Source organism: Heptranchias perlo, chromosome 3 (genome assembly GCF_035084215.1).
Source record: "Heptranchias perlo isolate sHepPer1 chromosome 3, sHepPer1.hap1, whole genome shotgun sequence".
Taxonomy (NCBI): domain Eukaryota; kingdom Metazoa; phylum Chordata; class Chondrichthyes; order Hexanchiformes; family Hexanchidae; genus Heptranchias; species Heptranchias perlo.
This window is the reverse complement of record NC_090327.1, coordinates 111,518,236-111,590,324: the sequence shown is the minus strand read 5'-3', so window position 1 is coordinate 111,590,324 and position 72,089 is coordinate 111,518,236. Positions and strand designations below refer to the sequence as shown.

At 42.9% G+C, this 72,089-nt stretch overlaps 1 protein-coding gene and 1 pseudogene across 1 annotated transcript; one reads left to right on the top strand and one right to left on the bottom strand.

The window, feature by feature from the left end:
* The first annotated feature begins 8,912 nt into the window (after positions 1-8,912).
* LOC137308641 (craniofacial development protein 2-like) lies at positions 8,913-10,938 on the top strand (annotated as a pseudogene).
* Positions 10,939-22,292: 11,354 nt separating this feature from the next.
* LOC137319055 (cytosolic non-specific dipeptidase-like) lies at positions 22,293-68,501 on the bottom strand. Its single transcript, XM_067981460.1, has 12 exons — positions 68,325-68,501; positions 46,892-46,981; positions 43,997-44,140; positions 43,543-43,705; positions 37,908-37,996; positions 36,107-36,307; positions 35,674-35,758; positions 34,303-34,463; positions 33,257-33,421; positions 30,357-30,498; positions 23,985-24,132; positions 22,293-22,523 (listed from the first exon to the last, which is right to left on the bottom strand). The coding sequence occupies exons 2-12, from the start codon at positions 46,949-46,951 to the stop codon at positions 22,457-22,459; spliced, it is 1,425 nt and encodes a 474-aa protein (XP_067837561.1). The 5' UTR covers positions 46,952-46,981; positions 68,325-68,501; the 3' UTR covers positions 22,293-22,456.
* Between the last annotated feature and the right edge of the window lie 3,588 nt (positions 68,502-72,089).

Sequence of the window (72,089 nt, the reverse complement as noted above, 5' to 3'; positions counted from 1 at the left end):
ATCCAATAGGGAATTCAGGAGAAACTTCTTTACCAAGAGAGTGGTTAGAATGTCGAACTCGTTACCACAAGGAGTAGTTGAGGTGACTAGCATAGATGCATTTAAGGGGAAGCTAGATAAACACATGAGGGAGAAAGGAATAGAAAGATATATTGATGGGGTTAGATGACTAAGGGTGGGAGAAGGCTCGTGTGGAGCATAAACACCGGCATAAACCTACTGGGCTGAATGGTCTGTTTCTATGCTGTACATTCTATATAATCAGTGGGACTAAAAGCCGATAAATCTCCTGGACCTGATGGCCTACATCCTAAGGTTCTAAAAGAAGTGGCTGCAGAGATAGTGGATGCATTGGTTGTGATCTTCCAAAATTCCCTGGATTCTAGAATGGTCTCAGCGGATTGGAAGGCAGCAAATGTAACCCCGCTATTCAGGAAAGGAGGGAGATAGAAGACAGGGAACTACAGGCCAGTTAGCCTGACATCAGTCATCGGGAAAATGCTGGAATCCATCATTAAGGAAGTAGTAACAGGGCACTTAGAAAATCATAATATGATTAGGCAGAGTCAACACGGATTTTTGAAAGGGAAATCGTGTTTGACAAATTTGCCACTCAACAACCTCCCAAAACACTGGTTAACCAAATCTTCTTTGCCAACCAAATATCACCAGGATGGAAGTATCCAAAAGGGTACAGGGTACATCAACAATTGAAGAATGTCAGATACACTAATGAGATTTATTCTGTAAACCACCTGATCATAATTACATAGACTAGAAGTGCCTGGTATCATTTTATTTCTGAGTCCACCATAGCTGCATCAGTCATGTAAATTAATTGATTGTTCGATATTATAAATCTTCCAGTTCTTACTCATCCTTTTAGAAGGCATAGTTAGGCAGTGATCAGTTCCAGTTGGGGAGAGAAGCAGAAGGATGGAGGAAGGATAAAATTAATTGAAGCAGTCCCTTTGTATAGAGTTATGCCTCCTTGCATAGGATCATAAGAAATAAGAGCAGGAGTAGGCCATACAGCCCCTCAAGCCTGCTCTGCCATTCAATAAGATCATGGCTGATCTTCAACCTCAACTCCACTTTCCCACCTGATCCTCCTATCCCTTGATTCCCTTCCACAGCCCGCTGGGGTAGAGATTTCCAAAGATTCACAACCCTCTGTGTGAAGAAATTCCTCCTCATCTCAGTCTTAAATGGCCGACCCCTTATCCAGAGACTATGCCCCCAGTTCTAGACTCTCCAACCATGGGAAACAACCTCTCAGCAGCTACCCTGTCAAGTCCCCTCAGAATCTTGTATGTTGCAAAGAGATCACCTCTTATTCTCCTAAACTCCAGAGAGTATAGGCCCATTCTATTCAATTTCATTGTCATACCAGGTGTTGCTAGTGATATAGGTATGGATATGATAGCATAATGGTTATGCTAATGGACTAGTTAATCCAGAGGTCTGCACTAATAACCTGGAGACATGAGTTCAAATCCTGCTGCTGGGGAATTTAAATTCAGTTAATTAAAAAATAAAATGCTGATATCAGTAATGGTGACCATAAAACTACTAGATTGTCGTAAAAACCCATCTGGTTCACTAAAGTCCTTTAGGGAAGGAAACCTGCTGTCCTTACCTGGTCTGGCCTATATGTGACTCCAGACCCACAGCAATGTGGTTGATTCTTACCTGCCCTCTGAAATGGCCTAGCAAGCCACTCAGTTGTCAAGAAAGCGGCTCACCACCACCTTCTCAAGGGCAATTAGGGATGGGCAATAAATGCTGGCCTTGCCAGTGATGCCCACATCCTGTGAATGAATAAAAATAGGTCAATTGTTCAAACTGTTGATGGTGTTATTTCTGACTTGCAGACAAGATGCTGTGAATAGAAATTCATTGACTTTTGTCTTATGATTCACATTCCAATCTGGGCATTTCTCTGGTTAAATGGTTGATGTTTATTTTCAGCAAAAATGACCATATCATCAGCTTAGCAGAAATCATAGGCGAAAGTGTCACTGATGTGAATTCCAGCCACTGATCCAGCCTTCATTGCTGTAGTAATTTTATTCCTAACTGTGCTGGAATGTTCAGGGGCTGCAGTGCATCCATCATAAACTTGTGGCTTGGTTTGAAATGCAGCTTTTGGTTGGTTTTCAAAACTAATATCGTTAGTGAAGTCATTGTACAACAATTGAAATATTTGCAGATCCTTTGGTGGTAAACCCAACTTGGCCAGCAGTAGATACAAGGCATCAGTTGACAGAATTGCTTTTTCACATTTAATAAGGTGCTGCGTAAAAAGATCCATGGAAGTTCTGTCACTTTCTTGCCAGAAGACTGATTACATAAAGCACTAAACTACCCTAATTAGTAAAAAAAAATACAAAACCCACTAAGCTGGCACATAAAGTGATTTCTTTATTTTGGCAATCTCCCCAGGTTGTATCCCTGCACAGATCTGCTCCTCGCTTTGAATTCTTGACCTTGACCTCTGCTCCATTATCCAGCTTCCATTGTGTACTGAGCTTGAATGGAGCTGGACTCTGAATGAAGAGGTTCAACAAAGTAGCAGACTCCTAGAATGCACCAGTGTCACTCTGTGCATGTCACACTGGTGGACTACAATTCCCAGATAGCATCAGTGTCAATGTATGCGTCGGATGCACCATAACTCCCAGAATGCAGCTTAAGTCACAATGGGACCACATTAGGGGGTAAAATTTGACTGGGGTTTTCCTGATCAATATGATCATCAGCTGTAGTTTCCATGGAAGATCTGTGGAAACCCAGGAGAGATGATACTATGGCTGATGATTGGGAGAATCCCTACAAAATTTCAAACCCTAAATATCACAACTGCACATCAGACCCAGACTATCTATGGAAGATCAGATAGTATTCATAGAAATGTTAAATGTTCCATATCATACATGATACAGTCTGTGAATCATAAGATATCTTATAACATATAAGATACCTTATATGTAATGGCCCCATAATAGGGATTGCAGTTGTTCATGAAAAAATTCTCCCTTTCTGTCTCGTGACATTATTATTGAATGCTTTTATCATAATACTTCAACAATATCCCCTTTGTGATATACACAAAGACTGTTCGCAGAGTGTATAACTTCCTCAACAACATTTTCACTCTAGTGCTCAAGGAGCAGACAAAACACTTACTGATACAGTACAAGAACTAGAACACATACAAAATCAATTGTGATTGAGACATCATAACAATAACCTGCTCTAAGGGTTCCAGTTATCTAATCATCAGGATCTCTCAAGTGTGTACAGCTTTGTAGCACATCATCAATAAATTCTTCTATAAACTTAAATTGGAAGCACAGTTGATTCTCATGCAGTCCTTTGAGTATTTATATTTCACTCCAGTCTAAGCTGATGAATGAAAGTTTCCTTGCATTCTGCTGTCTATAAGTGTTCCACATGAGGTGATTATAGACTAATTCAGGTTCATTCCTATTAGGCATAAGTACACGAAAGAAAATGCCCAAAATTCAGTGTCAAATCCTCGCATTCCCTACTTAGCAACACCATCGCCACAAGGACTGCAGTGATTCAAGGAGAAGGCCCAATAGCACCGTCTCAAAGCAACTATGGAATGGGCAATAAATGCATCCTTTCCAGCATCACCCATATCCCGAGAACAATAAAAAAAGAATTCAGCATTAGAATGCATTAAATTAATGATGTTTGGGAGACCAGGTTTGAGGAGTGGAACTATCCCAGCCCATGATGTTCTTCTAAAATTGGAGTGAAGGGCACAAACTGAGGTAGTGCACTGGAACCATAAGCAAAATAATGTTTCATGCTGGTATTGGGTGCAAAGAGTGGGAAAGTGTTCCAGTCCTCACCACTGACATCCATTGCCTAACTGAGCACAAAAACTCAACAAAAAGAGTAAAACAGAAAATGCAGAGATCTGGTTAATCATGTATAATCAAAATCACCAAAAGAGTCTTTTTGGAGTTGATTTGCACTGTTATTGATAGCACACTTTGCTTATGCAACAGCAGCTCTGCATCCGTAGGTACATATCATCATGGAATTTGATATTTTTCCTCCCCCAAAATGTTGGTTGTGACATGTGACGATCCATTGTCAAGCAATGTTATAATTAATGTCAAACTGAGTGTTAAATCCTGAAGAAAAACTAATTAAGCAACTAAATGAGCTGTGATAATTAAATGAGTAGCGCAGGTGCCTGTTCTTCATTAGAAGAGACCAAATATTACACAAATAATGAAAGCTATTTTAAAAAAAGGAACTGGGTTTCAAGTGATTCAGTACATCATTAAAACACATTTGATTTCAATCTACATCTCAACTCATCATGCCCTCTCTCCTCTGAGTTCACTGCCCTCCTATCCTACCTTAATCTCTCCCTCCATATAAACTCGCCTACCCATTTTCACAGCCACCCAATGACCTTGTCATCTCACGTGGCCTCTCTACTCCCAGATCACAGATCAGGCCATCTCTGATCACTTCCTTGTATCTCTCTCCACTCACATCTTCCTTTAGCCATTCACCACCAGATCAGGCTAGACCACATAAAACAATATCGGGTCCTGCTCTCCTCTGCCAAAATTGCTCACTATTACCGGATCAAACTGGAATGCAGAGATAGCCCCTGACTTCTCTTCTCCACTACAAACCGTCTTCTTAAACCCTTCTCCCCTGCCCCCTCCACCGTCACCTCCAACAACAAGTTGGAGAAGCTCATGGACTTCTTTGTCACTAAGTTTGAGCCATCCATTCAGCTGCCTCTGCCGCTTCCCTCCCTTCCTTAGCCCACCAATCTAAACTTCCCCCAAGGTTTCCCATTGTCCTAACCCTGAACTCGCATCTTTCTCTAGTTTCTCTCCCAGTTTCCCCTCATGCCCTCTCCGAGCTCATGTTGTCCATGAGACCCGCCTCCTGCTCCCTCAACCCTATTCCCACCATACTGCTCTGGTTTGTCAGGCTGCTTGTCCGGATTGGATGAGCAGAAATTTCCTACAATTAAATATTGGGAAGACCGAAGCCACCGTCTTCGGTCCCTGCCACAAACCCCGTCCCCTAGCCACTGACTCCATCCCTTTCCCTGGCCACTGCCTGAGGCTGAACCAGACCGTTCACAACCTTGGCACCCTATTTGACCCTGAGATGAGCTATCGACTCCGTATCTGTCCATCATCAAGTCGGCTTACTTCCACCTCCATAGCAGAGCCCATCTCCGCCCCTGCCTCAGCTCATCTGCTGCTGAAACCCTTTTCCATGTCTTTGTTCCCTCTAGACTCGAATATTCCAATGCTTTCCTGGCCGGCCTCCCATCTTCTACCCTCCATAAACTTGAGCTCATCCAAAACTCTGCTGCCAGTATCCTAACTCGCCCCAAGTCCCATTCACCCATCACCCCTGTGCAACTCAATTTTAAAATTCTCATGCTTTTCAAACCCCTCCCTATCTCTGTAACCTCCTCCAGCCCTACAACTCACCGAGATCTCTGCGCTGCTCCAATTCTGGTCTTTTACGCGTTCCCGATTTTCACTGCTCCACCATTGGTGGCCGTGCCTTCAGCTGCCTAGAACCTAAGTTTTGGAATTCCCTTCCTAAACTTCTTCACCTCTCTACCTCTCTTCCTTTAAGACACTCCTTAAAATCTACCACTTTGACCAACTTTTGGTCACACATCCTAATACCTCCTTGTATGGCTCAGTGTCAAATTTTGTTTGATAATGCTTCTGTGAAGTACCTTGGGACGTTTTACTACGTTAAAGGCGCTACATAAATGTAAGTCGTCCTTGTTGTTGATGCATGCTCCCTCACTGATAATAATAGGAATATATTGTTCTCCAGAGCCATGCAATGGGTCAACTCAACACTACTCTTCTTGAGTATTTTGTAGAAGAAACCAAATCCAAACGGTTTGGAACTCAGACATATCTTGAAAAGATTCAGTGAAATCACTGCGCTTTTAATCTTATTGGGCTGTATTTTTGTGGTAGATATGAACTAAGTGCCCTTTTAACAATGTAATAAGTGTTAATGACTGCCAATCAACATCTCTGGCACCGAAAATTAACTATTAGAAATGTGGAATCTCATTCCTCCAGGTTGTGAATTGTTTTAGGAGATTTTAAAGATGTCAAATTTTAAATTTAATTTTTTTTTCTTACTTTGCCTTTCTCTCTTAATCCAATCTTTTTTTCCCTCTCTTTATTTCTCTTTCTGTACCTGATTTGACATTGAATTCACCCCCTTTAATTCACCCTCCTTCTCAGTCCTTCCGCAGTTTATTTCCCAATTCTTAAATCTCATTAGTTAAGGAGATACCCTGTTGCTTACCCTGTTCACTCAGGTCCCAGATGCCCTGTTTCCTTCGCTGCACCGTTATCAGCTTGCAATTCCTGCAACTTTGTGGGCAAAATTTTTTTGAGCCGAAGGGTGAAGGGTGAAATCTAACTAACGGCAGATGCGGTTAGATGCTCTGCTACAGCAACACCTGGCCCATTAACAGGAGTGTCAGTGTCACTGAAGCAAAGTCCATGTTCTCAGTAACTGATTCATTCATTGAAACAACACAGTGATAGAAGTTACTCAGTTGGACACTGAGAATACAGAATTTAATCCACTCACTTTGATTTGTGTTATCTGGGCTTTTGTCATGAGTTTGATATCTTCTGCATTCTGTTTTCTCAGTTCCCTCTTGACTATTTTGTTCATGGAACTGTAACACAGCTTTATCTGGGAAGAGGCAGCAGGGAGCAGACTGTGTCAGACCGTACTCAATTGTTGTTCAGAAGGAGACAGAGAAGGCAATCGCATGTAATAAAAGCTCAATTACCAAATATAATGTAAATGAGCCTCCTATAGAACCTCAACTATATATATAATATAAAGGGGTGGAATTTCCTGTCTATTTGCACTTAGGGATACATGAAATCGGGGCATAAAGCAAATACCTGGTGTAAAAGATCGAGCATTCTTGGATGCACGTGTGTTACGCATGTAATTACGCTATGCCTGAATTTCCTCAATCTTTTACGCTTGCCTATCGAACCCTTGTGCCTAAACATATCTTGATTCATTATAATGTCTCCGCCCCCAGGCTAAAGAGCCATACATGCAAATTTCCTGCAATTACACTGGTTCAAAATGTGTGCAAAATTAAGCCAAGAATTTTAGGTGCAACAAGGAGCAAACTAATTTTTCTGGTGTTTTATTGTGCTTTTTTAAGCAATTTTTTTTATTTATCCTCGCTGAGACCTGCACTGTATTTTCTGTTTCCATGAGTCACGTTAAAAATTGAAAAGCTTCCACGATTGAAGGCTCTTAAACATGAATGATGATCAGTTGACTTGAAACTTTAATTTTCACACTTAAAGAAGGAATATATGATGTAAGTTTGGTGCTTTCCTTGGGCCCCAATTGTTTACGCTGATTTCCGCTTGTTTATGCCAAATTTTACGTTCCAACCATGCTAATGAGATTGGCAGGAAAATTAGCCGTAAATTGATATCGGCAAAATGGGTGCACGAATGAGCGTAATTTTGGGTGTAACTTCCCAATTTCGCCTCCGACAGGAAATTCCAACCCAAACAGTATAGTTTGGTAAGTGACTTATGTAGTTTACACATCTTGAAACCAATCCTTGTTAACCCTTCTTCCAGATTGAATAAGTGAGAGACTATGGATGGTTGATGCTAGCAGTCCAGCTGTTATTTTTCTGCCCTGTGAGATGTATGCTTTTCTCTTTCTCCCTTTGCGATTCCCTGTGGGTGGCAGGTCAGCCCAGTTCCCTCCCCACTGCCCCTTTCTCTGGTGATTGGAGGATGCTTCAGGAGTCCTTCCGAAGCTGCAAAGGAACGGGGATGAAAGTAGTTCTGGTGAGGCTTGGAATTAATAAAATAAAAACTTTGTCTATGGGGCTGAAGGATATCACTTGGTATAAAACAATATGTTATAAGTTATTAATTGAGCTATTTTTACCTCAGGGAATTTTCAGTTGCATAGCATTTTTGTTGAATTTCCACCGGGTGCCTGGAAAGAGTACGTGGGGAGATTTCCTCTCTGCACTTGGCATACCAAAACGTTAACATATTTTTTATAAATACATTCATGATTTCACTACATCAGGTGCACAGAGGAAATCCCATCCCTATAACCAAAAAAAACATTTAATGGGTTTTATGAATGTCACAACCATGTGCAGATAGCTGCAGTGACAGAGACAGCATTAACAATTTGAATTCGAGAATCAGAAGTACAATTTCAAAATTTGCGGACGACACCAAATTAGGGGGTGTGGTTAATACAAAGGAGGAATGCGTCAAAATGCAAGAGGACATTAATAAACTTGCAGAATGGGCGTGTTATTGGCAAATGAATTTCAACATAGATAAGTGTGAGGTGGTGCATTTTAGTAGGAAGAATAAGGAGGCCACATACTGCTTGGATAATAAGAGTCTAAATGGTGTAGAGGAACAAAGGGATCTGGGGGTACAGATACACAAATCACTAAAAGTAGTGATGCAGGTTAATGAGGCCATAAAAAAGGCAAATCAAGCACTGGGGTTCATTTCTAGAGGGATAGAATTGAAAAGCAGAGAAGTTATGTTAAATTTGTATTGCACATTTGTAGACCACATTTGGAGTACTGTGCACAGCTCTGGTCTCCATATCTGCTCCAGTGGATTGGTGGACGATGAGTGTTTGTTAGTCCCCATCCTACAGCAGAGCCTGGTCTCCAATCGTCTCGGATTTCCCTGCCATTGGGCCAAAACCCCGCTCCGCTGGGACCGTGTGCTGGTTGATGGGCAATGACCACCCCACGTTAAAAGAATCCACGCACAGGCATCTTCCACCCCAACCCTACCCTACCCACCCTACCCACCCAAATGAGTTTCGGGACCTGGAATGTCAGGACCCTTATGGACAATCCCAACAGCGACAGACCTGAACGTCGCACTGCCATCATAGCCCGGGAACTCGGGCGCTACAACATTGACATCGCCGCCCTGAGCGAGACACGGCTGGCAGGAGAAGGCCAGCTTAAAGAACAAGGCAGTGGATACACCTTCTTCTGGAAAGGCAAACCAGAAGAAAAACGCTGTCTCTATGGGGTTGGCTTCACCGTAAAAAATGAATTGGTTGGACATCTCAATGAATCCCCTTGCGGGGTAAATGAACGCATCATGACCCAAAGCTCACCCTGGCCCAGAAGCAGCACACCACAGTCGTCAGTGCCTATGCCCCGACCTTAGACGCAACGGACGAGATAAAAGAAGCATTCTCCTCCAGCTTTGACCAATCGCTGTCCCGTATCCCAAAGGGAGACAAGCTGATTCTCCTCGGCAACTTCAATACCAGAGTCGGGAGGGGCGCAAATCTTTGGAAAGGCGTGTTAGGCAAGGAAGGCGTAGGGAAAGCAAACCCCAATGGAGTCCTCCTCCTGACGAAATGCCTAGAACATGACCTCGTCATAACGAACACTCTGTTCCGCCAGAGGGACAAGTACAAGATCTCATGGCAACACCCCCGCTCTAAGCACTGGCACCTAATAGACTACATCATCGTCCGAGCGAGCGACCGCAAAGATATCCGCATCACCCGCGCCATGACTGGAGCTGACGACTGCTGGACTGACCACCGACTAATCCGCTCTACCGTCTCCATCAACCTGGCCCCAAACCGGCAGCGGCGAGAAAACTCTGCCGCGGGAGACTTAATGTCGCTGGACTCAAAGACCCCGAGAAGAAAGACCTACTCAGCCGTCGCCTTACAACCAACCCGGCGACGACCAACGAACCAGAGCCGCAGAGTGCCCACAGCGTCTGGTCCGCCCTAAAAGCCACCATAGTCAGCACCTGCGAGGAGACACTCGGTCTCTCGACCAGGAAACACCAAGACTGGTCCGACGAGAATGATCAGTAGATCCAGGATCTCCTAGACCGCAAACGCAAGGCGTTCCTGAATCGGCAGCTCCACCAAAACTCGAGCGAGAGGAAACAAGCCTACAGACAACTGAAGGCCGAGGTGCAACAAAGAACCTGTGACCTAAAGAACAGATGGTGGGTGGAAAGAGCGCAGGAGACTCAGCAACTCGCCGACAACCACGACGTGCGCGGCTTCTTCAGCGCAATTAAAGCGATCTACGGTCCGAGTACCCAGGGACCGACCCCACTGAGAGCCAAAAATAGAGAGGCGCTCATCAAAGACAGAGAGGCAGTCAACGCCCACTGGAGAGAGCACTTCGAGGACCTCCTCAATCAAGATGCAGTCCTCGACGCAAGTGCCCTTGACACCATCCCGCAACACGCTACCTGCCACCATCTCAACACAACCCCAGCCCGCTGTGAGGTCGAAAAAGCCATTCGACAGCTGAAAAACAATAAGGCCCCCGGCACAGATGGAATCTCCGCTGAAGTACTAAAATATGGCGGAGAGGCACTCTTGACACGAATACACAACTTTATCACCCTTGTCTGGAAGGAAGAGAGCATGCCGGGAGATCTCAGAGACATCTTCAAGAAAGGAGATGGGTCCGACTACGGAAATTACAGAGGGATTTCCCTACTCTCCACCACGGGAAAGGTCATCGCGAAAATCCTCCTCCACCGCCTCCTGCCAGTGGATGAAGATCTCCTCCCTGAATCTCAATGCGGCTTCCGCCTGTCAAGAGGCACAATGGACATGATCTTTAGCGCACGACAAGTCCAGGAAAAGTGCAGGGAGCAGCATCAACCTCTGTACATGGCCTTCTTCGATCTCGCAAAGGCCTTCGACACTGTCAACTGTGAAGGATTGTGGAGCATCCTCCTCAAATTCGGCTGCCCGCAGAAATTCGTCACCATTCTCCGCCTGCTCCACGATGACATGCAAGCCGTGATCCTCACCAACGGATCCACCACAGACCCAATATGAGTACAAACTGGGGTCAAGCAGAGCGTCATCGCACCAATGCTCTTCGCCATCTTCCTCACTGCAACACTCCACCCCATCACCATGAAGCTCCCCGCTGGAGTGGAGCTAACCTACAGGACAAGCAGGAAACTGTTCAACCTTCGACGCCTCCAGGCCAGAACCGAGACCACCCCAACTCAACCAGATGCGATGGGCGGGCCACATTGTCTGCATGCCCGACACAAAATTCCCTAAACAAGTGCTCTACTCCGAGCTCCGTAATGGCAGGTGATCACTAGGAGGGCAGAGGAAACGCTATAAGGACACTCTCAAAGCCTCCCTAAAAAAAATGCAACATCCCCAATGACACGTGGAAATCGCTTGCCATCGAACGCCCAAACTGGAGAAGAAGCATCCGCGAAGGCGCCAATCACCTCGAGCGTCACCGAGTGGAGCACATGGAGACCAAGCGTAAGCAGCGGAAAGAGCGCGCAGAATCCAGAGCGTCTCACCCACCCACCTTATGAAACACTACCTGTCCCACCTGTGCCAGAGTCCGCGACTGCAGGATTGGACTGTTCAGCCACCACAGAACCCACCCTTCCGGAGTGGAAGCAAGTCATCCTAGACTCTGAGGGACTGCCAAAGAGATGCATTGGAGAGGGTGCAAAAAAGATTCACAAGGATGATACCAGAACTGAGAGGATATACTTACCAGGAAAAGTTGAATAGGCTGGGGATCTTCTCTCTAGAAAAGAGAAGGCTGAGGAGGACCTGATTGAAGTTTTTAAGATAATGATAGGATTTGATGGGGTAGACTTAGAGAAAATGTTTCCACTTGTGGGGGATTCAAAACTAGAGGTCATAAATATAAAATAGTCACTAATAAATCCAATAGGGAATTCAGGGAGAAACTTCTTTTCCCAAAGAATGGTAAGAATGTGGAACGCGCTACCACAAGGAGTAGTTGAAGCAAATAGCATTTTATTTTATTGTTTGTTCATGGGATGTGGGTGTCGCTGGCAAGGCCAGCATTTATTGCCCATCCCTAATTGCCCTTGAGAAGGTGGTGGTGAGCCGCCTTCTTGAACTGCTGCAGTCCGTGTGGTGAAGGTTCTCCCACAGTGCTGTTAGGTAGTGAGTTCCAGGATTTTGTCCCAGCGATGATGAAGGAACAGCGATATATTTCCAAGTCGGGATGGTGTGTGACTTGGAGGGGAACGGCAGGTGGTGTTGTTCCCATGTGCCTGCTGCCCTTGTCCTACTAGGTGGTAGAAGTTGCGGGTTTTGGAGGTGCTGTCGAAGAAGCCTTGGCGAGTTGCTGCAGTGCATCCTGTGGATGGTACACACTGCAGCCACTGTGCTCCAGTGGTGAAGACAGTGAATGTTCAAGGTGGTGGATGGGGTGCCAATCAAGCGGGCTGCTTTGTCCTGGATGGTGTCGAGCTTCTTGAGTGTTGTTGGAGCTGCACTCATGCAGGCAAATGGAGAGTATTCCATCACAGTATTTATGTGGCTGGTCCAGTTAAGTTTCTGGTCAATGGTGACCCCCAGGATGTTGATGGTGGGGGATTCGGTGATGGTAATGCCGTTGAATGTCATGAGGAGGTGATTAGACTCTCTCTTGTTGGAGATGGTCATTGCCTGGCACTTGAATGGTGCAAATGTTACTTGCCACTTATCAGCCCAAGCCTGGATGTTGTCTAGGTCTTGCTGCATTCGGGCACGGACTTTTTCATTATCTGAAGGGTTGTGAATGGAACTGAACACTGTGCAATCATCAGCAAACATCCCTATTTCTGACCTTATGATGGAGGGAAGGTCATTGATGAAGCAGCTGAAGATGGTTGGGCCTAGGACACTGTCCTGAGGAACTCTTGCAGCAATGTCCTGGGGCTGAGATGATTGGCCTCCAACAACCACTACCATCTTCCTTGTGCTAGGTATGACTCCAGCCACAGGAGTGTTTTCCCCCTGATTCCCATTGACTTCAATTTTACTAGGGCTCCTTGATGCCACACTCGGTCAAATGCTGCATTGATGTCAAGGGCAGTCACCCTCACCTCACCTCTGGAATTCAGCTCTTTTGTCCATGTTTGGACCAAGGCTGTAATGAGGTCAGGAGCCGAGTGGTGCTGGCGGAACCCAAACTGAGCATCGGTCAGCAGGTTATTGGTGAGTAAGTGCCGCTTGATAGTGCTGTCGACGACACCTTCCATCACTTTGCTGATGATTGAGAGTAGACTGATGGGGCGGTAATTGGCCGGATTGGATTTATTCTGCTTTTTGTGGACAGGACATACCTGGGCAATTTTCCACATTGTTGAATGCCAGTGTTGTAGCTGTACTGGAACAGCTTGGCTAGAGGCGCAGCTAGTTCTGGAGCACAAGTCTTCAGCACTACAGATGGGATGTTGTTGGGGCCCATAGCCTTTGTTGTATCCAGTGCACTCAGCCGTTTCTTGATATCACGTGGAGTGAATCGAATTGGCTGTAGACTAGCTTCTGTGATGGTGGGGATATTGGGAGGAGGCAGAGATGGATCATCCACTTGGCATTTAAGGGGAAACTAGATAAGCACATGAGGGTAAAAGGAATAGAAGGGAATGCTAATAGGGTTAGATGAAATAGGGAGGGAGGAGGCGCGTGTGAAGCATAAACGCCAGCAAAGATCTGTTGGGCCAAATGGCCAGTTTCTGTGCTGTATTTTCGATGTAACTCTGATTAACTGCTTGCTTAGCCTAAACCACCTGACACACTGCTCCTCAGATAATGTTAAATTATTAATCCATGGGCTATACAACCATCTGCAATGAAATGACTGTCCCTTAAATACCTTTCTCTCTGCACTTGCATTTCCTGTCCTGGCTGTCCCTCGTTGAAGAAGGTAACAGTAGCTGCTACTGCAGTGAAGCAAGACATTTAACAAAAAGTTAGAAACACTGCTGGTGGTGATGAGACATGGTTGGATTGTGACTCTCGGTGTAAGCAGTCTGAAACATTATTGGACATGTTCTGATTTCTGCAGGTCTAAACCCCTTAATGTCTACAACCGTGACTCCATTTCAAAAGTACTTCATTGGCTGTAAAGCGCTTTGAGATTCCTGAGGTCATGAAAGGCGCTATATAAATGCAAGTTCTTTCTTCTTCTTTCTTAATGATGCAGTGGTGTAAAAATTCTTGTATAAATCCTGCTTATCTTTTGTGCACGTTAGTACATTTTTGAAATGTTTGCCTGGATCAGACATGCTCACTGATCATGTCATTTCATCCTTCTTACTGAGAAGGTGATTTCTTGTTGCTTTCCAGCAAACCTACAGATTTCCTTTTTATGAGCCTACCAGAAGCTCCTCAACATGAGCAGCATGATTGTGTGGAAAGTGGCTGCATTGAAATATTATGCTTATTTGAGACTCTGGTTGCATAATCGTTAATAGAGCTTTTGTGTGCCCTCCAAGATACACAATGAGGGATGCAGTAGGCAGGTCAAATATCTGTGACTGAGATTACTGATTGTATAAATGCACTTGTTTAAAACCTTCAGTGCATCATATGAACTGCTTCCCAATTGAAAGGGATAATGCTAACAAAGTGGAGATAATGCAACCAATTACAAATAAGCTATTCTTAGGTTAGTTGTTGAAATATTGTTGCTATGGTGACATAGTGTATTTGTAGCTCCAGGAAGCCACTTATTTCTTGGAAAATTAGAGTCGAAATGACGTAGAGGTGCAAAGGGATCTAGGGATACACCATTCTCAAATTATTAAAAGTAGCAACGCAGGTGAACAAAGCCATAAAAAGGGGAAACAAAGCACTGGGGTTCGTTTCTAGATGGATAGAATTGAAAAGCAGAGGAGTTATGTTAAACTTGTATAGAATCTTGGTTAGACCACACTTGGAGTACTGTGTACAGTTCTGGTCTCCATATTACAAAAAGGATGTAGAAGCACTGGAGAAAGTGCAAAAATGTTTTACAAGGATAATACCAGAACTGAAAGGGTACAGCTAGCAGGAAACACTGAACAAGCTAGGGCTCTTTTCTCTGGAAAATAGAAGACTGAGCGGTGACCCGATAGAGACTTTTAGAATTATGAAGGGGTTCGATAGGGTAGACTTAGAGAAGATGGGGGTTATATTGGATAACCCCCGAAACTGGGTCTGGGGGTCACAGTGCGCGATTAACACATGCCCAGTTGTTGAGATGCAGGAAGCACATGAGATTTGTGCTGCCTGGTGATTTACCTGATTGCTGCATCTAGCCAGTGCTACCTGCGCTGTGGAGTGGCTGCTCACCAGCAGGGGGGCCTGATACTGCGTGTGGCTAGCGCCACATAAAGGCAGCCTGCACCTTTTAAAGGGGAGGTGCAGTGTAGCTGCAGGAAATGGTGGAAGTCAATGGTGAAGTGAATCTGTGCTGCAATATAGTGCAGCATGGTGATGGTGGGACCTCTGGAATTTTTAATGAGCAACAACTGGGCTGTTCAACGTTTGCGGGTCTCTGATATTTGCAAAATATAATATACGGGTCCACACGGAGATCAGACATCACACACGTAAAACAAAGATGCAGGTCCCGTCCTTATGTTTACAAACTGTTGAGTTATGTTAAAACATTGAATAAAGGTTGCGCACTACTAAATCCCACATCCTCCAATCTACACGCCAGACCTCACTAATCTGCTGATCTGAGTTTGTACCGGGCCTGCGTGAGAGCATGCACCAAGGTTCTCCGATGGTGCACTAGAGGCCTTGGTACAAGAGGTGGACAGAAGGAGGGGCATCCTATATCAGCACGGGGCAAGAGACCCTCCAGACATATTCTCCCAAAGCAGTGGGAGGCAGTAGCGGATGGGGTCAATGCCAGGTGCACAGCATCATGAACATGGATGCAGTGCAGGAAGAAGTTCAATGCTTTGACACGAGTGGTCAAGGTGAGTGAGGTCAACTGTCAAGTGGCATCTCCTACCAACTGCACCACTAGCCGCATCCACTGCTCCACTCACTACACCCTCCATCACCCACATACCAACAAACTCTTTCAATCACTACTCAACTCTTCCAATCAGATGCTTCCTCTTACCCTCACACATTACAACTGTTGCAAGCCGCACACCCACAACTCACAGGTCACACACACTGGCAGCTATTCAACCGTGATAGCCACATCACCCAAACATCTTGCAGGACAATCACTGACTCACATCCCGCTTTCTTGCAGGAGAAGGTGGCGCATAACAGGAGGCAGCAAGTGGCAGTGACTCCATGGAACATGAACCTGCTGTCCCCTCTCAGGATGACAGCATTCCTGTCCCACCCCTGCCACTCCACCAGTGCCCATGCTGTTGCCTGTCAGCTAGACAGCCCGCTCCCTGTAGAGTATTGAAACTTTATTATAGGAACATAGAAAGCTAGAAATAGGAATGGGCCATTTAGCCTCTCGAGTCTGTTCTGCCATTCAATGAGATCATGATTGATCTGTGACCTAACTCCATATACCCGCCTTAGCCCCATATCCCTAATACCTTTGGTTAACAAAAATTTATCAATCACAGATTTAAAATTAACAATTGAGCTAGCATCAACTGCCGTTTGCAGAAGAGCATTCTAAACTTCTACCACCCTTTGCGTGTAGAAGCGTTTCCTAACTTCACTCCTGCAAGTCCTGGCTCTAATTTTTAGGCTATGTCCCCTAGGTCTAGTATTCAAGTATAGGAGGTGTGCAAAAACAGGTACAAATGCATCAGCAGCCAGAAGCAATAATCTAGCAACTAATCTGCAACTCCATTAGGACCTGTTCAGCTGCACAAGGTTAAGACAGTGCGTTGGCTGGAGCGTTGAGTTCCAAAATCGCATCTGTCCCTTTAAATCAGCGTTGCACACTGATCTACCACATATTTTCCCTACTTTATATGGTGCTGGCGTTCGTTACCTGTGCATGCGCGAACGCCTTTACCAATATGGCATCCGGACACCATTTTGGGTCCTTAGAAATCTGTGTAGCACCTACAACGGGTGTTACATGGCCCAATTTACAGCCCAATGTTTCCACCTGTGGGGGAGTCCAAAACTAGGGGCCATAAATATAAGATAGTCACTAATACATCCAATAAGGAATTTTGAGCGGTGAGAATGTGGAATTCGCTACCACATGGAGTGGTTGAGACAAATAGCATAGATGCATTTAAAGGGAAGCTAGATTAGTACATGAGGAAGAAAGGAATAAAAGGATATGTTGATAGGGTGAGTTGAAATAAGGTGGGAGGTAGCTTATGTGGAACATAAACACCGGCATAGACGTATTGGGCAGATGGTCTGTTTCTGTGCTCTAAAACTCTACGTGATGTACAGGACCACTGTGGGGAGATGTGACACGTGGGCCCTGAAAATACACGGGGTCTCTGGTGAACTCCCACCGGAACTCCAGCAGTAGTCCATGGAAGGCTGGGAAAAAGGCTGGAACAATATACCTTGGGTTCTGGCCCTCGCTGCAAGTTTTTGGGGAGCCTTGTCTGAGGAAAGACCTCTATCTGCCCCATACATGATCACCTATGCCGAGGGAGGAGGGCCGGGGACTACCTACGCTGTGAGTTGTTGGTTCCCCGGCCTCATTGGGACCTGGTGTAAATATGCCCAGTGAGATGAGGGGTGCAAGTGGGCCGTTGAAGATGAGGTGAGATTAATTTGTATTAAGAAACATTCTTTTCAGATGCCTTACAAAAGAGGCCAAAGTGGTCAACATATCATTTCTGCGGGGAGGAGGGGAATGGGCACCACCTCCTGACCCCTGGTCAGCAGCAGTCACCGGAGTGCGGACTTGTGGGCGGCTGAGATGTGCCTTTGGTGATGCGGGTGGCCGCTGGCTCCGTGCTAATTACATTGCCTCCCATTGGCCCTACGTTGGGGTCAGCACTGGAAGGTACCAGAAGGCGCTATCCCAAATGTAACTGCTGGGATTGCAGCCCATGCAAATTTAGAACACATCTTTATGAGTGAGCTGCTCCTACAGCTGCTTTACTCTCCAATCAGGATCTACCACATAACTGCAGGTCCTGTCAGGAGTCAGAGAATAGCACCTCGGAGAGTGGGAGACAGGTATGAGACGCTGTGCTCCCGCTGAGAGGGATGGAAGCACTGTCTGTCTATTTCACCAACAGACCAGCTGCTTCTGCCAGCAGGATTTTCGGAGCAATTTTTATTATATATCAGGAGCTATTCCTTGGCCTATTTGAAGTTGGGAATCAGTCAAGCAACTTGGGACACTCCAGTACCAGATGATCAGACAATTAAAGCGGGCCGAAATTGATTTTACTAAGCAAATTTTCAAATTAGGGAGCAAGCAAAAGATTCAAGGTCTAAGTGGGGCAGCAAACTAAAATACTGGCCTTCCACCTGGAATCGCTGTTTTAGTGACACATGCAAATTGTTGCATCAGTGCTGAAATTTGTGCCAGCAGGTCATTTGCAATAATTTAGTAAAGTCCTCCAAAGGACCCAAAATGGTGTCTGGAATGCGTGCGCACACTTTAGCGTGACGTGGGCCGGATGCCATCTTGGTAAAGGATTCCCTACACAGGGAGTTCCTGTTTCCCTCACTGATTCAGAGTTGCTGTAATACTGGAGGTTGGTATGCTGAGTGAAATTAGCCATACTAGTCTCCTGATAGATGGTAATGGGCCTCACCAGGAGGTCCATGTCAGGGAATCATGGAATCATACAAAATTTACAGCACAGAAGGAGGCCATTCGGCCCATCATGTCCGGGCAGGCCGAAAATGAGCCACCCAGCCTAATCCCACTTCCCAGCCTTGTAGGTCACGGCACTTCAGGTGCACATCCAGGTATTTTTAAATGAGTTGAGGGTCTCTGCTTCTACCACCCTTTCAGGCAGTGAGTTCCAGACCCCCACCACCCTCTGGGTGAAAAAAAATTTCCTCAGTTCCCCTCTAATCCTTTTACCCATCACTTTAAATCTATGCCCCCTGGTTATTGACCTCTCTGCTAAGGGAAATAAGTCCTCCCTATCCACTCTATCTAGGCCCCTCATAATTTTGTGTACCTCAATGAAATCACCCCTTAGCCTCCTCTGTTCCAAAGAAAACAACCCCAGCCTATCCAATCTTTCCCCATAGCTAAAATTCTCCAGTCCTGGCAACATCCTCGTAAATCTCCTCTGTACTCTAGTACAATCACATCTTTCCTGTAATGTGGTGACCAGAACTGTACACAGTACTCAAGCTGTGGCCTAACTAGTATTTTATACAATTCTAGCATAACCTCCCTGCTCTTATATTCTATGCCTCAGCTAATAAAGGAAAGTATCCCGTATGACGTCTTAACCACCTTATCTACCTGCCCTGTTACCTTCAGGGGATCTGTGGACATGCACTTCAAGGTCCCTCACTTCCTCTCAGTATCCTCCCATTTATTGTGTACTCCGTTGCCTTGTTTGCCCTCCCCAATTGCATTACCTCACACTTCTCTGGATTGAATTCCATTTGCCACTTTTCTGCCCACCTGACCAGTCCATTAATATCTTCCTGCAGTCTACAGCTTTCCTTCCCACTATCAACCACACGGCCAATTTTTGTATCATCTGCAAACTTCTTAATCATGCCCGCTACATTTAAGTCCAAATCATTAATATAGACCACAAAAAATACAGAACGTAGTACTGAGCCCTGCAGAACTCCACTGTAAACAGCCTTCCAGTCACAAAAACACCCGTCGACCGTTACCCTTTGCTTCCTGCCACTGAGCCAATTTTGGATCCAACTTGCCACTCTCCCTTGGATCTCATAGGCTTGTACTTTTTTGACCAGTCTGCCATGTGGGCAAAAGCCTTGCTAAAATCCACGTAGACTACCTCAAACACAAAACCCTCATTGACCTTCCTTGTTACCTCCTCAAAAAATTCAATCAATTTAGTCAGACACGACCTTCCCTTAACAAATCCATGCTGACTGTCCTTGATTACTCCGTGCCTTTCTAAGTGACAGTTTATCCTGTCCCTCAGAATTGATTCCAATAATTTGCCCACTTCCGATGTTAGACTGACTGGCCTATAATTACTTGGTCTATCCCTCCTTCCCTTTTTAAACAATGGTACAACTTTAGCAGTCCTCCAATCCTCCGGCACCACATGATCTAGACCACTGGAGAATGACCAGAACCTATAAAGGGGGGCTGATGAAAGTCTGGATGGGATCTGGGGGGGGGGGGGGGGGGAGGGGGGGCATGGGCAACCTCTATTACCCCCAAAAGGCAGCAAGGCACTATATTTGGTTGCATGGGGCAGGACGCTTGTGCCCATCTGCCCTATGCATATTAAGTGTCCTCCCAACGACATCATGCCCTATGCATATTAAGTGCCCTCCCAATGACATCAATGGGATCAGTGCTGAACGGCACAGAGAAGCTTGATCCTGGTGTAATCAACAGGATCATATCCCATTGATTTTTGAGGACAGTGTGTTCTTGGTATGGTGTTATATAATGGTTCAGCTGAGGGAAGGAATGGAATCCATGGTAGTTTAGATTCTACAATTTGCAATGTAACTGAGTGTGTAATTAACTGCAGCATGGTAAAGATAACTATTGATGCTTTGGATGGACTGGGCACTTGTAAGATGGTGTGATCTCAGCCGGCCATATGGCTCTAAAAGCCTGTAAAGATGATCCTACTGTTCATGTTGCTCATCTCCTGTCTATGTTTGGTGGGCTTCCTGCTCCATGGCAAAGTTGTGCAGCAAATGGCAATTACTGAACTATACATCTTTTGACCTGTCAAGGCATCTGAAGTGCTGCTTCAGAATATTTATGTTGTATTCTATTATAATCCTCATGGTTGCAAGCATCTCATTATACCTATGCTCCAGTGGTATTTGCAGCTGTCAGAGATATGTAATCAGCCACAACTGCAGAGGGCAGATCAGTCACCCAACAGCCAACCTTGCTTTCTTCTGGTAGACTCAAGTAATGGAGACACTGTGGATTTTTTTCAAGATAAAAGCATTGTGACTGCTACTGCGGAACTGCACTTAATTGTATACAGGTGGACGCAAATGAACTGCACGTTCAGGGAGTGGTAGCCCTTACAGTTCATGTAGAGGCTCACTTGTGGCTGGGGGTGCCTAGGGACAACATGAGTGCCAATTACACCTTGGACTCTGGGGAAAATCTGTCAGCTGTTGTTGGCTGTCTATGGGCAATGAGATGAACTGGTTTTTGCATGCTAACACAGAAACAGGCTGTTCGACCCAACCGGTCCGTATTGGTGTTTGTCCTTCACATGAGCAGTAGTCCTAATCTCATGTCTCCATCATGTTCCCATATTCCTTTATTCCTCTTTCCTTCAATCACCTAGCATGCAAAAACCAGTTCATCTCATTGTTAAATATTGACACGGTCTCTACTTTAATCACTAAAGCTGGTGGTGAATTTCACAGCCTCACAACCTTCTGTGCAAAAAGGTTTCTCCTGCTTGCTGTCCTAAATCTCATACATTTAATCTTAGATCCATGTCCCCCACTTTAGACCCATAAAATTACTATTGTCATATTTCCAACTACTCTGTCACATCCCTTCATAATTTTAAACTCTCCAAAATCACTCCATAATCTCCTTTGTTCTAATGAAAAAAGGCTTTTCGTCTTTGTATTTCCTACCAGGCAGCGTCCTAGTAAATCTGCAACTGTACCCTCTGTTACCTCAACATCCTTCCTATAGTGTGGAGCCTAAAACTGGTGTGTCCCAGTGCTCATTGTTGGAACCACCACTGTTTCTAATTTACATTAACAACTTGGATTCAGAAACTCAGTGCAAATTGGTTTGATTTGCAGTTGTTACCAAACTAGATGAGGCAGTGGTATTAAAAAGGAGGTAGCCCAGAAATTACAGAATAAGTTAAAACAAAATATATGAGTAGGCTGAATAGTGGCAGATGAAATTTAATGCAAACAAATGTAAAATATTGCATATAGGAAGGGGGGAAAAAAAATCAAAATTCAGCTTGTGATTAACCCTTGGCTGCTCTTGTATACTTAGTACTCAACTACATTCGCAAAGCTCCTTCCAATGTGGAAAACTGTATGGACTAGGAACATTGCAATTGAGGGAATTTTAACAAAAGGCTAAGAGAATTCTATATCTAATGGATTAAAAAAAGTGCTCCAATTCTTTTCAACCGAAATTCCATTATTTGGAGGTTTAAGTTTTTAACTGCAGCCATTTTATCACTCTGCCATTTTACAACGTGGATGCCAAATTTAACTGGTACAATCATATCACAAGGCCGCTTGAGCAGGGGGGGGACTTCGTTGTTCAGCACATATTCAAAACCTGGTCTTACAGTTAAGCAATAAATAAACAAAGCCAGCACCTTTAATATTTAGTTTAATTGCATAATAACATCAATCCAGTTCAAACACATCATCCAGTTCCTAATAATGCCTCCATACATTATACAATTAAAGGAATCTTGTTGGAGGCATAGTTTTAGATATCACTTCAGCAATTTTAACAATCGACGCAGAACAGTCGTCACTTCAAAGAAGAAATTTCATGGAAGTAAGCACCAAGCACCTTGGTTCCCTGAATATAGTTGGTCCTGTTGGAGGAACAACAATAATTAAAGGAAGGCATACATTCAAATCTCCTTCATGGCTTCACTTCTCCCCATCTCTGTATCCTCCTCCAGATCTAAAACTGCTCCCCGAGCTCTCCGTTCCTCTGACTCTGCTCCCTTATTCATGCATTCCCCTTGCCTTTGCCCCATTATTGGCAGCAGTGCCTTCAGTCGTCTTGGCCCCACACTAATTCCCTCCTTAAATGTCTCCACCTCCCTTGCCCCCTTTAAGGTCCTCCTTAAAACTCACCTCTTTGACCAAGCTTTTGGTCACCCCTCCTAATTTGGCTCAGTGTTCATTTTTTTTGATTACTCCTCTGTCAAGTGCTTTGAGACATTTTGCTACACTAAAGGTGCTATATAAATGCAAGTTGTTGCTGTATAACTTGCAAAGTATTATGTCGAATATTAATGGGAGTCCTGGAGCAGGTTAAAAAATCTGAATGGCCACATTAAAATGGGATAGGATGCAAATACATACAATACTCCTTTTATTAAGTTGCATTTTTTTTAATGTACACTTGGTGCTGCTTTGTGAGGGGAACCATAGATGCATTTCAGGGGAACCATAGATAAGTACATGAGAGAGAAAGAAATAAAAGGTCATGCTGATAGGGTTAGATGAAGTAGGGTGGGAGGAGGCACGTGTGGAGCATAAACACCAGTTGGGCTGAATGGCCTGTTTCTGTGCTGTAAATTCTATGTTCCACTTATTATACTGATATATTCCTAGATTCAGCTGTAAAGCACAGGATTCCAATTCTGAGAACAAAGATTTCAAATTTTCGTACATCTGATGCAACTTAGTTATTCTCTGAGTATTTTGACCGTTCCTGCAGAATGGAACAAAGAGGTTAGACAGTACACTCAATTATGGGAAGCTGCTGAATGAGAACTTATCCCTCAATTGAGGGGAACTGTGTATATTCCCCTCAGGGTGGTTTGTTATATAGGTTGATGGATTATCATCAGGAGAGGGGAGAGGGATTCAGAATGTTAATGGAATGGTGTGCATGTGTGTTTATAAAGAACAGTGGACTAAGGGGGGGGGGGGGGGGGGGGGAAAGAAAAAAACAGTACAAAATATGAAATTGGCCTCAGTGTCCTGGGGCTGTTGGGGAGAAGCGGGGGGTAGGGGCGTGAGAGAAGTGAATAAAAAAAAAAATCTAGGATTCTTGCTCATCATATAGAGCTATGTGGACATCATACGAGGGCAGAGTCGGGCTTCCCTTTGTTGTCCCCTCCCAGAGGGCAGCAAAACCCATGGAACCACAGTTCAACACGAGTCAGTGCTTTCAGGAGGAAAACAGAGAGCAGGAAGAACCTACATTTTTTCCCCCCACAGGAACATAATTATATAGATGCATGATTATCAGGACTACTCAACCAACAGACTCAAACAGACTCACGAGGACAATGCTTAATCAGAATATAGTCTCTTACCGGTTCAGTTTCTCATTTTGGGAATGAGCGCCATCATCTGCAGCTCCAATCGGCAGCAACATAACACTTTGTCCTGTAGCTTCCTGGAATGTCAAAGCAACTGGAATGCTTCCACCTTCTCTGGTCATGTCTGGATCAACTCCAAATACTTTATAAGAAGAAAAGTTTGTATATTTTACATTTAAAACAAGATTACAAATACACTGCGAGATAAACAAACTACAGCATCCATTACTTGTGCTCCAATCATCTGCTAGAATTTTGACAGGACAAAGCCTTGCACAAGATGTTCCCACATCCCTTAAATCAACTCCAACCTCACAGCCCAAGAAAGGTCAAATTCAATTTGTTACTTGTTTTGTGCTCCTTCATTCCTGTATTGCTGTAAAATAAAAACGTGGGATTCTCAATTATCTGCCAGTTTCCATTATCCACCCAGGAGTCCCCTCCATTACAGCAGATAATAACGGTCCACTGTAGCACTACTTACACTGCAGCACGTCCTACCTTTTCATAACTTCAGTTGTGCATTTGTAGTGATTGGTCTTCATCAAATACTATAGTGTAAATTTTACAAATTTGCGCTTCTGGCGCAGAGCGTTACCCACGGAGTTCATATTGGGATTTCTGGTGCAGAATTATAACATAAAAATATAAGAAATAGAAGCAGTAGTCGTCCATACAGCCCCTCGAGCCTGCTTCGCCATTCAATAAGATCATGGCTGATCTTCAACCTCAATTCCACTTTCCTGCCCGATCCCCATATCCCTTGATTCCCTTAGAGTCCAAAAATCTATCGATCTCATTCTTGAATATACTCAATGACTCAGCATCCACAACCCTCTGGGGTAGAGAATTCCAAACATTCATAACCATGAGCAAAGAAATTCCCTCCTCATCTCAGTCTTAAATGGCCGACCTCTTATCCAGAGACTATGGCCTCTAGTTCTAGACTCTCCAGTCATGGGATACAGCCCCTCAGCATCTACCCTGTCAAGCACTAAGAATTTTTTACATTTCAATGAGATCACCTCTCATTCTTCCAAACTCCACAGAATGTAGGCCTATTTTACTCACTCTCCTCACCCAGGAATCAATCTAGTGAACTTTCATTGCACTGCCTCTTAAGGCAAGTATGTCCTTACCTAAGTAAGGAGACCAAAACTGTACACAGTACTCTAGGTGTGATCTCACCAAAGCCCTGTTATATTGTAGCAAAACTTCCTTACTCTTGTCCTCCAACCCCTTTGCAATAAAGGGCAACATACTATTTGCCTTCCTAATTGCTTGCTGTACCTGCACGTTAACTTTGTGTTTCTTATGAGAACACCCAAATCCCTCTGACCATCAACATTTAATAGTTTCTCACCATTTCAAAAATATTATGTTTTTCTATTCTTCCTACCAAAGTAAATAACCTCACATTTCCCCACATTATACTCCATCTGCCACCTTCTTGCCCAATCACTTAACCTGTCTATATCCCCTTGCAGACTCTCTGTATCCTCTTCACAGCTTACTTTCCCACCTAGCTTTGTATCGTCAGCAAACTTGGATACATTACACTTGGTCCCTTCATCTAAGTCATTGATATAGATTGTTCTAAGTCATTAATATAGTTCAGCAGGCCCTGCAGGATTTTTGTGGGCAGAAGGGAATTTCTGTACAGTCCTCCCACATAGCCACTTATATTAGTATAAATAATTTACATGATATCCATAATTCTAATCATGGGCACCTGGAAGCATCCTGTAGTAATTCTGATCATTAGTGCAGTCAATATCTAGTGCCACAAGGAGTCACTGTTCACTGCAATTACACTTGTTTCACTGTAGATGTAGTTTGCTCAGTATAGCAAAGTATGCAAAGACCTCTGAATTACTGGGATTAGTAGATATATAAAAAAAGGCCATAAGAGCTACTTTTGAATAGAATAGGGGTATAGTAATGCAATGGTAATTGTACTGAATTAGCAACCCGAAAGTCATGAGTTCAATTCCCATCAAGGCAAACTATGAAACTGAGCTCAATAAATCGGGAAGTGTGTGTTCTGGAACCAGAAACCAAATCATGCTGTAAAAACCCAACTGGTTCACTAATGCCTCACAAGGGAGAGCATCTGCTACCGTTACTCAGTCTGGCCTATATGTGACTCCAGTCCCACACTGAGGTCGACTCTTTATGCCCACTGAGGCGGCTCACCATTGTCACATTCCCAGGGCAACTAGAGATGGCCAGTGTTACCTACGTTCTAGGAACAAATAATACAAAAAGAAATGGCTGGCTGATTAATTGTTGGAAATAAAACCAATCTAACAAGCTGAAAACAAAGATTGAGAGTGTAAATGTAAAGGCCACTGCACAATACAGTGCTAAAGAGACAGGGAATGCAGCAGTGGGCTTATAATTGGGCTAGTTTTGCCAATAGCACACTGGAGGTGGGAAGCAGGTAAGCAGGAGGATGGGGGTGGGGGGGGAATAAGCACACTGGAATTTAGCGGTTCACGTTTCCCCCTAAAGTAGAATACTTTCCTCCCCCACATAGGCCCAGTTTGCAGTTCACACAAATCAACATGTGCAACACCAAAAGCCAACATTACCATTCCAACTGCACAGAATCATCGCCAATCACTCGAACTGATCCCTCTGAAAAAATTACAAACTGCTTAGAAACTTTTACCCTAGTCTTTATCAAGAAGGCTTTCGAATCTTAGACCAAGCTTATTAAGTTAGGAAATCAGAACTATTGAGAATATCTTCGGTAATTTGAAAAAAAAGTACTGACAAATACTGGAGAAATCAAAGAAACATTTTTTAAAAGATTGATTTTGAGGAGGTCCAGAAAACTTAAAGGGTGGGTGGAATGAGAAGGTATTTCAACAATTAAAAAAAACAGAAAAACTAAGCCAGAATTTCAGGGTGGACAGTGATCAAAGGTTCACCTCAACAGGCTAATAAATCAATCAAAATTTATTGTGGACAATGAATAGGATTTTTTGCTCTAACTCTGCCCTAAATACAAAGCAGCCAAAAGGGAGATAATCTGCATGTGTGGCAGGGAGATGCATAAAATATTCATATGTGATAATGAAAGGAAAGCTGACATTAAGATTCACTGCATTCACCTATGGAACAGAAACTACAGATAATGAAGTCTTAAGGCAAAATAAAGCCACTTCACTCTGATTTTCTTGTTACCGAGATAGAATACAGTAAAAAGTAAAAATAAAATGAAAATCACAATCAGTAAACGAAGCATAGATATAATTAAATGGACAAAAGCACAGCAAATTCAAAGGGAAATATATTCATTGCAAAGACCATAAATCAATTTTGCAGACTGACAATCAGTACATTAAATCTAAGGGCAGAAAGAAATCAGTGAAAATTGTACTTTTTTTCCCAACAGATCAAAAAATAGATTAAAAGATAACAGGATAATAATTCAGTTTGCACTGAAAACAAAGTTCCATTGTTGGCCCCTCCCACAGTTTTAAAATGGATACCACCCCTTGTTGGGGAAAGGGGAAAAAAGTCAAACTTGCATAATAGGTATGGCAAAATGCAGGTGTAGGAAAGACATCAGTCACTTGCACAGTGCATTTCTACAGCAAGTCATAAACTGTTTAGAACATGACAACCCATGCTCATTTGTAGAAGTCAGAGCCTGAAAACAGTTCCTGTTCTGACAATAGAATGTGAGTCTGCCTCCCGATCCAACCCACAGTCTGCCTCCCGATCCAACCCACAGTCTGCCTCCCGATCCAACCCACAGTCTGCCTCCCGATCCAACCCACAGTCTGCCTCCCGATCCAACCCACAGTCTGCCTCCCGATCCAACCCACAGTCTGCCTCCCGATCCAACCCACAGTCTGCCTCCCGATCCAACCCACAGTCTGCCTCCCGATCCAACCCACAGTCTGCCTCCCGATCCAACCCACAGTCTGCCTCCCGATCCAACCCACAGTCTGCCTCCCGATCCAACCCACAGTCTGCCTCCCGATCCAACCCACACATAGTCTTTCCACAATCACAAATAACCATGTGCTAATCCTTGTTTCGACAATCTCTGGGCAAGATGAGAACTAATTTTCAACTATTGAGCTTGGGGCATTTCATGCTATTTTATAACATGAAATTTCACAATTACAAAGCTATTCACGATAAGTCAACCTCACTTTCACAGGTCTGCTACTGTTAGACGTTAATAAATCGGCTTCATAAAACTACTTATGTTAATTTTTTCAAGGACATTAGTAAAGCAAAGTTGTGGAGCAGACCTGCGGACTATAAAGAGGAGCCAGTATCTTATGTTTGCAAAGCAAAGGCAGGGACAGGTTCGTAGTCACACCAAAGATTTGTTTAACCTTTAGGAGCTAATGTGGAATAAGGAAACACACCGTAAAACTTTTTAAGTCAGATACTGGATCTTTTACTCGGCACACAATTTCAAGGAACAGTAGCTTTGGAAAGGTGCAGAAGTCAAGTAAACTGCTGTTGACGCACACATAACGTCTGTTGCAAGTCTAAAATCCTGAGTGCACACACACTTAGATCTTAGAATGGTTTCAGCATAGGTGGCGGCCATTCGGCCCATCGAGACCGTACTGGCTTTTTGTAAGAGCAATCCAGTTAGTCCCAATCCCCCGTTCTCTCCCCGTAGCCCTGCAAATTTTTACCCTTCAAGTATTTATCCAATTCCTTTCTGAAAGCCACAATTGCTTCCAACACCCTTTCAGGCAGCACATACCAGATCATAACTACTCGCTGCTTAAACAAGATTTTCTTCATGCCAATCACCTTAAATCTGTATCCGCTGGTTCTCGACCCTACCACCAATGGAACAGTTTCTCTTAACTTACTTTATCTAAACCAGTCATGATTTTGAACACCTCTATCAAATCTCCTCTCAACATTCTCTGCTCTAAGGAGAGCAACCCCAGCTTCTCCAGTCTATCCACATAACTGAAGTCCCTCATCCCTGGAACCATTCTCAAGACTTTTCTGCACCTTCTCTAAGGCCTTCACATCCTTTCTAAAGTGCGGTGCCCAGAATTGGACACAATACACCAGCTGTGGCCGAACCAGTGTTTCATAAAGGTTCAATATAGCTTCCTTGCTTTTGTACTCTTTCCTTCGATTTATAAAGCCCAGGATCCTGCATGTTTTCTCAACGCTTTCTGAACTTGTCCTGCCACCTTCCAAGATTTGGGCATGAACGCCAGGCATCTCTGTTCCTGCACTCCCTTTAGAATTGTACCATTTAGTTTATATTGCCTCTCCTCATTCTTCATGCCAAAATGTATCACTTCGCACTTCTCTGCGTTGAAGTTCACCTGCCATGTGTCTGTCCATTCCACCAGCCTGTCTATGTCCTTGAAGTCTACTACACTTACAAGTTTTGTGTCATCGGCAAATTTTGAAATTATGTCCTGTACACCCACGTCCAAGTCATTAATATTTATCAAAAAAAGCAGTGGTCCTAGTACCGACCCCTGGGGAACACTAATGTATACCTTCCTCCAGTCCGAAAAACAACTGTTCACCACTACTCTCTGTTTCCTGTCACTTACACAATTTCGTATCCATGCCGCCTCTGCCCCTGCCCCTTTTATTCCTTGGGCTTCAATTTTGTTGACAAGCCTATTATGTGGCACTTCATCAAACAACTTTTGAAAGTCCATATACACAACATCAATCGCACTGCCCTCATCAACCCTCTCAGTTACCTCATCAAAAAACTCAATCAAGTTAGTTAAACACTATTTGCCTTTAATAAATCCGTGCTGGCTTTCCTTTATTAATCCACACTTGTCCAAGTGACAATTAATTTTAGGCTCCACTTATTTCTTATGGAGTACTACAACAGATTTACATTAGATTTCATTGATACGCTAACTATATCTTTTAAAAGTTCAGTTAGTTTCATTTTCAAGACACTTGTGTTGGTACTGCAGCCCAACATATGCAGAGTTGTTTTAAAACTCTAGCCAATCACATTGCAAGGACTTGACATGGTAAAAGATAACAATCCATACAGATGGACAGCAGTATGGTTAGCAAAACCCAAACTGATTTTGAAGTTACTTGCAGGCAACACTTGGTTGTGAATTTCAGTAATTAGTGCAATTATAATGCAAACAGGCTCCATGCACGCAATAAAGATAATGAAAATATTCATTAAAAAACATACTGTAACCACATCATTCAGGTACAAGCTGTTCTGATTGTTCCTCCCATCACCTCAGGGAAAAAAGCACCAACAAGTTAGTACAACTTTAATTACAAGATATGAATGCTTGTGCAGATATTAGCATTTTATGGTTGCTTTAAGTACAGAACAAGTATTCAAATTGGGTTCCTTCCACCAACCTGTTTTCATTGCATTCCTGCCAGCTCTGTAGTGGGGATGGTTATAGTCTGACAGCCAGGCCTTTGAACCAAGAGTCATGTACACCTGCATTGTGTTGGGACTTCCATACTCAGCAAACAACTTTTTGATGTAATCCACAACCTAAATAACAAAAATCAAATGAGTAAAGAAAAATAGGGGTGGGGAGAGAGAAGGCTGGAAAACTGCGATCTCAAAATGTTACAGAAAGTATCAAATCTCTGTTATTTACAGTCCAAAATAATCTGAATCAATCAGTTCCCACTTTATCGCTCACCATGTGATTTAACAAGGGGAAGGGAGGAAAACGTGATCAGTACTAATACTATTAAGCATTAATCCTTCGGACAATATAGGTCATTCACCTCACTGCTGTTGGTGGGACCGACCTGTGCACAAATTGGCTTCCCCACTTTCCTACAAAACAACAGTGACTACACTTCAAAAGTAATTAATGGGCTCTGATGGACTCAGACATCCTGAGGATGTCAAAAGGTGTTATATAAACACAAGCTCATTCTTTTAAAAAAAGATACTGGAATGGCAAAGGATTACAAATAAGCTACCTGATTTTTCAAATTTTACTTTTTCCTTAATTCGGGTTAAAAAAGGACTCTAATGAATTCAGCTGTTGGCAAGTAAATGTTTTTTTTTTCCCAAGATTATTGTTTGTAACTAGAAAACACTGGGTCCAAGCAGAAAAAGTTTGTCGGAAGGAAGAAACGTACAATACTTTCTAGCAAAACAAATACAATGATATTCAAAATAAATAGCATACTATCACATCTGTTTTCAGTAAGTTACTAATGTAGCTAACAATGTGCATCAACACCTTCAAAATGAAGTTGAAATACACCATTAACTGCAATCTCAGTGTTTCCGCTCATGGAACGTCGTTCAGCCATCTCTACGTGAAGGAGGTGAATATAGGTGCACTTTATGTTGATACTGCCCATCAGTACGGAGGGAAGATAAAGCACTCATGACCCCAAACAGGGCAACAGCTGCGCACATCACGAGAAACCTGCAGGACATTTACTTTTCCAGGTTTTATCGCAATAATCAGGTTTAATCCAAAATCAGAAGGTTTAATTACCAACAGCAATCCACCCTTGCATTTCAGATTACTAACACCACTCTTTCACTTTACAACATTAACTGAATCTCTTGATTGGAACATTGCTATTCAACCCACTCCCACCCCAGGGTTTTAATAGGAACAGGAGTAGTCCATTCAGCCCCTCGAGCGTGTTTTTAAAAAAAATTCATTCTTGGGATATGGGCGTCACTAGCAAGGCCAGCATTTATTGCCCATCACTAGTTGCCCTAGCGAAGGTGCTGGTGAACCTCCTTCTTGAACCGCTGCCGTCCGTGTGGCGCAGGTACTCCCACAGTGCTGTTAGGTAGGGAGTTAGAATCATAGAATAGTTATAGCACAGGAGGCCGCCATTTGGCCCATCGAGCCTGTGCCGGCTCTTTGTAAGAGCAATCCAGTTAGTCCCATTCACCCGCAGCCCTGCAATATTTTTCCCTTCAAATATTTAGCGAATTCCTTTTTAAAAGCCATGACTGAATTTGCTTCCACCACCCTTTGAGGCAAAGCATTCCAATTCATAACTACTCGCTGCTTAAAAAAATTTTCCTCATGTCGCCTTTGGTTCTTTTGCCAATCACCTGTGTTCTCTGGTTCTCAACCCTTCTGCATATGAGAGCAGTTTCCCTTTATTTACTTTATCTAAACCCTTCATGATTTTGAACACTTCTATCAAATCTCCTCTCAACCTTCTCTGCTCTAAGGAGAACAACCCCAGCTTCTCCAGTCTATTCACATAACTGAAGTCCCTCAATCCTGGAACCATTCAAGTAAATCTCTTCTGCACCCTCTCTAAGGCCTTCACATCCTTCCTAAAGCGCGGTGCCCAGAATTGGACAATATTCCAGTTGTGGCCGAACCAGAGTTTTATAAAGGTTCAACATAACTTCCTTGCTTTTGAACTCTATGCCTCTATTTATAAAGCGCAGGATCCCATATGCTTTTTTTAAAAAATACTTTCTCAACTTGTCCTGCCACCTTCAAAGATTTGGGCACATATACTCCCTGGCCTCTCTGTTCCTGCACCCCCTTTAGATATGTACCATTTAGTTTATATTGCCTCTCCTCGTTCTTCCTGCTAAAATGTATCACTTCGCATTTCTCTGTATTGAATTTCATCTGCCACGTGTCCGCTCATTCCGCCAGCCTGTCTATGTCCTCTTGAAGTCTATTATCCTCCTCACTGTTTACTATATTTCCAAGTTTTGTGTCATCTGCAAATTTTGAAATTGTGCCCTGTACACCCATGTCCAAGTTATCAATATACATCAAAAAAAGCAGTGGTCCTAGTGCCAACACCTGGGGAACAACACTGTACACCTTCCTCCAGTCCGAAAAACAACCGGACACCAATACTCTGTTTCCGTCACTTAGCCAATTTCGTGTCCATGCTGCCACTGTTCCTTTAATTCGATGGGCTGCAATTCTGCTGACCAGCCTATTATGTGGCACTCTATCAAACGCCTTTTGAAAGTCCATATACACATCATCAACCGCATTGCCCTCATCAACCCTCTCTGTTACCTCATCAAAAAGCTCAATCAAGTTAGTTAAACATGATTTGCTTTTAACAAATCCGTGCTGGCTTTCATTTACTAATCCACACTTGTCCAAGTGACTATTAATTTTGTCCCGGATTATCTTGTCTAAAAGCTTCCCCACCACCAAGGTTAAACTAAATGGCCTGTCAAGGAGGCCGCACGCGGGCGCCCGGGGTCCAAGGAGGCTGCGCCCGGGCGCACGACGGTAAAACCAATGTCTGCTGCCTTCACTTTAAAAGCTTCATACCTGTTTCTCAACCACCTCTGGATCCATGTTAGGCACCGTTCGAATAGAAAACTTCCCAATAACTTTCCTAGGAATGACAGTCTTAGATCCTGAACCAGAAAAAGCCCCCTCGATTCCATGTAATGACAAGCAAGGGTATCTCCATCGGTGCATCAGAATTTGTTCCTGTAAACAAAAATCCAAGAGTTACTACAATTTAACTGATGTAAACAGGTGTTCAAAAGGTCTTAAAACAAAAATCACAAGCATTGATGTTAAGTCACATACATTTGAGATTAAAAGGGCATGTTGTTTCTGGATTTCATCATATCTTGATTTGGTGCCCAGTTGCAATATCTGATTTCATGCTAGAGGTTACAAAGGAGCTACTGAAGAGCTTGCAGCAGAACCCAGTGGCAGAAATCAGCCAGTGCTGCAACACTACAATTCACTGTTAATTTTCAACTTTTTTTTTAAATGTCAATTTTTTTTTAAGGTGGGTAGACCCAAAAATGGCAAAGACAGCAAAGCAGAATTTTCACCCTCAAACTTTTCTCAATACTGTCAAATGTGGTTCTAGCACAAGGTCACACTGACCTAAATGAAAACAACTCTACTTAATTACATATCATGTAACATCGATTGTTGGCTAAACATCAATGTTTAGCCATCAAGTTAAATGCAGTGGATAATTTACGTCTAAAAAGTCAACCCTTCCTGAATGTTAAAAGGCAACTCTATGGGAGTGTATTTGAGACGGAGATGCCTCCTTCTCAAAAGTATCTGCAGTTAAGTATCTGCTATTGCACCATGTCACCTCAAGCACTTTCACTCTACTAATCGCCAAATAAACGAATCGCCATGGTGCAGTGTTGCAAAAATGAACAGTTTTAAACTATCAACAGTACAACTATGGGCAGATACAACTGCTTAACCATTGGAGTTTCAGTTCCCCTCAGATTCGCACCCTATAAATTCACATCAAGTGCACTTAAAGAGAAAGATAGTTATATCTACATTAAAACAACTATCCATAGAATCAAAAGTTTAATTACATACAAACATACCGTAGTGCTGTGCAGCAGCTGACAGGTACCCACATCTTTACAGTATTCTTTAATGTCAAAGTCTATTTTTTCATACAATGACTTTTCCTCCTCTGTGACTGGTGCCACTGATTCCTCAATACCAGGAACGAGGATCTTTCCTCTTTTGTCCACCAACTTGCCTATTTAAAATGAGATTTTGGTTAGACTCCTGGCATGACATGCCTACAAAGTCCCAATGCCACCGCATCAACTAATATGCCATTGGTGCAACAAAGCCAAGTAAGCAAATGATCTAAAACTGGGTCTGAAGAGCCTTTAGAATCCATAACAAAGCTGGTTAGCTCTAGATCAAGTACTTTGAGCACAAGGGAGAATCTACCTGGGCTTGCATTACACACACAAAATTCTCTTTCCTGAATGTGTTGCAGTCAATTCATGAATGAAAACTTGCAACGTGGAAAATTCCTGGGGTGTCTCAGCCCCAATACAATTTTTTTTTTCAGACCCAAGTAATTCATTCAGCAAATTTGGGATGTGTGCTTGTGAGTGACAAACAGTAACATGCAAAGTTCAGGGTTATTGTTGGCCACTGCATTGAACTAAAGGCCATGCTTCAATCCTAATTCTCTCTAACAGGTGGTAGTGCCAGCAGAGTAGCACAGACTAAATGCAAAACATGAAAGGTTCCACATATTTGGCTGTTAGGTCTTTGAGGGTTCTACAAATTCACTGCTTTAACTCAGAGGTTTTTTAAATTTTGCAGAAAAGTAACACTGCAGCAAACTAGTTACTTAATAACTAACTACATTTTATTTCATTTGCTCAGTAAACTGCAGTGAGTTGGTGCTCAAAATGCTACCAGTGAAGCACACTTAATAATTCTGAAAGAAAAATGCAGAAAACGCTCTTCTGTGCAATTATTTTTAAATTGAACAAAAAAAAACCCACATGGTGTTGCAAATCTTTTCTGTTATTGGAGACAGCACGGATCTGTTGCCAATGACGGAAAAAAGAACACAGTCCAGGACGAGGCCTTCTATGTCAGCTGACTACAAAAATTTCTTAAAGGTGTTTCCTGCCCCCTTCCCTGCACCCCTAGTGAAACGGTGGTAATATCCTATTTGTATGTCGATACAATGAACAAGGACTATAAAAAAAATCTAATCTGTTTGATGAGCAGAATATACATTAATGACCAGTCTATTACAGGAAATAAGTTACTTGGCCCACAGCTGACAAACTCTCTCCACTTTTCATTTTCCCCCCTGTTGGTGAATCCTTTATTCAGCATTTAGCATATATGCCCTCTAATTTCAAATTGCAAAACTGGAATGATTACTGTAAGCCCACATACAGTAATCCAGGAGTCAGTAATTAATGAGCTCTTACCCAATAAATAAATCAGGTCCCTCATCGCTTCATGTATTGTACCACCAAAGACGCCGGAATGCAGATCCTTATCAGAGCATGTAACCTAGATTGGAACCGTAACACGTTAACACTTCATATTTATTACAGCACATTTTCATTCCTTACTGCTAGGTTACTGCAGCAATATCTAACAGAACAGGATTGGGTATTTGGCTCCAATACAGTATTGCAAATACAGGGCGTAAATCCAGCAAAGATCTACTGCTAAAGCCTTCACCACACTGATCCAGAATCAGAAAACACTTATTGAACCTGGAATTTAAATATTACAGGATCTATCTGAGACAATACTGAATTTAATAAATATACAATTCACCTTTAAACAGTTGAAGGATGAAATGAAACTGCGAGAACCACATGTAAAGCGAAACAAAAAAATTACAAAATTTACCTCCACATGGAAGAAGCAGTTGCCTCGGAGGCCATAAGTTAGGCAAGGTTTCTTCTGGCCAAGCCAGTAGTTATCAGAAATACAGACGAAATCCACATCCTTGAAGAAGGTGTCTTTTCGAGCAAATACTAGATCATCAAGACCTTGTGATCCGGACTCCTCCATGCCTTCAAAGCAGAACTTGATATTAACTGGGACTTCCTACAGAAAGGCCACAAGAAACCAGTCATAGCTTTCCAGCATTAGAATTCAATGCTTTTAATTGCACAATGTGGCACTTAAAATCTATTGAATGGAAATACAAGTCACCAGAAAAACTTAATCACAGGATTAGTTATTCACTGAACCAGCAGTACAGAAACAAAACAAAAATGATTAAATTCACATACTGAAAGAAACAAACCTTTTATAAAACCAAACTGGACAAGCCAACTATGCTTAATTAAATACCACACAACATTTTATATTCACTAAACAGGTAAGATTTATTGACCCATATATAATCAATAGAACCAGCAAGATGATTGGCCCATCGCGCAGTGTGCTGGAGTATTAATACCAGCTACAATAACCATCAATTTTCAGAGAGCTGTCTTATACTGCTAAAGAAAGCCATCCCTACTTGGATCATATTTGTTGTCAATAAGAAGCTAGAACATAAACCGAATAGTGACAGTGACTAACTCATCAATATGGCCGATGATCCTTACAGCTTCATGGCAAGTTCATGGCAGACCTGCATACTGCATGATGGAGGAGTTATCCAAAGTTATCCTTATCGGATTCATTCTGCATTCACGGATATAGTACGAATCACACCTCCGACTGAATCCTCTTTAGGGATTTCCTCAACTTCAGCACTATTCATTTTATTGTAGACCAGGAATTCAAAAGGGGTTGCAGCTCCCTGACGTGTTACTCAAACAAAATAGGAAGCCCCCAGGCTTCAGCTGCAGCCTGCATTGTTCTACCTGCTCTCATTAGCACAGCATTAGGGACGCGGTTAGCTAGTTTCAACATCCCTGGGCTGAGAGAAATAGAGAAAAAAAAAATCAGCCAGCATTCCTGCTCATGACTGCTCTCCAGTGGCTCCCTACTGCAAAACATAAGCATGCTGGTTGAGATAGGATTAGACTTGGCTGTGATCCCCCAAAGCTGGAATAGTAAGTCCCTCTCCTGAAACTCTCATAGGGAGATCCTATGAAACTGTGCCCCAGCAGGACTCAAGAAAGGGAGTAAATTGAAGGGGGTGGGGAAAGGGGAGGAAAAAAAAGAGTTGCATTGTTCGCACTCTGAATTTAAGAATTAAACAAACATTCCAAAACTTTGAACCAGAAGGGATCATATCAGTGTTTCAGAAAGATTCCCTCACTAACAATGCTCCAAGAATTAGTTAACTGTCTACTTGTGCCCCACCTTAATCCATAAAATATTTAAACAGCTGAATCCTTTATTCAATTAAATACTAATTTTGATCTGGTAAACTCCCAGAAACGCAGTGTTTAGAGCATCATTTCTCTCGTGAATGGGACAAAACTCACATTTTTGCTGTAATGAAGTGTCCACTCAGAACACTCCTTTGAGAAAATTCATAGTTCAAAATATACCCACGCAGCAATCATGATGTCAAAGTCCAAATCAAGTCTTGCTGCATCATTACATTTTTGGAGGACTAGGTATAGCAACTGGCAAGGAAAGGCTACTGTAAGCATAAACGTATGAACTATTCTTTGCCTTCCAGAGATAATGCATTATCGCATGCAGAGCAAAAACCAAGCACTAAAAAGATAAACTTTATTACCTGCTTTATTTGTTGAAGAGCTTCAATACAGTTCAGCCATGCCAGCACTGGTCCTTTGTCATCAGTAGAACCTCTCCCATATAGTTTCCCTATAAAAGTTCCAAACATCAGAATTTTTAAAAAGTGTGGCGGGGGCGGGGGGTAAACACTGGTCTCATCAGTAACCTCATTTTGAAACACTCAAATGCTTCAGAAAAATTACAACCTACATCCATTGATTTTTCATGTCTTTTTGTTTCAACAATGAGTTCTCATTGTTACAAAACAAAAAGTTAGAGGAGAACTGAGTGGAAAAAAATTATGCAGTAATGCAGTCTTAAGATAACCCATCAACTATTTAGAAGAAACTGCCATAAATACTATCAACTGCAGGCCTAAGAGTCCCCCTGATAAAAACCAACTCCTTACAACACTGTTGCTGCAATCTTGTTGCATTCAAGCTGTAAGCACTTTGCAAAGGTTAGGTATGTCCTTAAAACGAAGAAAGGAGAGACAAGGTGTGAAGAGAGATGGGGGAAACACACATTAAAAAATATTGGCAGAAGCTCACTCATGGTTGGTATGTGGCCTAAGGTAACAGGGGAAAGAGAGGAATTTTCCTTAAAAACAAAAACCTGAGGAAGATATGTGTCAATAACAAGTTATTTAAATGAGTACAACGTAGCAGGAGTCATGTAACGATCACTAAATACTTTCTCCTTAAAACTCACTTATAGAAATAGTGCTTCCTTGATATTTGCAAGTGTCGGAGGCAATTTAAGTAAAATTGTTTCCACAGTATGCTCCAATCCTGGACATTTCATCAGCCCTCCCACCTCACAAACAATCAACTAGCTAACAGGTAGAGATCTAAACATATTAAATCAATTGCTGCATTGATAACAAATGTTTCCAAGACACGGAAATCTTGTCCAACTGAATTCTGCATCATCAGAAGACAGCATAAATGAGCGTCATGGATATCAGTCACCAGAACTCAACCTTCAACACAAGTCTTGAACTCAGGAGCTAGCAAATAAATGTAAGCCAGGGACTGAAACTGAACACTGGCCAAAGACTATGTGCACTGGAATATTCTAAACAGAACTTCAAACCATAGTGGGGATTGGGTGGAATAGGTGGAGAAGGGCAAGTAAAACAGTCTTATAAAAAGGAATCAAAAAGATACACAATAAAAAGACTACTACCAAATTATTAAAGTGATTTTAAGGAAAATAGTCCAAAACTGGATTCTATCTGTTGCAATGAAACCATAGAGAATGAAGAGAAAAAGGGGCCAGAATGAAGTCCTTATATACAGATTACATCGAATTTTCAGCACAGAAAACAGGCCGTTCGGCCCAATTAGTCTATGCCAGTGTTTATGCTCCATACGAGCCTCCTCCCACCTTACTTCATCTCACCCTATCAGCATATCTTTCTATTCCTTTCTCCCTCATGTACTTATCTAGCTTCCCCTTAAATGTGTCTACGTGCAGCGGAAAAAGAGCAGTATTCCCAAAATCATTTCTCATCAAAAATGACAAATAATCCCACTTTTACATGGGGCTTGATAAAAATTTTAATTCATTCTTTTCTATTACTAAAATAAATGCAGGAATCTTATTTTTATTGAACCCTTATTTTTATTATACCTCATCATTTTGCTTCAGTTTCTCAAAATCATGCTTTTTATTCTCAGTAAATTTACATCCACAGAGTATGCAGTAGGAACCACATGATTTTCTGCACAATGACTACCGTTTGCAACCTTATGATCCCGACAGCTGTTGTATTCATTCACGCGAGAAATTATTTCCTTCAAGTAATGTAAGCAATGTAATGTAATTTAAGCACACAGTTTTGAGACAGCTATGAGCATGCGACATTAGAGTACTAATGTATTATTGAGTGTAGAATGCATGATCGCACCCACATCGCCACAGACTAGCCCTTGATCTCAGGTAATATGGAAACAGTTGAAAAACTTTGCTTTCAAAGAGAGCAAGCTGACCCTCTGTACTCTGACACACCTTCTCACAGCCAGCTTGAGAGCAGCATTGGCAGTGAACAGGAAAAAGGTGCATGGTGGACAAGTAAGGAAGTATGTAACTTTTAACTAGAGTCACCCCCCCCCCCCCCCCCCCCCAATAATATATGAAGGAAAGTTCTGGTATTCCCAACCTTCCTTTTCATTTGTGTGCAATGCCCAATTACAAAGAACTGTTTCATGATTGTTGCCACCAGTGTAATTTATTCTAGCTGCATAGTCGATTAATGCAGTCAAGAACACAGCACAGGGTTAGAAACAAAAAACATGAAGGAATCAGTAGAAATAAATCAATAATTTTTGCAATACGTTACTTGTAGAGTCATTAGAGGAATTGTGCACAGATAACTCAATGGCATTACCTGCTGTGGTCCACATATCAAGCACGACTAATCAGATTTATCCTGCTAACTCTGCTCAGGTGAGGCACTGATTTGTGACATCAGTTTAGCTTTTAAAAAGGGGAAGAGGACAGTTTGCTCTCAATGTCAGTCTCACCAACTCTTCCAGTACATCTCAAAGGCCACTCAAGAGAAAATATGCAAGTAGTATGGTAAATCTTTGAAACCCAGCATTTGATTTCTTAAAATGAAATGAAATACCAAGATCCCAATTTTAATTAATTTTGACTTCTAGTCCAAGCAAAGATCCATAGGTATCCCCAATAAGTATATTTTCTGGTGGGGAGGGGCAGTGTAACTCATTTGGCTGATGACTTAAAAAGTGGTTTACTTCTCACTGCCTATCAGAAGTTGGAATGGAAATCTGAATATCCCCATAATGTTCGAAAGGTCTTCTCCATCTAGGATGATCTGTAACAGATACTGTAGGGAAACTTCCTAATTGCACTGCTCCCTTGTCCTGTCCAGACCAATGCAGTCAAGAGGGCTTCCTCCAAGATCATGATTCAGGAGACGGCACAGGCCATATGGGATCATCCCAGACGGTTTGCAATGCACATCTGGTTTGAATTTGATTCTGTATGCTGGAGGTTTACAGAACACAAAACCTCCCACAAAAACAAATAGGCAACAGATATTTTAGTCTTGAGGATAGCAAGGCAGTGTGCAGCATGCCAGTGAAAATTGTGTTGGTAGGAATAACATGGGAAGAAAGCAAAAAGCAGGGGCAGATCCTGGAAATCTGAAAGAGAAAATTCTGAAGACACTCAGCAGTATTTGTGGAAAGAATAGACAAATTAAGGTTTTGGGTGCAGACCCTTCTTCAAAACTGAAAAATAAGAAGTGGAAGATGTATTAATATAATCAAGAAGGGAAGGGTAAAAAAAAATATTTTAAAAATGAATATGGGCAGAAAAGGCTTAGAAAATCCATGTATAGGAAATTGATTTTTTTTTTATAAAAGTTGGATGACTAACAAGTTTTCAGATCTGTGCAGGGACTCATTCTTTGGCATTTTGCTGATTTTTTTTTAAGTAACCACAACTCATCAGTGACAAATCTTCACATGATTTTTTAATGCTTTCAGTTTCAGATGACGTCACATTTTTCTGGATCATGTTTTTAAACTGCTGATAGTTTTTTTAAAAATGCTCAGAACAGGATCTGGCTACCACGTATTATGTCACAAAATAATAAAGGAAGGGGGCCTCTGACAAATAATTTAATTAAAACACATTTTCTCAGAACAAATGTTGATGTCAAAATTAATGTCTCAAGGCAACAGAGGAAATTAATATTGTTACATATTACAGTTTTGGATTAAGATTTAACCTCCACTGAAAGTGAGCAGAATTGCATAAGAGATCAATCACATACATTTTTAAAAAAAATATTCTTTCATGACTAGGGAAGAGAAGGGTACAGTAGCCTAGTGGTTATGTTACTGGACTAACAACCCAGAAGTTGGGAAATCTCACCACGACAAGTTGCAAAATTGAATTCAATAAATCTAGTAACTTATGAGCTAGTCCACAAAAGATGCAGTTTTCATTGCAAAACTCCAACTGGTTTCACAAACATACTTCCGGGAAGTACCCAACACATGACTCCAGTCCCATATTATATGGTTGATTCTTAATGCCCTCAGGAGAACTAGAGATGGGCAATAAATACTGCACTGGCCAGTGTCATTCACATCCCAAGAACAAATTCTTTAAAAACTTGCATTGATATAGGGCCTTTCAAATCCTGAGGATGTCCCAAAGTGCTTTACAACCAATTAATCACTTTTAGAGTGCAGTCACTGTTGTTTTGTAGGCAAACACGGGGCAGCCAATTTGCACACAAGGTCCCACAAATAGCAATGAGACGACCAGTGACGTTGGTTGAGGAATAAATGTTGGCCAGATCACTGGGAGAACTCCTCCGCTCTTCTTTGAATAATGCCATTGGATCTTTTACATCCGCCTGAGTGTAGAAAGGCCTCAGTTAAACTGAAGGACTGCACCTCTGATAATGCAGCACTCCCTCAGTGCTGCATTGAAGTGTGCTCAAGTCTCTGGAGTGGGGCCTATACCCACAACCTTCTTACTCGGATGTGAGAGTGCTACCAATGGAGCCAAGATGAATGAGTGCCTACAAATATATTTGATAAAATATTGACTATAATTGGACAATATTTTGACATACTGTGGGGAGAGTGACATTTTTTCCCCCTCCTTTTATTTCTCCAGCATGAATCGGCATTTCAGGAGAACAGTTTGAAGGACAGCAGCAGCAGCAGCAATCCTCTGGTACCTCAAGGCTATTCTTCATTTGTGTTTGGCAACAGGCTGTTCAAGCATTGGGTTCATTACAATCAAAACCTCTGACTGCCTTGCGCTTCCAACAGGGACAGTGATCAGGATTGAAAACCTTAGCTGATTTTTTTACCCACATATTTCTGGGATGCTGCGGCCCATTGCAGCATCTTAATTGGGTCCCCAGCTAAGATCAGTAATGGTTGATCTTAGGACTTTTCTGGTATGTGTGGCTCAACACTACACTATACAGTGTAATTACCCACTGACCCATTGGAATCATTGAAGTACAATTTATCTTTCATCTTTGATCAAAGTATTCAAAGACAATCTTGTGTTGATCATTAATGGATTTTAGTAATTCTGCTGAAAACTTAAATTGAGGAGAAAGGGCATTTGATTGATGATTAAATGTTCACTATATATAGTGGAGTGTAGCAGCCAGTTGCCAGACTGCATTCACTTGCAATATTACATAATTCAGCAATAGGTGACTTCTTCCACCATTAAAATTTTATGAAGTTTTCCCTGTTACTATAGTTAAGTTTTGTTGACAAAATAAGAACAAGAGCAAGGTGGACAAGAGATGGGGACTGTAAAGCAGGCTAACCAGGGGAGACCTCAAAGTATCACAAGAAATGAAAGGGAGACCATTGTGTTTTCCATGAGGTTCACCAACTTGCATTGCATGTGTGATTATCAAACAGGAGCAGTGTAAATCTGAGCAATTGACCAATTTTTTTGGAACTTGCAAGGTTTTCCAACCAGACTGGCAAAGTTCATGGCTCAGAGAGATGAAGTATAAGACCAGAGACCAAATGAACAAACTAGGATTGCAATCGGTGAAATCAGTACCACAACTCAGGCCAGAAAGGGAATTCTAGTAACTAACAAAAAAAACTTACCATCTTTTTCCACCAATGTGAAGGGCTCAGTGTTCCAGCCATCCTCAATTTGGGCAGGCTGAACATCCAGATGCCCATAGATGCATAGTGTCTTCTTTTTTGGGTCATTGCCTAGTGTGGCCAATAGAATTGGAGGAAGAGGAATTTTTGTTCCATCAGGCAGCTAATTTAAAACAAAAAAGAACATTGCATACAATGAAATTTAAGATCAGTGGCAGAATGTAAAACTTTATTACAGAGTGAGATGTGTATCTAATTTCTGATGTACAATTCCAAATTCTGGTTACATGAAATAAAATGCTGATCCATCAATAGGTGCAAGTGGGTTGTCAGCACCTGAGAAACCATACTCCAAGATTCAACACTTTCAGAAGAAAAAGGAAAGAAAACTTGGAAGAGACATATGTAAATGACTGAAGGAAGTTTCAAATGCATACATTCTATTGGTTCTCACCGTTTGTTGCCCAATATCTGCCAGTTCCACTGATCCACCCAATCGTTTTATCTCTTCGGCAACAAACTCCACCATCCTTATGGTTTCGTTCCTCTTCTCTGGTAATGCGGACACACTCTGAATTGCCACCCATTCTGCGAGACGCTAGGGAAACAAGACAGCTAAGTAACTGAACTTAAAAAGCTATCGTCACAGTTTGTGATTTGCCCCACAGATTACATTAACAATGAACTACTCTACAACTGAGATTAGAGAGACCTCGTATAGAGGATTATATAAAACAAAATTAAGTCTCAGGCAAGCCCGAGATTAGGTGGCTGAGATAATGGCTGTTTTCTGCAAACCACTAGTCTCCAACATGGATTTTATTTATACAATCACATTGTGAATATTTAACAATGTGTAGATGCACTATCTGGTTTGTCGCTTTTTTTTCTGGCACACTTACCATTTTAACTGAATATCAGATTCACAAACTAGTTCTCGGGGTGGGGGATAGAGGCATTGCACATATTTCATTTCGTGTGGCAGAAACAATTGATGTACATCATTTGCATGCTATATTTTAAAGTAAAAAGTTCCGTTAACCCAGAGGATATGAAACAAGTGTTGTACCAACAGTAATCACGATCACCTCAGTAACCTACCAAAGTATTCTGTTCAGTAGTTACTGTGATACAGAATGCACTACAAGATATTAAAACTGTGACAAAAAAGCATTTATACTGCAATGTCACGATAAGAATAATGATCAAATCAAATTTTAAACACACTAGATTAGAAATATGTAGCTACCAGTTGAATCAAGCAATAGTGCAGAATGGAAGATGACCACTCAGTCTCAAGGTCCCTGCCTGTTCATGTTTTAGAATTTCCCCTCCCCAGATCTAAATATGAAGAGAATCATGGATAACTTGCATTTAAGTGGCAGATTATATGACAAACCAGAAGTAAACAGCTCAAATGATTTGTAACCAAGGCAACTGGTTTATAGTTTTTAAAACAGAAACACAGGCAGGATTAGGAATGAGATTCCAGAATCCCATGCATTAAAAACAAGAGTTTGACCGGAAACTAGTGGCCTGTACTTATTAAGACCACCGCAATGCTAACTATAGCGGCCCCAACTTCACTGACTGCACCGTAAAATAAATACGGCAACATAGCCAATCCGGAGATTTCAACCCCAACTAAAGGAGGCAGCTTCACCAGTGCTGTCAGAGGTGGTAGTGCCACTACTCTTCTGCCCCAGAAAACAAACGTTGCTGTCAGGGAAGAGGCTGCTGCCTATTCTGGCTGCAGGTAGGCTGAGCCCTCAGCCCATTCCTATGAGCCAGCGATGTGATTTTCTACCTACTAGCCTGAAAGATCCCTCCCTGGCATTTGAGGAGCTTTCAGCAGCCAGAAACTGAGTGCACACAAATCTGTCTGCCTGTTTCTTTGCTCTGGAACCAGTCTCCCAGTATGAAACGGGGTGAGGTTTGGGGGGGAGGGGGTGAGGAATCCACGTCAGTAGCCCCAGACTATATTACAACATTTCAGAACCACTTCCTTAAAAAAACTGTCTTGTCACGTTGGGAGGTCTTAATTACACAGATTTTATTAAATTGCTGAAATATGGAAAGAACAAAACATTTTGACCTTAAAAAAGGAATGTACAAGGAGGGATCTTACACAATGATTCCTAGCCACACTGATTTACCTTGAAATTTGTAGAAATAGTTCTGAGCTTGTTTTTTTTTTTAAAAAAAGCTTTAAGCTGGATTTGATTTCAAATAAGAACCAGATCACTTTCAGTCCCGAGTCCACACCCTGGCCAAGACTTCAGAATCTCTCTTGCGTTTCCCACTTTAATAATCTTTTCTCAAATGAACAACCGTAATTCACAGGTTTGAATCATATGGATCAATAGAACACCACAATCAAAGTTAAATATATTCCCCAGTCAGAGCAATTCAAACTAGATTACGCAGCAACACAACTTGTCTCCAGAGTTTTGATTCAATTGAAAAACAGTTTGAAATTTAACCTCCGGGACATGGGCTCAGGTGTGAAGATTACCTGCCTTAAGGATTAGCTTCATATAGCTGCCAATTTAGACACTTGCCAGAATAGCATGGCGACAGAGGGAAAGCCAAATCTTCTCTCTCCCACCCTCCCCCCAAGCCACCAATTGTAGACACTGAATCTCACTCTGCTGCATTCAGTCACTGTACTGCCCAGTCACAGATGTTCTTCCAATTCAAAACAAAAATGTTGGACGTATGAACTGCACACAGCACAAGTGCCAGGAAGTTTTTAAAAATTAGATTATTGCTGTGGAGCTGTCTGTTCTCTATAAGATCATAAGACCATAAGAGATAGGAGCAGGAGTAGGCCATTCGGCCCCTCGAGCCTGCTCCGTCATTTAATGAGATCACGGCTGATCTGATTTTTACCTCAACTCCACATTCCCCGCCTTTTCCCCCTATCCTTTGACTCCCTTGCTGATCAAAAGTATAAACAATTTTACAACACCAAGTTATAGTCCAGCAATTTTATTTTAAATTCACAAGCTTTTCCAACGATCAAAAGTGTGTCTAACTAATCATGGTAACTATTCAATCTGCAACATGCAAGTACTGAGCTCAGATTACACCTGCTGACATCAGTGTGACTGTGACACAGAAATAAACTCCTCAAAAAGGGCAAGGATTTCTCCAAACAACCTGCATAAACATTAAAGCCAGTTCACTCCCAGCAATGCCACGTGATCAGCAGATCAAACCTTCAGCACTGAGTACGGCCGAACTTTCTCTTTGTGATTATTTATTTTAAAAAAGTTTGTAGGACTGTAATAGAAAAGCAAAAAAAAAACTACTTAAGCTGTAGATTGGTGCAGTTAAAATAACTTACTTTGACATACAATTCTTGATTGTCATCGATGTGCTTGAAAAGTTTGGGAAGGTACGACATCGCTGTGGTGAGCAGAGTGCAGCTGTCGTTCTGAAGGAAGAAAGAATTACGCTGAGTAAAGCAGCCAAACTTTGCATCTTCCTGTTTTTAAAAGGCCTGGGAGACGCTGAAGCTCCACCCATCAAAATCTGCAACCACAGCAAGCTCTCCAATTAAGACGGGGTGTAATTTAGAGAATAGCTCAACCAACTAACCCTTTTTTAAAAAAAACACGGTCAAAAAAATGACAACAATATCAAATTTTTCATTTAAAAAAAAGTGCTGTAGAACAGAGGCAGCTTTCATGCAAGGCTGCAGCAAAGTTTGTGTAAACCACCTTTTATCCCAGTTGCACACTTCACCCAGTTCTCACTCCGGCCATTCATAACTTGGTAACTTTTGCTGATGATAACCTTCCCCTCTGCCATCAGCAATAAGTTGCTTTTCTTTCCTTGGCATCTGTGCAGGAGGACAAAGTTGTAAACAAAGGCAGGCAAGCTGGACTGACGGATGAGACGGCAGACCTCAATTCTGTTCTAGTCTACAGTCCATTAAATGTGATACCATTTTGAAGAGTTACAGCCTTCTCACATCTGATGATGTTGCATACGCTGGGGGAGGGGGAAGAGGGAGGGGGATTTCACCTCCACAAAGTAACAGTTGAGTGGTAGAATGTGAGTTCTACTCCAATTTAATGCAGCCTACTCAGCACACTAACAAGAATGGGGAGGTAGGAGAAAAATGGCTGGAATTAAATAAGATTGGAGGGGAAAAAAAAAGGGGGAGCTTATGTCAGACACCAAGAGCTCAAGGCTGCAGAAAACAGAGAGGAGTATAGACAGTACAAGGGTGAAATTAAAAAGGAAATTAGGAAAGCAAAGCTAGGGCATGAAAAAATACTGACAAGTAAAATTAAGGAAAATGCAAAAATGTTTTATAAATACAAAAAGAGGGAGAGGATAACTAAGGAAAGAGTAGGGACTATTATAGACCGAAAAGGTAACCTACGTGTGGAGGCGGAAGATGGGGGTACGGTTCTTAATACTTTGCGTCTGGCTTCACAAAAGAGGGGGACAATGCAGAGGTTGTAGTTAAGGAGAAATGTGAAATATTGGATGGGATAAACATAGTGAGAGAGGAAGTTTTAAGGGGTTTAGCATCTTTGAAAGTAGATAAATCGCTAAGCCTGCATGAAACGTATCCCTGGCTGCTTAGAGAAGCAAGGGAGGAAATAGCAGGGGCTCTGACCATCATTTTCCAATCTTCACTGGTTACAGCAGTGGTGCTGGAGGATTGGAGGACTGCTAACGTTGTACCATTGTTTAAAAAAGGGAGAAAGAGATAGACCGAGCAATTACAGGCTGGTCACTCTAATGTCAGTGGTGGACAAATTATTGGAAGCGATTCTGAGGGACAGCATAAATCGTTACTTAGAAAGGCACGGGTTAATCGAGGACAGTCAGCATGGATTTGTTAAGGGACGGTGTCTGACTAACTTGATTGAATTTTTTGAGCAGGTAATAAGGAGGGTAACACATTTGATGCAGTCTGCATGGATTTTAGCAAGGCTTTTGACAAGGTCCCACATGGCAGACTGGTCAAAAAAGTAAAAGCCCATGGGATCCAAGGGAAAGTGGCTAGTTGGATCCAAAATTGGCTCAGTGGCACGAAGCAAAGGGTAATGGTTGACAGGTGTTTTTGTGACTGGAAGGCTGTTTCCAGTGGGTTTCTGGAAGGCTCAGTACTAGGTCCCTTGCATTTTGTGGTATATATTAATGATCTGGACTTGGGAAATGTGGGGGACTTGATCAAGAAGTTTGCAGATAATACAAAAATTGGCTGCGTGTCTGATAGTGAGGAGGAAAGCTGTAGACTGCAGAAAGATCTCACTTTGGGGGGGGGGGGGGGGGGGGGGGGAGGAAGAAAAGTGGCAAATGGAATTCAATCCAGAGAAGTGTGAGGTAATGCATTTGGGGAAGGCAAACAAGGCAAAGGAGTATCCTCCCATTATTTGTGTACTAAGAAGTGTAGAGGAAGTGAGGGACCTTGGAATGTATGTCCACAGATCCCTGGAGGTAGCAGGACAGGTAGATAAAGTGGTTAAAAAGGCATACAGGGTACTTTCCTTTATTAGCCGAGGCATAGAATGTAAGAGCAGGGGGGTAATGCTAGAACTGTATAAAACACTAGTTAGACCACAGCTTGGGTACTGTGTACAGTTCTGGTCACCACATTACAGGAAAGATGTGATTGCACTAGAGAGGGTACAGAGAAGATTTACGAGGATGTTGCCAGGGCTGGAGAATTCTGGCTATGAGGAAAGATTGGATAGGCTGGGGTTATTTTCTTTGGAATAAAAGGAGGCTGAGAGGAGATTTAATTGAGGTGTATAAAATTATGACAGGACTAGATAGAGTGGATAGGGAGGACCTATTTCCGTTAGCAGAGTGGTCAGTGCCAGGGGGCGTAGATTTAAAGTAATTGGTAGAAGGATTAGAGGGGATCTGAGGAGAAGTGTTCTCACCCAGAGGGTGGTGGGGGTCTGGAACTCACTGCCTGAAAGGGTGGTAGAGGCAGAAACCCTCAACTCATTTAAAAATACTTGGACGTGCACTTGAAGTGCTGGAAAGTGGGATTAAGCTGGATAGCTCTTCTTCGAATGGCACGGACATGATGGGCCAAATGGCCTCCTTCTGCGCTGTAACTTTCTATGATTCTATAGTGAACCCACATTGCTTTCACACTCCTCACAGGAGTACCACTTTGTTTTAAAACTGGCCAAAGCACACGTTTATTGTTTAACTTACTAGGTTGCACCTTGTTGTAAATGATGCGCTGACTGACCTTAAGGTGTATTTTAATCTGGTTTAAGAGTTGAACTACTTTAAAGAAATGAGCAGCTTTTCCAACACATGACTCTGCATCATCATTTGCATAGGAATAATGTAAAAGTCAACTCAGCTCTTTTGTGGGTGTCATGAACTGCCACAGGAAATCAGCAGCTCAGGTTCTGCCCAGCATTTGATAGAGAATGGGGCCAGCTGAAAATGTAACTGGGAAGGAGTGGGGCCAGGTATTATGTAGCAGCTCTCTCCCAAAATCGGAACTGCAGAATAAAAGTGCCGATAGTTGCCTGATAGATAACCTACTAGAAGTGAGCCTTACTCTGGCCTCCAACCTTGCAGAGCTGCCTCAGTTCCTCTCTCTAAGCAGTGGTCACACAGACTGCCTTTTTAAATTTAAAATGGAAGACATCTACCTGAACACTCTGGGAACAAAACCTCAATGTAAACTGAATTCAGCATTGTACAAGTTTACATTCCTCCATGTCTGAAGGTTTGCTTTTTGGTCTCTCTGTATTGGTACATTATTATTTTATTCACTAGCAATGTACTAAAGGACGGACATTGATGGAAACAGTCTCACTTCTTTAAAAGAGCTCAACTCTTAAAACAGATTAATGTACAGTCAGCGCCTAACCAAATAAATCATTTACACCTTTCTAGTAAGTTAAACAATAAATGCAGTTAGTGGGGCTTTCCTACTTGGGGCGAGGCAATTCTCAACCTCACAAAAGTGATTATAAACACTTTCTGGGGTTATTTATTTGCAATAATTTTTCACAACTCCTCCCCACCAAATGCATCGACCTACATTTTTTAATCACAGCTATTAAAAGGGAAATGATGATTTAGGCCAAAAATACTTCAAATAAATGATTACTTCTACATTTATTACCAGGTTGCAAGATCCTGCTGTCCTTATCTTCAGTATTTTACAATTTGGCAGAGAAGTCCCTTTTATATGTGACTGATTGTTGCTGAGCTGGTAACAGATTATTTTAGATAAAATGGAATTGTAGTACGGGGCAAGATAAGATTGTGGGGAAAAGGTACATATTGAACAATGGCTAAAGAGCACTCATATTTTAAACATCAAGCAATGTCTGTTAACCAAAGCTCAATTATGACAGACAGACACACACACACACACGCTGGACTAGCACTTTGAGTAGAAAAGTTTAACCATTGTAGCAGTCAGATTTTTAAAAAAAACAGGATAAATTTGGATCTGAGGGGACAGGGGCAACCCCTGCCTCACTCTTCCTAATAAATTTGTAAATCTAGTTAGTAAAACAGTAGAGTCAGGCCACAGCTGAATGAACAGAGGGACTGAAAGGTCGTATATCAGCTGAAAATACAACGGGTACACTGCAAAATACCAAATACTTTCATTTACATAGCAGCGCCTTATCAAAATGGAACATCTCAACACGTTACATCCTCGATTTTAATCGTTCCACCATTGGTGGCTGTGCCTTCACCTCCTAGGTCCTAAGCTCTGGAGTTCCCTCCATTAACCTCTGCGCCTCTCTACTCCTTCAAGACGCTCCTTAAAACCTACCTCTTTGACCAAGCTTTTGGACATCTGTCCTAATATCTCCTTATGTGGCTCGGTGTCAAATGTTTGATAATCGCTCCTGTGAAGTGCCTTGGGACGTTTTACTATATAAATGCAAATTGTTGTTGTTACAGAATTAAGTACGTTTTGAAGTCTAGTGAGTATTATGTAGGCAAACAGCAGCCATTCTGCATGAAACATCCTATGAGCAGCATTGAGATAAAGGGCCAGTTAAACTGTTTATTGTGCTGACATTGCTTGTGGGAGAACTCCCTGATCTTCAAAATTGTTTCATGGGATTTTTAATGGCCAGCTGAATATGCAGATGGGACCTCAGTTTAAGCAACTCATCCTAAGCATGACACCTTTGGCAATTCAGCACTCCTTTAGTATTGCACTGAAATGTATCTAATTACTGGCTCAAGTCACAAAGATGGATTAGCCACCCACAGGAATCTGCAGTTTTAAGGCTTGTAAGAATTGATAAAAATCTGCAGTTAACAAAGAATACAGCAGTCATAGATCTCGTGCATCAACAGTTTGGCCAGTTACAAAGATGCTGTAAAAGGCATAAATCCACTCCCAACTTTTCTTACATTAAATAAAGTCTAGTTATAGAAGTTAATAACCTCTGTTAAAAAGGATAAAATTGGAGGCTACTTCAATCAATTGTAGCCTTGCACAATAAGTTAGTGTCTTTATCTGTTCGTGTGTTCCATTTTTCCTTTAATCATTTTAAAGCTAAACGGTACCTTCTAAAACAGGGATGTTGTGGTCCATGTTGGAACTAACGACATAGGAAGGAAAAGGGTTGAGGTCCGCCGTCAGAGTTTCAGGGGCTGGGAGGAAGTCAAAGAGCGGAACCTCAAAAGTGGTAACCTCTGGATTACTACCAGTGCCACCTGCTATTGAGTATCGGAACAGTAAGATAAGGCAGGGTGATGTGTGGTTGGAGAAATGGTGCAGGAGGGCAGATTTCAGATTCCCAGGGCATTCGGACCAGTTCTGAGGCAGGAGTTAACCTGTACAAGATGGATGGGTTGCACCTCAACAGGACTGGGACCAATGTTCTTGCGGGAAGGTTAACTAGTGCTGTGGAGGGGGGGGGGGGGGAAAAAGAGTTTAAACAAAAACCAGAAAATGCTGGAAAAGCTCAGCAAGTCAGGCAGCATCTGCGGAGAAAAACAGCTAATATTTCAGGTAGAAGACCTTTTGTCTTCTACCTGAAGACTTTGAAATTATGTTTCAAAGGAGACTTATGATAAATATCAGGCTCATAAAGCAGTAGAGAACCAAGCTGAATATAGAAAGTACAAAAAATGAAATAAGAGGGGCAAAGAGAGTGTATGAGAATAGATTAGCGGGTAACATAAAAGGGAACCCAAAAATCTTCTATAAACATATAAATATTAAAAAGGGTAGTCAAAGGATGAGGTTGATTAGGGACCAAAATGGAGATCATCTTGTAAAGGCAGAGAGCATGGCTGAGGTACTAAATGAGTACTTTGCACCTGTCTTCACTAAAGAAGATTCTGCCAATGTCACAGTAAAGGAGGAGGTAGTAGAGAAATTGGATAGGATAAAAATAGATAAAGAGGAGGTACTTAAAAGGTTGGCAGCGCTCAAAGTAGAAGTGTGGCCCGGTCCAGATGGGATGCATCCTAGGTTGCTGAGGAAAGTAAGGATGGAGATAGCGGATGCTCTTGGCACAATCTTCCAATCCTCTTTATATATGGGAGTGATGCCAGAGGACTGGAGGATTGCAAATGTTACACCCTTAGTTTTGTTCTGGGATAAAATTAATTGTCATTTGGAAAAACATGGATTAATCAATGAGAACCTGCATGAATTTGTAAAAGACGAATCATGTTTCACTAACTTCATTGAGTTCGATGAAGTAATGGAGAGGGTTGATGTGTTTATGTACTTTCAAAAGGTTCAGCAGCCAACTTCCTGGCACCACGGGTAGCTCTGCTGCACAGGCTGGGAGGAAAAAGAGTGGCAGAGCTATAGTGATAGGGGACTCAATTGTAAGGGGAATAGACAGGCGTTTCTGCGGCCGCAACCGAGACTCCAGGATGGTGTGTTGCCTCCCTGGTGCAAGGATCAAGGATGTCTCGGAGCGGCTACAGAACATTTTGGAGGGGGAGGGCGAACAGCCAGCTGTCGTGGTGCACATAGGCACCAACGATATAGGTAAAAAAGGGGATGAGGTCCTAAAAGCAGAATATAGGGAGTTAGGAGGTAAATTAAAAAATAGGACCTCAAAGGTAGTAATCTCAGGATTGCTGCCAGTGCCACGTGTTAGTCAGAGTAGAAATAGGAGGATATTTCAAATGAATACGTGGCTAGAGGAATGGTGCAAGGGGGAGGGATTCAAATTCCTGGGACACTGGAAACGGTTCTGGGGGAGGTGGGACCAGTACAAACTGGATGGTCTGCACCTGGGCAGGGCCGGGACCGCTGTCCTAGGAGGAGTGTTTGCTAGTGCTGTTGGGGAGGGTTTAAACTAAAGTGGCAGGGGGTTGGGAACCTGAGCAGGGAGAGAGAGGAAAGCGTAACAGGAAGGGACAGAAGGTATGGAGTAATAGGTAAAGTGTTAAAAAAGGAAAAAGCAGGAACTAAGCGTCACAAAACAGATTTGAAAGTTCTTTATCTGAATGCACGTAGCATTCGTAATAATATGGACGAGTTAACGGCACAAATAACTACGTATGGGTATGATCTTGTGGCCATTACAGAAACATGGCTGCAGGGTGACAACGACTGGGAATTAAATATGCCAGGGTATTTAACAATCAGGAAGGACAGGCAGGAAGGAAGGGGAGGTGGGGTGGCTATGTTAATAAAGGAAGGAATCACTGTAATACAGAGAAATGATATTGGGACAAAGCATCAAGATAATGAAACAGTTTGGGTGGAGATAAGGAATAATAAGGGAAAAAAAACATTAGTGGGCGTAGTATATAGGCCTCCTAATAGTTGCAACTCTGCTGGAAGAAGTATTAATCAGGAGATAGTCGGGGCATGTAATAAGGGAACAGCCATAATTATGGGGGATTTTAATTATCATATTAACTGGACAAATCAAATTGGGCAGAGCAGCCTTGAGGACGAGTTCATTGAGTGCATCAGGGATGGATTTCTTGAGCAGTATGTAACTGATCCTACAAGGGGGCAGGCAACCTTGGACCTGGTCCTGTGTAATGAGTCAGGATTAATTAATAATGTCCTAGTTAAGGATCCCCTTGGAACGAGCGACCACAACATGGTTTAATTCCATATCCAATTAGAGGGTGAGAAGGTTGATTCTCAAACAAGCGTACTGAGCTTGAATAAAGGAGACTATGATGGTATGAGAGCGGAATTGATTAAAGTGGACTGGGAAAATAGATTAAAGGGTAAGACGGTACATGAGCAGTGGTGTTCATTTAGGGAGTTATTTTACAACTTTCAAAATAAATATATTCCACTGAGGAAAAAAGGGTGTAAAAGAAATGACAGCCACCCGTGGCTAAGTAAAGAAATCAAGGATAGTATCCGACTAAAAACAAGGACATATAAGGTAGCCAAACTTAGTGGGAGGATAGAAGATTGGGAATTCTTCAAAAGACAGCAAAAAGTAACTAAAGGATTGATTAAGAAAGCGAAGTTAGATTATGAAAAGAAATTAGCAAAAAATATAAAAACAGATAGCAAGAGTTTCTATAGTTATATAAAAAGAAAAAGGGTGGCTAAGGCAAACATAGGTCCCTTAGAGGATGAGACCGGGAAATTAATGGTGGGAAACATGGAGATGGCAAAAATGCTGAACAAATATTTTGTTTCAGTCTTTACAGTAGAGGACACTAAGAATATCCCAACACTGGACAAACAGGGGACTCTCGGGGGGGAGGAGCTAAATACGATTAAAATCACTCAGGAGATGGTACTCAGTAAAATAATGGGACTCAAGGCGGATAAATCCCCTGGACCTGATGGCTTCCATCCTAGGGTCTTGAGGGAAGTGGCAGTAGGGATTGTGGATGCTTTGGTGATAGTTTTCCAAAATTCCCTGGACTCAGGAGAGGTCCCGGCAGATTGGAAAACTGCTAATGTAACACCGTTATTTAAAAAGGGTAGTAGGCAGAAGGCTGGAAATTATAGGCCAGTTAGCTTAACATCTGTGGTGGGTAAAATTTTGGAGTCTATTATTAAGGAGACAGTAACGGAACATTTAGATAAGCATAATTTAATAGGACAAAGTCAGCATGGCTTTATGAAGGGGAAGTCATGTCTGACAAATTTGCTTGAGTTCTTCGAGGATATAACGTATAGGGTGGATAAAGGGGAACCAGTGGACATAGTGTATTTAGACTTCCAGAAGGCATTCGACAAGGTGCCACATAAAAGATTATTACTTAAGATAAAAAATCACGGGATTGGGGGTAATATTCTGGCATGGGTGGAGGATTGGTTATCGAACAGGAAGCAGAGAGTTGGGATAAATGGTTCATTTTCGGACTGGCAACCAGTAACCAGTGGTGTTCCACAGGGGTCGGTGCTGGGTCCCCAACTCTTTACAATCTATATTAACGATTTGGAGGAGGGGACCGAGTGCAACATATCAAAATTTGCAGATGATACAAAGATGGGAGGGAAAGTAGAGAGTGAGGAGGACATAAAAAACCTGCAAGGGGATATAGACAGGCTGGGTGAGTGGGCGGAGATTTGGCAGATGCAATATAATATTGGAAAATGTGAGGTTATGCACTTTGGCAGGAAAAATCAGAGAGCAAGTTATTTTCTTAATGGCGAGAGACTGGAAAGTACTGCAGTACAAAGGGATCTGGGGGTCCTAGTGCAAGAAAATCAAAAAGTTGGTATGCAGGTGCAGCAGGTGATCAAGAAAGCCAACGGAATGTTGGCTTTTATTGCTAGGGGGATAGAATATAAAAACAAGGAGGTATTGCTGCAGTTATATAAGGTATTGGTGAGACCGCACCTGGAATACTGCATACAGTTTTGGTCTCCATACTTAAGAAAAGACATACTTGCTCTCGAGGCAGGACAAAGAAGGTTCACTCGGTTAATCCCGGGGATGAGGGGGCGGACATATGAGGAGAGGTTGAGTAGATTGGGACTCTACTCATTGGAGTTCAGAAGAATGAGAGGCGATCTTATTGAAACATATAAGATTGTGAAGGGTCTTGATCGGGTGGATGCAGTAAGGATGTTCCCAAAGATGGGTGAAACTAGAACTAGGGGGCATAATCTTAGAATAAGGGGCTGCTCTTTCAAAACTGAGATGAGGAGAAACTTCTTCACTCAGAGGGTGGTAGGTCTGTGGAATTTGCTGCCCCAGGAAGCTGTGGAAGCTACATCATTAGATAAATTTAAAACAGAAATAGACAGTTTCCTCGAAGTAAAGGGAATTTGGGGTTATGGGGAGCGGGCAGGAAATTGGACATGAAGCTGAGTTCGGATCGGTCAATGCCCTGTGGGTGGCGGAGAGGGCCCAGGGGCTATGTGGCCGGGTCCTGCTCCGACTTCTTGTGTTCTTTAGATTTGTGGTTGGGATCAGATCAGCCATGATCTTATTGAATGGCGGAGCAGGCTCGAGGGGCCGATTGGCCTACTCCTGCTCCAATTTCTTATGTTCTTATGTTCTTATGTTCTTATGTTCTATAAAGTACCACATAATAGACTTGTCAGCAAAATTGAAGCCCATGGGATTAAAGGGGCAGTGGTAGTGAGGATACAAAATTGGCTAACGGACAGAAAGCAGAGTAGTGGTGAACGGTTGTTTTTCAGGCTGGAGGAAGTATACAGTGGTGACCCAAGGAGTCGGTAGTACGACCATAGGTCTTTTTGATATATATTAATGACCTGGACTTGGGTGTACAGGGCATAATTTCAAAGTTTACAGGTGATGTGAAGCTCTGAAATGTAGTAAACAGTGAGGGATATAGCAACAGACTTCAAGAGGGCATAGACAGACTGGTGAAATGGGCAGACACATGGCAGACGCAATTTAACACAGAAGTGTGAAGTGATGCATTTTGGCGGGAAGAATGAGGAGAGGCAATATAAACTAAATGGTACAATTTTAAAGGGGGTGCAGGAACAGAGACACCTGGGGGTGGGGGGTGGTGCGGGTGTACGTACAGAAATCTTTGAAGGTGGCAGGACAAGTTGAGAAAGCTGTTTTAAAAAAAGCATACGGCTTTATAAAGAAAGGCATAGAGCACAAAAGCAAGGAAGTTAGGCTAAACCTTTACAAATCACTGGTTAGGCCCTAGCAAGAGTACCGTGTCCAGTTCTGGGCACCATACTTTAGGAAGGATGTCAAGACCTCAGAGAAGTTGCAGAGAGGATTTATTATAATGGTGCCAGGGATGAGGGACTTCAGTTGCATGGAGAGACTGGAGAATCTGGGGTTGTTCTCCTTAGAGCAGAGTAGGTTAAGGGGAGATTTGATAGAGGTGTGCAAAATCACGAAGGGTTTATCATTCTATAATTCCATGTCCAAACCACAAAAACCATGGAGTCTGGGAGGGCACAAAGTTTAAATCATTGTCATCGGTTTGCTTATGTCTCAAGTTGGTATTACTAACAGATCTAGGTGTTCTGATTATCTACCGAAACTAGGATATATCCCATTGGGCCCTGGTGCTTTGTCTTCCTTTAGCCTAACTGACATCTAAAATTTTCCTTTAAATCAGTCACAATATCAGGTGTCAGCCTTGGCTCTGTGGCAGCACCCTTGCCTCTGAGTCTGAAGGTTGTGGATTCAGACTCCAGACCCATAAGCAATATGGTTGATTCTTAAATCGCCCTTTGAAATAGCCTAGCAAGCCACTCATTTGTACAATCTCGCTGCAGAAAGTCACAATAAAAATAAAACCGGATGGACCACCCGGCACTGGACACGACAAAGGCAAACCAAGCCCAGTCGACCCTGCAAAATCCTCCTAACATCTGGGGACTTGTGCCAAAATTGGGAGAGCTGTCCCACAGATTAGTCAAGCAACAGCCTGACATAGCCATACTCACAGAATCATACCTTTCAGCCAACATCCCAGACTCTTCCATCACCATCCCTGGGTATGTCCTGTCCCACTGGCAGGACAGACTGACCAGTGGTGGTACCGTGGTATACAGTCAGGAGGGAGTGGCCCTGGGAGTCCTCAACATTGACTCCGGAGCCCATGAAATCTCATGGCATCAGATCAAACATGGGCAAGGAAACCTCCTGCTGATTACCACCTACCGCCCTCCCTCAGCTGATGAATCAGTCCTCCTCCATGTTGAACACCACTTGGAGGAAGCACTGAGGGTAGCAAGGGCATAGAATGTACTCTGGGCGGGGGACTTCAATGTCCATCACCAAGAGCGGCTCGGTAGCACCACTACTGATCAAGCTGGCCGAGTCCTGAAGGACATAGCTGCCAGACTGGGGCTGTGGCAGGTGGTGAGCGAACCAACATGAGGGAGAAACCTACTTTACCTCATCCTCACCAATCTACCTGTCGCAAATGCATCTGTCCATGACAGTATTGGTAGGAGTGACAACCACACAGTCCTCGTGGAGACGAAGTCCCATCTTCGCACTGAGGACACCATCCATTGTATTGTATGGCACTCTCCCCGTGCTAAATGGGATCGATTCAGAACAGATCTAGCAGCGCAAAACTGGGCGTCCATGAGGCGCTGTGGGCCATCAGTAGCAGCAGAATTGTATTCCAGCACAATCTGTATAGACAGTGCCAAGCGACTCCACAGCCAACGGATCAGATCAAAGCTCTGCAGTCCTGCCACATCCAGTCGTGAATGGTGGTGGACAATTAAACAACTAACAGGAGGAGGAGACTATGTAAACATCCCCATCCTCAATTATGGCAGAGCCCAGCACGTGAGTGCAAAAGACAAGGCTGAAGCGTTTGCAACCATCTTCAGCCAGAAGTGCCGAGTGGATGATCCATCTCGGCCTCCTCCCGATATCCCCAACATCACAGAAGCCGGTCTTCAGCCAATTTGATTCACTCCATGTGATATCAAGAAACCAATCCGACCAATTACTACCCCATCAGTCTACTCTCAATCATCAGCAAAGTGACAAAGGTGTCGTCGACAGTGCTATGAAGCAGCACTTGCTCACCAACAACCTGCCCACCGATGCTCAGTTTGGGTTCCGCCACGACCTTGTTGGAGCTGCATTCATGCAGGCAAGTGGAGAGTATTCCATCACACTCCTGACTTGTGCCTTCGGCTCCAGACCTCATTAGAACCATGGACAAATGAGCTGAATTCCAGAGGTGAGGTCAGAGTGACTGCCCTTGACATCAAGGCAGCATTTGACCAAGTGTGGCACCAAGGAGCCCTAGTAAAATTGAAGTCAATGGGAATCATGGGGAAAAATCTCCAGTGGCTGGAGTCATACCTAGCACAAAGGAAGATGGTGGTGGTTGTTGGAAGCCAATCATCTCAGTCCCAGGACAATGCTGCAGGAGTACCTCAGGGCAGTGTCCTAGGCCCAATCATCTTCAGCTGCTTCATCAATGACCTTCCCTCCATCATAAGGCCAGAAATGGGGATGATTGTAGTGTTCAGTTCCATTCGCGACCACTCTGATAATGAAGCAGTCCGTACCTGCATGCAGCAAGACCTGGGCAACATCCAAGCTTGGGCTGGTAAGTGGCAAGTAACATTCGCGCCAGACAATGACCATCTCCAACAAGAGAGTCTAACCACTTCCCCTTGACATTCAACGGCATTACCATTGCTGAATCCCCCACCATCAACATCCGGGAGGTCACCATTAACCAGAAATTTAACCGGACCAGCCATTTAAATACTGTAGCTACAAGAGCAGGTCAGAGGCTTGGTGTTCTGCAGCGAGTGACTCATCTCCTGACTCCCCAAGCCTTTCCACCATCTACAAGGCACAAGTCAGGAGCGTGATGGAATACTCTCCACTTGCCTGCATGAATGCAGCTCCTAACACGACTCAAGAAGCTCGACACCATCCAGGACAAAGCAGCCCGCTTGATTAGTGCCCCATCCACCACCCTAAACATTCACTCCCTTCACCACCGGCGCACCGTGCACCATCTACAGGATGCACTGCAGAAACTCGCCAAGGCTTCTTCGACAGCACCTCCCAGACCCGCAACCTCTACCACCTAGAAGGACAAGGGCAGTAGGCACATGGGAACACCACCACCTGCACATTTCCCTCCAAGTCACACACCATCCAAACTTAGAAATATATCGCCGTTCCTTCATCGTCATTGGGTCAAAATCCTGGAACTCCCTACCTAACAGCACTGTGGGAGAACTTTCATCACACGGACTGCAGCGGTTCAAGAAGGTGGCTCATCACCACCTTCACAAGGGCAATTAGGGATGGGCAATTAATGCTGGCCTTGCCAGCGATGCCCACATCCCACGAACGAATTTTTAAAAATGCCTCTCCAGAAACTTGAATACAGAATCTAGACCGACCCCTCAGTGCAGTAATGGAGTGCTGCACTGTCGGAGGTGCTGTCTTTCAGATGAGACGCTAAACTGAGGCTCTGTCTGCCCTCTCAGGTGGATGTAAAAGACCCCATGGCACTACTCAAAGAAGAACAGGGGAGTACTCCCTGGTGTCCTGGCCAATATTTATCCCTCAACCAACATCACTAAAACATTATCTGGTCATTATTTCATTGCTGTTTGAGAGACCTTGCTGTGCACAAAAAGGCTGCCGCGGTTCCCAAGATTACAACAGTGACTACATTTTAAAAGTACTTCATTGAATATAATGTGCTTTGGGACATCCTGAGGTCATGAAAGACTATGTAAATGCAAGTTCTTCCTTTCTTTATAATATCGCTCTCAGCCACTTTGCGATTCACCTCCGCTCCAACATCCTTCTCTTTCATAAAGACTGATGGAATTATTAAATATTTCTACCATTTTTTGATCATTACCTACAAATTGAAAATCCTCTCCTCAGCATCCAACCTTGCTTTTAAAAATGTGTTTTTTTAACTGATGGAACAGTAAAATATTTCACAATTATTTCTGATGTTTAATGAAACTTTTTCCTCATACTCTCAGCTTTCCTCATCCAGCTCGTAACCTCTTATTTTCTTGTGTTCCTTTAGCTTTTCGATTAATTTCCTTACAGGTCCTCTTTATTCTTAATTGGTTTCTAACCTTTATTCATCCATGGCATTCTAAAACTGCTAGTAGTTTCCTTCATTTTTAATGCAATCAACCTATTCCCTACTGTTGCAATCTTTTTTTAAAAACATAACAATCTCGTTGCTGCTCTACAATAACTTGCATTTATATAGCACCTTTAACGTAGTAAAATGTCCCTAGGCGCTTTACAGGAGCGTTACCATACAAAATTTGACCCCGAGCCACATAAGGAGATATTAGGACAGGTGATCAAAAGCTTGGTCAAAGAGGTAGGTTTTAAGAAGCGTCTTAAAGGAGGAGTGAGGTAGAGGGGTTTAGGGAAGGAATTCCAGAGCTTAGGACCTAGGCAGCTGAAGGCACGGTCACCAATGGTGGAGCAATGAAAATTGTGGATGCGCAAAAGGCAAGAATTAGAGGACAGCAGACACCTTGGAGAGTTGTCAAGCTGGAGGAGGTTACAGATATAGGGAGGTGAGGCCATGAAGGGATTTGAAAACAAGGATGAGAATTTTAAAATTGAAGCATTGCCAGACCAGGAGCCAATGTAGGTCAGCGAGCTCCGGGGGATGGGACTGGGTGCGAGTTAGGATGCGGGCAGCAGCTCAAGTTTATGGAGGGTGGAAGATGGGAGACCTGTGTGCTAATTTCTCCTTCCATTTCACCTCAGCTAGCTCACACCTCATCTTTCAAAAATCAGCCCCAATTAAATCTGTTTTTTGTACTGACTTCAAGTTACAATATAAGTCTCAGACATACAGGTGTTACACTCAGCAAATTCTCGTCTACTCTGTACTGGGCAAGAATAATTTAAAATGTGAATTTTATTGCATCATACGCCATTTGAATCGTGGATGTATTCACTTAACTACGTGCTGACAGATTTCACTGTAAAAATGGAAAGTAACAATAAACGTGTGCAAAACAGTGGTTCGGCCACAGTTAAGAGTAGTGTACCATCTTGGGCGCCCAACTACAGAAAACCAGAGAATGTACAATGCAGATTCACCAGGGAATGATGCTATGGACGGGAATCTATGGCCCAGAATTTGCTGCCAAAATAATGGCACATTTTAATGCGCATGCCTTTGTAAATGTGTAAATTGTCCAGCAACTTGTGTTGAGGAAGAGATACTCCGCGAATAGCAACAAGTTGCTGGACGATTTGCCCTGTTCCACCGTTAGCTTCGTAAAGACGGCAGCTTGTCCTTAACCTCCCCGTGAGTTTCATGAAGTTGTTGGATTTGCACATTAATTGCCCATTAAACTCACCACAGAAAGTTCAGTCTAGTAATTAATAGCTTAAGTACCCTTTTAAGAACATGATAATTGTTAATGACTGCCAATCAACCTCTGGCTTAGAAAGTGAACAATTTAAACCACGGAGTATCATTCCTTTGGGTAGTGAATTTAAAAATGTCAAATTTTAAAATTTTTCTTACTTTTCCTTTCTCTTTTTTCTCTCCCTTACTCCAATCTTTCTTTCTGTACCTGATTTGATATTGAAGTCACCCACTCTGATTCATCCGCCTTCTCAGTTCTTCCTCTGTTTATTTATCAATCCATAAATCTCATTAAGGGGGTACACTGTTGCTCCTGCCGGTCGCCAAGGTCCATTGTCCTCGCCACACCATTATCAGCTCGCACTTGCAGAGCAACATTTTAATTTTTTTTTTAAAAAGAGCTGAAGGTTGCAAGAAAAGTCTAACTAACCAGGCATGCCACGAAATGCCCTGCTACACCAAATTCCGGCCCATTAGTCACGAGAAGAGACAAGAAACTGGGACACCTTCCTCCGCAGCAGAGAAGGCAAAGAGTTTTATTGAAGTGTTTTAATGAAATAAATAGAAAAAGACTACTTCCTCTAATGATGAGTCTTCATCAATTTAAAATTGTTACTAAATAACAACTTGCATTTATATAGTGCCTTTAACGTAATAAAACATCCCAAAGTGCTTCACAGGAGCGTTTTCAAACAAAATTTTACACCGAGCCACTTAAGGAGCTATTAGGACAAGTGACCAAAAGCTTAGTCAAAGAGGTAGGTTTTGGGGAGCGTCTTAAAAGGAGGAGGGGGTAGAGAAGTGGAGGTTTAGAGAGGGAATTCCAGACATTCGGGCCTAGGCAGCTAAAGGCACAGCCGCCATTGGTGGAACAATTAAAATCGGGGACGCGTGAGGGGCAAAAATTGGAGGAGCGCAGAGATCTCGGGAGGTTGTAGGGCTGGAGGAGGTTACAGAGATAGGGAGGGGCAAGGCTGTGGAGAGATTTGAAAACAAGGATGAGAATTTTAAAATCGAGGTGCCCCGGACCGGGAGCCAATGTAGGTCACAAGCACAGGGGTGATGGGTGAACAGGACTTGGTGCGCATTAGGATATGGGCATCAGAATTTGGGACAAGCTCAAGTTTATGGAGGGTGGAAGATGGGAGGCCAGGAGAGCATTGGAATAGTCAAGTCTAGAGGTAATAAAGGTATGGATAAGGGATACAGCAGTAAATGAGCTGAGGCAGGGGCGGAGATGGGCGATGGGTGGAAGTAGGTGGATATGGGATGTGGTCAGAAGCTCATCTCAGGGTCAAATAGGATGCCACGGTTGCAAACGGTCTGGTTCAGCCTCAGATAGATAGTGGCCAGGGAGAAGGATGGAATCGGTGGCTAGGAACCAGAGTTTGTGGCGGGGACCAAAGACAATGGCTTCGGTTTTCCCAATATTTAGTTGGAGGAAATTTTTGCTCATCCAATACTGGATGTCGGATAAGCAGCGTGACAAATGAGAGATAGTAGAGGGGTCGAGAGAGGTGGTGGTGAGGTAGAGCTTGGTGTCGTCAGCGCACATGTGGAACCTGATGTTGTGTTCTCGGATGATGTCGCCGAGGGGCAGCATGTAGATGAGAAATAGGAGGGGGCCAAGGATTGATCTTTGGGGGACTCCAGAGGTAATGGTGCGGGAGCGGGAAGAGAAGCCATTGCAGGTGATTCTCTGGCTACAACTGGATAGATAAGGATGGAACTAGGCGAGCACAGTCCTATGGGGCATAATCTTAGAAGGGGCTGCTCTTTCAAAACTGAGATGAGGAGAAACTTCTTCACTCAGAGGGTAGTAGGTCTGTGGAATTTGCTGCCCCAGGAAGCTGTGGAAGCTACATCATTAAATAAATTTAAAACAGAAATAGACAGTTGCCTAGAAGTAAAGGGAATTAGGGGTTACGGGGAGCGGGCAGGAAATTGGACATGAATTTAGATTTGAGGTTAGGATCAGATCAGCCATGATCTTATTGAATGGCGGAGCAGGCTCGAGGGGCCGAATGGCCTACTCCTGCTCCTATTTCTTATGTTCTTATGTTCTATGTGAGGAGGGGGGGGTTAGGAGAAATTCCTTTACACTGTTGGCCTCTTGGAGCATGGAATACTTTGCTACAGGGAATGGTTGAGGCAGAGAGCACTGAATCTTAAGGGAAATTGGATAAATATTTGAAGCAGATGACAATACAGGGATATGCAGAGAGTACAGGGCACTTTGATTAATTCTGGATTGCTCTAACAAAGAGCCAGCAGAGATAATAGACCAAATGGCCTCCTTTTGTGCTGTAAACATGTATGGTTCTATGGCAACTTAACATATTCATCAAAACCCAGCTTCTGCAACAAAGAACTTCTGCCAGCATACAACTGCAGCAGATAAAAATGGTGAGAAATACTAATTATCAACTTAGTAGAAAAGTTAAACTTGAGCATGGAATTGGATAAACAAAGCAAAGGCCATTGTAATAAAAAAAACTTTGTAAAAAGTGAGAAATTACATAAGTCATAGACACAAGAGGATCAAAGGGATCTTTGCAAACAAAATGCAGTACCCAAGATGCTCCCATAGCCTTTAGCAAGGACAAGATTGGGCGCAACTATGATGCTTTCTGTGGTCATAAAGTTGCAGACACCACCATCTATGCTCATGCATGCAAAACAGAGAAAGGGGAAAAAGCTTGAGGGAAAATGGGAAGTTGACAAAAAATAAATTAAGTACATATTTTTGTCTAAAATGCTCTTCATCCAACAGCACAACAGAGTTAAATGCATCATGTGATAACCTGCAGGAAATTAACCACATCCCACAATTCTGTGTTCATCTTTGATCACCTGGTACACAGAGCAAGCAAATGGGAGGATTTCCTGCTAGGTCTGCTCCTGGGTGGGCCTGACAAAATCCACGATGTATAAGATAACTGGGGAGGGCATCTCCATATGCCTGTTCATGTTTCGATCTCTGACACACTCAGGTGACCAAAGAGTATAAACACCGACCCAGAATTTGCTGCAGCGCGACATCTCACTGCGTGACCCGTTGGTTAGATTTTTTTTCCTCAACTTTCAGTTTAAAGTTTGGGGGAAGAGGTTTCCAAATTTCCACTACCCTTTGTGTGAAGAAGTGCTCCCTGACATCACCATTGAATGGATTAGCTCTAATTTAAGGTTATGCCCCCTTGTTCTGAACTTCCCCAGAAGAAATGGTTTCTCTCCATCTTATCAACTCCTTTAATCACCGTAAAGACCTCAATTACATCACCCCTTAATCTTCCATACTCAAGGGAATTCAAGCCTAGTCTATGCAACCTGTCCTCATAATTTAACACATTTAGCCCCAGTATCATTCTGGTGAATCTGCACTGCACCCCTTCCAAGGCCCCTTGTTGAAGTTGTACAGGACATTAGTAAGGCCACACTTGGAATACTGTGTACAGTTCTGGTCACCCTATTATAGAAAGGATATTATTAAACTAGAAAGAGTGCAGAAAAGATTTACTAGGATGCTACCGGGACTTGATGGTTTGACTTACAGGGAGAGGTTGGATAGACTGGGACTTTTTTCCCTGGAGAGTAGGAGGTTAAGGGGTGATCTTATAGAAGTTTATAAAATAATGAGGGGCATAGATAAGGTAGATAGTCAAAATCTTTTCCCAAATGTAGGGGAGTCTATAACGAGGGGACATAGATTTAAGGTGAGAGGGGAGAGATACAAAAGGGTCCAGAAGGGCAATTTTTTCACTCAAAGGGTGGTGAGTGTCTGGAACGAGCTGCCAGAGGCAGTAGTAGAGGCGGGTACAATTTTGTCTTTTAAAAAGCATTTGGACAGTTAGGGAGATGGGTATAGAGGGATATGGGCCAAGTGCAGGCAATTGGGACTAGCTTAGTGGTATAAACTGGGCGACATGGACATGTTGGGCCGAAGGGCCTGTTTCCATGTTGTAACTTCTATGATTCTATGAATATATTCTTCCTTAGGTGCAATGCCCAGAACCGAACATAGTGCTCTAAATGGGGTCTAGCCAGAGCTTTATATAACTAACAGAATTTCTACCTCTTTTATTCCAGCCCCCTTGAGATAAAGGTCAAAATTCCATTAGCCTTTTAAATTATTTTTTGTACCTGTACTTGGACCCCTAAATCTCTGCTTCTCCACAGTTCCTAACTTCTCACCATTTAGAAAATACTCTGATCTATCTTTCTTAGGCCCAAAGTGGATGACCTCACACTTCCCCACATTGAACTCCATTTGTCACAGTTTTGTCCACTCATTTGATCTTTCAATGTCCCTTTGCAACTTTCTGTTCTCATCTACACTATTTACTGTGAACCGGACTTGGAGCGAGTTAGGATACAGGTAGCAGAGTTTTGTATGAGCTTGCTGACCTACACTGACTCCCAGTCTGGCAACGCCTCAATTTTAAAATTCTCATTCTTGTTTTCAAATCCCTCCATGGTCTCGCCCCTCCCTATCTGTGTAACCTCCTCCAGCCTTATAACCCTCCTCCAACTCTGGCCTCTTGCACATCCCCGATTTTAATTGCTCCACCATTGGCGTCCGTGCCTCAACTGACTAGGTTCTAAACTCTGGAATACCCTCCCTAAACTTTTCCACCTCCTTAAAACCTACCTCTCTGGCCAAGGTTTTGGTCATCTGTCCTAATATCTCCTTACATGGCTCAGTGTCAAATTTTGTTTCATAACACTCCTGTGAAGCACCTTGGGACATTTTACTACGTTAAAGGTGCTATATAAATGCAAGTTGTTGTTGCATCACTTAACTTGGCATCAACAGCAAACTTGGATAAATGGCTCTCTATTCCTTCATCTAACATTTATAAATATAGTGAAAAGCTGAGGCCCCCCCCCCCCCCCCCGGTACCGATCACTGGGGGACACCATCAGATTTATCAAGTAGACTATAGAAAAGTGGTAGGTGGATAGATACACTTAGAGGGAAGCAGCACCAAATAGGTGAAAAATGTAGCAGACAAAACCCCCAGATCACATATAAGTATCCACACACACACCCCCATACCAACGGCAGCACAGGAGGCAGCCATCCAGTGCATCAACTGAAGCTTTAATCCCAGGAGAGTGAATATAAAGTATACATCCAAAAATAGGAGAAAAATGAATATTTTTAAAAAAACAAATAAAACATATTAGGGAAGTCTAACCAGTAATTAAAAGTTAACACCCAAATTAGTTTACATGTGGAGGCCTTTGCATGATTTATGCAGCAGGCTGCCCCTCCACCTTCAACTAAGTGACTTGGCAGTGAGAACGGACTGATCCTGAGGGGGGCATCATCACCCTATAGCCGGCCCCGACCGAACCCCCCTCCAAAGCCGCACCCACCCGACCCGAAAAGGATGCGGCTCGCTGCAACTTTGCTTCCTATGTGTTAGGAATAAATGTAAAACTTGCATTAACCTAAAGGTAAGCACCTGCCCTCCCGCATCACTGGCCGTGCAGGTACCGCTTCATTGACACCGCAGGCCTCGCTCGCGCCTACTCACCCCACGTTCCAAATTCGAACAAAACCCTGAAAAACAGAACACCGGCGGCGTTCTAACTCCCGGAACGTGCCGTGATTGACGGCAGACAGAAACTGCTCGCTCCACTCACTCACTCACTCACTGCCCGCCAGCTGCAGCCTCTGCAAACAGTGAAATCTTAACGAGGAACTTCCTGAGGGGAGGGCGGGGCGGAAGGAAGAAAACTCCAAGTCATTGCATAATTAATGAAAGTGGGGAGGAGTGGGGGCAATGAGATCTCGTTCATCTCTTTTTTAAAAAAAATCCAATTTGTTTTACTGTATCTGGCAGGGAAAAGTGCCTTAATGGTTTTGTGATGTGGCCCATACTCAACAACGGGTGCAGGGTGCTCATGCATTGCTTTGATCTCTAACTTAGTGACATCATTCGGCTGCTTTTGTTGCTCCCCTACCCATCTCCCACTCCCCCTGCCTTTGCCAAACTTTCTCCTGTTCCCCTCCTCCTCTAGTCCTGAACCCTGTCTTTCACTAGTTTCAGCCACTTGTCCACCTCCCGGCATCTCCAAGGTCACCTCGTCTTAAGACTTTTTTCTGCTCCCTTGACCCCATTCTCACTAAAGTACTGACCGCCCAACTTTCCTTGCTGGCATCGATACTAGCTGATATTGTAAGCAGTTCTCATTCCTTAGGCACTGATCCTCTCCCTTTTGAAACCATCGTTATCACTCCCTCCCTCAAAAATCCCACCCATCACCTCTCTGTCCTTACTAAGCATCGTCCCATCTTCAACTTCCCCTTTCTCCCCAAGGTTTTGAATGTTTTGTTGCCTCCCATCTCTCCCACAACACCCTGCTTGGATCCTTCCGATCAGGTTTCTGCCCCTCCCACCAAAATTGCCCTAACCGAAGTCAGGAACTAAGTTCTTTGTGATTGTGACAGTTGTGCATTATTCCTCCTCGTTGTCTCTGCAGCCTTCAGCATGCTTGAGCTACAAGATCCTCTCCAGTGCCACTGTTTTACTGTCCAGCTCTATGGAACTGCTGTTGCTTGTTTCTTTTTCCTATCATAGCCACAATATCTCTAGCAATAGTTGCTCTTCCCACTCTGCATTGTCATTTCCAGAGATCCTTAAGGATTTAAATCTGAGATAGATAGCTTTTTGGCAACCAAAGGTATTAAGGGATATGGGCCAAAGGCAGGTACATGGAGTTAGATCACAGATCAGCCATGATTTTATCAAATGGCGGAGCAGGCACGAGGGGCTGAATGGCCTACTCCTGTTCCTATGTTCCTATCCATACTTGGCCACCTCCTTTCCCTCATCTACATGTTGCCTCTTGGCGACATCATCCATAGACATGGAGCCAGCTTCTACATGTATGCTAATGACAACCAACCTACCTCTACCAACACTTCTTTAATCAATTACTTCAATGCTCTTATGGCCATCCTCCATCCTCCACCCTCCAACTCATCGAAAACCTTTGCTGTCCATATCCTACCCTGCATTAAGTTCTGATCACCCATCACAATTTTCCTCACTGACCTACATTGGCTCCTGATTCCCCCAACGCCTCCAATTTAAAATTCTCATCCTTGTGTTTAAATCCCTCCATGGCCTCACCCCTCTCTATTTCTATAATCTCCATTAATCATTTTAAATCTGAGATCAATAGATTTTTGCTAGCCAAGGGTATTAAGGGATATGGAGTCAAGACGGGTAAATGGAGTTGGGATACAGATTAGCCATGATCTCATTGAATGATGATGTGGAGATGCCGGTGATAGACTGGGGTGGATAAATGTAAGGAGTCGTACAACACCAGGTTATAGTCCAACAGCTTTATTTGAAATCACAAGCTTTTGGAGCTTTGCTCCTTCGTCAGGTGAGTCACCTGACGAAGGAGCAAAGCTTCGAAAGCTTGTGATTTCAAATAAAGCTGTTGGACTGTAACCAGGTGTTGTACGACTCCTTTCATTGAATGATGAACAGGCTGTAGGGGCTGAATGGCCTACTCCTGTTTCTATGTTACTATTGGCGACCATGCCTTCAACTGCCCAGATCTCACTGTGTGTAATTCCCTCCATAAACCCCTGGCCTATCCAGTTCCCTCTCCTCCTTTAAGACCCTTCTTTTGACCAAGCTTTTAGTCACCCATCTTAACCTTCCCCTTGGCGGTGTCCATTTTTCCTTAGGCCTGTGTGAAGCACCCCAAGATGTTTTGCTATGTCAAAAGCACTATATAAATGCAAGTTGCTGTTGTTGTTAAATCTCCTAACATTTCCCCAGTGTTGATAGCTCTGAAATATATTATTAATGATAATGAAAACCAGTGTGGCATTGCTCATGATGATTTGGAGATTACACTGTTGCAGGAGGTGGGAAGGGAAATGGTGCACATTTCTGCTGAAAGGATTTGAAAAAAAGTTTTTGCAAGATATGCCTCGTGATGTGCAAACTGAAGCATATGTTTTTTGATTATAGTGTAGATAATAAATAAGGGCTAATTTTCCAAGTTGGCATTGCTGGCAGGGAACCTTGCCCACTGGCCATACATATTAGAAAATTGTGAGTACAGTGCCCACACTTTTATAATGTGCACGGTTGGCAGATGAGGCTCCCTGCTGGTAGTGCCAATGCCGAAAATCAGACCAAATAGTGTCCCCCTTACTGCAAGTAGATAAATAGAGAAACAAATTTGTTGCCTTTGGGTTAGGGAAATAAACTTGTTGTCTGCAGTTACCTAAGTAAGTATGTGCATGGGGGAAGAGTGGATTGGAGGAAAAGTGCAGCTGGAGGGGGGAGAGTTGGTGTGGTAAAAGGACAATTCAGCACTATGTGGTTATATTAGAGGAATGGGTAATGTCGAAGCAAGGTAGTTATTTAACTTTTACAATGAGCACAGAACCAAAAAGCACATGAGCAAAACAAGCCTCAAGCAAGAGAATTAATCCCTCTAAAGTTGTGACAACATGGAAAGAAATCCCAATTAATGCTCTGTTGACTAAAGTGGAGCAAAAGTCCAGCAGGAGTTCTTTTTATTCAAAGTATTCCTACATTTAATAGAGAAAAATAATATCCTTAGAAGAATTTGATTTGACTTTTAAACAAACATCAATATTTTTACTTGTCTGGAGGCTTGCGAGGTCAGGCCTCTCTCCCAGCTAAGCGGCTGAGTGATGTCACTTGCTGGGAGTATCCCTCTGCTTGCCAGAGTGACTCCATTAGAAACTACAGGGTTGGAACATTAGAGTGACCTGGGAGCAGCTCCAAAGCCAATGGCATTTGGTGAAATTAGCCCTGGACACAAAATACCTTCCAGCAAGTAAGAATTGAAGTTTTCTCTTGAAAATAAATCAAATCAGATTCTTATAAGAATACTATTTTTGTTTATGAAATGGGAAAGTACGTTGAACAAAAAGTACTCCCATGGATTTTCTTTCTTCTTTAACACCTTTTTAAAAAAAAACGTTCCCTCAATGACTCAATTGACAAATGCACTGCCCACTGTGGAACTGAGCTAAACAAACCAAGATTGGTTTCCAGTCTGTGATGAATTCGCTGATTACAGTTGGAGTGTTGATTGGGTGTTCTAACTGACCTTGGGTTAGGCTTTGGGTTGGGGAGGGGAGAAAAATCAGAGCGGGGTCCCTCTCCTCATTGCTATCAGTGATTCCTGCTGAAAAATATGTTTGTGGACATTGGATGGTGATAAGATTTTGCTTGGTTGTGATACCCCCTCGCTATGGCTGATTAGTCTGTCAACACTCAGACCTTTAAATTACA

What these genes read in the sequence shown, in the direction of transcription:
- LOC137319055 (XM_067981460.1), bottom strand. Translation starts at nt 46,951, where the DNA reads ATGTCGTACCTTCCCAAACTTTTCAAGCACATCGATGACAATCAAGAA. An exon ending in CAGATATTGGGCAACAAACG is followed by an intron (nt 43,706 to 43,996) that starts GTGAGAACCAAT and finishes GTTTTAAATTAG; the next exon opens with CTGCCTGATGGAACAAAAAT. An exon ending in GGACCTGATTTATTTATTGG is followed by an intron (nt 34,464 to 35,673) that starts GTAAGAGCTCAT and finishes CATTTTAAATAG; the next exon opens with GCAAGTTGGTGGACAAAAGA.